Source organism: Benincasa hispida, chromosome 7 (assembly GCF_009727055.1).
Source record: "Benincasa hispida cultivar B227 chromosome 7, ASM972705v1, whole genome shotgun sequence".
Taxonomy (NCBI): Eukaryota; Viridiplantae; Streptophyta; class Magnoliopsida; order Cucurbitales; family Cucurbitaceae; genus Benincasa; species Benincasa hispida.
In genome coordinates, this window is record NC_052355.1 from 37,959,479 (window position 1) to 38,031,567 (window position 72,089).

Sequence of the window (72,089 nt, forward strand, 5' to 3'; positions counted from 1 at the left end):
TACAAATAGTCTATTTATTTAATAAAAGAAGAGGTATTTTATTTGACATTTAGTAACATTAACCTACAAAACCAATAAACAAACATCCAAGGTTATCTTTTGTAGCTTAAACATATATGTGAAGACATACAGGTAGATCGTGTTTAAGTGATAACCTGAACGATTTGTAGCAGATGGATAAGGTTGGGTACCTTATCCTAGTGACACCATGAATATGACCCGCTTGTAGATGTTACAATTGTTGTTAGGTTCTACAAATGATTTGATCCTTATCATTCATATATAGACATGTAACTCCTTAATTCTCTCAACAAAAATCATGACAATGGGAGTTGGAAGCAATTCAATCGTCTTCTTCCAAAAATTACAAAGGGTTTGTGTATTTTTTATTGAACTAAAATTCTCTCATATTTGCTTGCTCTACTAGAAGAAAAATCTTCTCCTAAAACTCATCTCTCTCTCTCTGACAAAAATTTATAAAAAAAAAGCCCACAACCCTCTCTGTAATTCTCAACTCCTAAGAAGAATACAGGAAATTCTTTTGGGGTGATGTCCACATTGATTTGTTGGTTTTTGGTGTTGTTCCAAGAAGAGTTCATGATCGTTCGTTGAGAGAAAATTTGTGAAGATCTTGTCTTCAAGAGTTTAGTAGTTTCCAAACCTTAATTCCTTATCTATTACGAAATCAAAGCATGCTGTATTTTACGTTTAGAATGCATAATTAGGTTTTGTAATTTTATTTTTATGTAAAATTAAGATTTGGGGCCGATTCGCGCTTCCGTATCAGACCTCACAGTTCTTCAGAAAGCTCCTTAACCAATTCTTCTAATGGCATACATGAATTGGCAGAAGGATAATGCATTGACGTCAAACTCGGACTAGGTATCTCCCAAGGGGAATAAGTATCGTACACAGGACCATGCAAAAGCTAAAGACATGCTTCAAATGGATTACCTTGAAGTAAACAAATTTGACATGTCTCAAGCTCCTGTAATTTCCTTGTAGCTAAAACTTGAACAAGAGAGGCTAGTTCAGATAATTGACTTTTAAGCTCATTAATTTCCCTTATCTCTTGTCCTTCTTTTTGTTGAGTCGTTTGCCTCGCAAGAGATGCATAATAGATATTTATATAATCTTCCATAATAAAAGCAAGTAGATTATAAGATAAAGGAAAATTTTCTTGGTGTTTTTAAAGTTTACAAGTAAAATTTAACTAAAAGAGATTAATTGGCTTGGCTCCCCGGCAACAACGCCAATTTGTTAGCTTGGGATTTACTGTCGCCTATAAACCTTTACAAAACAAATAACATTTATTATTCACCGAATCGACTACTTAAACTACAAGGTAGCACAAGTAGCAAGTATGGAGTTGAATCATAGGGAGTTCAAGAATTAAATCTCTCTTAAGCTAAATTTTTCTATATAAAGCAATAAAAACGGGAGGGAGTTTTTGTTTAGTTGATAGGAAAACTAAATTCGATAATTAAAATATGAAAAAAGTAAGATAAATTGAGAAAGAGAGAGATCAAACACAAGATTACCTTCGTCAGTTTAGAGATCATCGGGTTTTCTATGAATCTAATCATTGATTAATCATGAAAAAAAATCTTGAATTAACTATTTTGTAAGCCTAATCAAATATAGGGAAACCCTTAACAAACTCCCCAATGAAAATTAACATGTCGTCAATCCCTAAATTAACTAAGCTCATTACAAAGGAAACTTAATTAGTTAATTGCATTACGTTCTTGGATTGATTAGAACATTAAGCAAGATTGGAAAAATTTAACCGAATGCATTTACAATCTATAGGTTATGTTATCAATTAGACGATCTTAAAGACTAGAAATTATATCATAATTCAAATTAAAACGTATTACTACTGAATTAAGCATGCTTTCAATGCAATTATGGACATTAAAAATCATGCATAGCAAAGATAAACATACAAGAAATTGAATTGTAGATTCAATCTACCTATATGCTTGTTCTAGAAATTAAATCAAAGAAAGGAAATACAAAAGAAACAACAAGATTCAAGAAGAGTTCATAATAAATCTCATAAAATTCAAAGAGAAACCCTACAAACCTCAAGAGCCAACGTTGTAGCCTTCAGTCATTCATCAAATCCAACTCACGATGCCAAAATTTACAATTACAAACCAACATTGAAAAAAATCTCATTAGTTTTGGCCTAGAATGGCCAAAATCGAGCAATATGCTCCTAAGACGGCCTAACTCTTCTCTATCTTTATCAGAAAGAAACAAATTTATACTACAGTCGCAGCGTAGCGACACTAATAGTACCATTGCAACGCTTCACCACAAATTAGACCTCAAGTGTAAAACTAGCATTGTTACTAATGATGGGCAGAAATGCATGTCATATTAGGCCTTTTATTTAGAATTATGAGGGCTGTTAAGTAGAATATGCGGCAATTATGTTAGGAATTCATGAGAAAATGAGTTTGCGTCGTTCAACATTAAGAATCTCGGCTAACCCATTATTATGTGTTATTATGCGTTCAATTGTCTATCTTTGTAGTTAACGCAAAAAGCAGGCGTAGACGTGGAAGCCGAGCTATCGCATAGTTGACCGCATGCAGAAAAATTCTCCATCACAAACACGAATGGATACGTTCACGGGTGTTGCGGTAATTGACCGCATGCGTCCATCGTATAGAAGTTACGATCGTCAAGCGATTGCGGTCATCGTGTAGAAGTTGAGATAATCAAGCAAATGTGGTCATTACAAGTTTGCGGTTACACGATGATAACCATAATAGTGGGATGAACGCAAGGTTGGTGGAATGGAAACATTAACGCATATCTCGGGAAAACCAAAAGATGATGTTGACATTTCACCTACCATGCCGTTAGTAGCAGAGATTCAGAAAAGAACCAATACACCGCGAATATCAAAATTAGAGCAGGTCCATTATTGTCTTCGGCGATCAAGCTTTATAAATAAAAGCCGATGAGCATAATTTCATTTCATCCAAGTTTTGGTCTTCGCGTGGATCCTTGTGAACCAGATGAAAGTGTGAGAGGAAAGCTTGAGAGTTCTTCATCTCCTTCATTCATTCTGAGTGACGACCGGAGCCTTTGCTGGAGTTTGATCTCGAGAGAGCCAGCTCCATCGCCCTTCCATGGCACCATCGGCAGCCTTGACACACATCTGCTGGAAGCGAGACATCGCTTCCAGCTAGCCTTTTCCATTTCTCTTCTTTTCTTGTATTTTATTTTATTACATTTTTGCTTAAGGAATTAATACATTTTGTGATCAATGCATTTCTGTATTTCCTTCAATTCCATCTCCATCTTCATTACTTAGTATCCTTAGCTTTCATCGCATCACTTAGTGAGATTGTTAGAGTATCGCATATTTAATCATGCGGCATAGGAATATGAAGTATGTAGCAAACCACCAAGAGGTGTGCGTTGTGTGAGTATGTGAGAAAATCTCATTTGCTTAGTGTGAAGCTGTAGCAACGCTTGTCTATAAGCGGACACAATGCTTGTCTATGAGTAAAGTCAACAACAAATAATTGCCTGGGAGGGTAAGTGGTTGGTCGTATTAAGCAGTGTAAGCAAGTGCTCACTAGAGATAGGAATAATCTTACGTCAACCAGGCTTTTGCGGTTACCTTCTCTTATGTATGCGTCCATCACACCTTTAGAGCTACTCAAGAGAGAGTCTAAAGAAAGAACCTAAGACTTGAGAAAGCTAGGTTAGAATCGATGCTCGGGAGAGCTAGATTAAGATCGCATAAGCAAGAATGGAGACTTAGGAATAAGTTCTGTTTGATAATACAAATCAAGTGCATTTGCAGCGGGCGTGTATGGCATGATTACATTAGTCTGCATCGGCTGAGGCTGCTCTTGGGGTCAGGCTTAGGGTTGCGATGACGACATCTTCACATTTTATCTATTTTTTCATGCATTTACTACGCGTCAACAGTTGCCGTGTCTATACCTCTCATTTATACTTCCAATTCTTTGTCTGTTAGTTAGGAGTAGGAGTAGTTTATAGCTTAAAACCCCCCATCATTCTTTTATTTATCCGCCGCAAGCACATCACTGCATACATCTAGCTACAAGTCCTTGAGTTCGACCTCGGATCACCCGAGAAACTTGCGTTCGCGTTATACTTGGCGTGAGCGCAAGAAAACTTGTGACAGGAACACATGGTCATCGCATATAAGAGTAACACATACTTTCATTCCAATACATGACCATCGACGCATGAGAATTAATGCATAGCTTAAGAATGCATCGCCACAATTGCGTCCCACTAATTTTCGTCATCAAGTTTTTAGCGTTGTTGCCGGACTTGGCAGCTAATTGTTTGTTAGTTTTGTGTTCTCTATAGGCAACCTTTTTTATCTTGGGAGTATTGTAGCTTGTGCGACCAAGCTGCAACCAATATTGAAGTGTAGGGTATTCACCGAAAGCCAGTATTAACCCGAGATAGAAAGGCAATCAGTCGTATGAGCTGAAGGTAATTCTAAGCACATGGTGGCCAACATGCATCCAACAATTTCCGGAAGTTCCAATGGTTAGGGCGAGCTCCTTGACCTAAGTAGTTGAGAGAAATCTCCTACATGGGAGACTCTTTGTGGTGACAACACTTCAATTTCTTCAAGGACGTCTTCTACTCTATCTTTACCTTGATTTCTTAGTTTAGTTTATTTTTATTTTTATTGTTATTTTGGATATGCGGCTACTTCCTTGGTTGTGGTGCATTTGCTCCTTGTAGGTATGAAAATAATTCTCCTCGGTACGTAGTTACAACAGAAGAATTCCTTCCATCCTTCAACGCATGGCTTTGATCGCATGAATTCCAACGCATGATAGCATGCGTTATTCCGCCTAAGGTCCTTTTCTTGTTATCTTTTATGCATTATCCTTTTGAAATTCTCCTTGTCCGATTGCGATCCTTTGCGATGCATCTATGATGGTATGCATAATTCACCGCATCTGCTAACTAAGAAGGCTCACCCTACTTTTAATAGCTTCTTCAAATTTTGAAAGTCATAAGTTTTATTGCGTGCAAAACTTTATTCAAACATTTGTTACCACATTCCTGTTGATTTTGTTTCTAGCTTTGCGGTGAAAGCGCTGCCAACCTCTATGTTTGGGGGTGGCAGCGATCCCGGAGAATTACGTTCATTACATTGCGATCATTCCCAAAAAAAAAAAAAAACAACAAATTTTCTTTTTTTTTTAGAATAACAACTCCAATGTCAATGCAATGGGGAAACCCATGTTGATAAGAGTTAAGTTGTAAAAGGCACTTACCCATAGTTGGATGTCTGCATGACACACGTGGGGGCAAGCCAAAACGAAAGTAAGTCGCCAGGATCAACGCATAAACGCAACTCCTTTGTCAGGCACAAGCTAAATTAAGCAAGACAAGAGTTGAGTTGAATATGGAACGCAACCAAAGTTGGATGCCCGCATGACACACGTGGGGGTAAGCCAAAACAAAGAGCGTAACCAGGTTCAACGCCGCATTCAATGAGTAATCGCAAAGTGTTGAATTATTTTGAACGAATGCATTCTCAAAAGCTAAACGCAAAGTTGTAGTGAATGAAGAAAATTTTTTTGAGCAAAGGCTTGCTAAATTTAAACTTAGAAAATATCTTTTTGAAAAAGCAGTCGAAGTTGAGGAGAGGGTTGCGGCCATGGTCAGTGGTATGAATAATTATATTCTGAGAGGCTGGTCATTGCATAGGAAAGCCGGAGGGTGAGTTAAGAATTTCTTGAGTATAACACATGCTTGAGGAAAAGCATGATTCTAAGTTTGGGAGTGTGATGATGAGCAGAAATACACGTCATTTTAGGCCTTTTATTTAGAATTATGAGGGCTGTTAAGCAGAATATGCGACAATTATGTTAGGAATTCATGAGAAAATGAGTTTGCGTCGTTCAGCATTAAGAATCTCGGCTAACCCACTATACATGAATACTTGTAATATCCATGAATTAGAAATCAAATTTGAACACAATACTTGTGATAGACAATTTGTGGTTTGTCTTAACTGAGGACTTTCCTCCTATTTCTAGCTCTAACACAAATCGAAATGTTTGAGATGTATATGACATATGAGTCAAGGCTAATAATATAGTTTGTGCTTATATATGTGCTAGCTTATCTGATGTGTTGACAAAAGAAGCATCAGGATATAAGTACTGCCAAAGAGATTATGGAATCTCTACAAGGGATCCCATTAACTACGTTTACAACAGTCGCATCAAAATGGGGACCAATGTTTGTGAACATGTCCTACACATGATGGTCCACTTTCATGTGGCAGAAGTAAATGGTGCTCTCAAGGACGAAAGAAGTCAAGTTGGTTTTATTCTAGAATCTCTTCTGAAGAGTTTTTTGCAAATTTTGAATGCATTAATCAATAAAAATTTGACTACTCTACTGAATGAGCTACAGGCTTACCAGACAATGTTGGGAACAAAGGGTCTGATGCCAGAAGTAAATGTTACTACTACCAAGAAATGAGGAATGTCCTCCAAGCCTGAAGTTGCTTCCTCTTCAAAGAGTAAAAGTATTCTTATGAAGAAAGGCAAAGGGAAAGGGAAGAAGAAGCCTACTGGATTGAAAGACAAGGATAGTGCTGCAAAGGGAAATGTTTCCATTGCAACGATGAAGGGCACTGGAGGGGACACTGCCTTCAATATCTTGTCGAGAAGAGAGCAGAGAAAAGGTAACCAGGCTAGCTTGACCCTGGGACCATTTTCTCAGCTCATCTAGTGGGAGAAGTTGCTACTTGTTTTTAATTGTTAAAACTTGTATAGAACAAATTGTATATATTTTTGGGATAAATGAAATGTTCATTTTCAAAAATTATTTTGTTCTAGCAACCTCAGTTGAGAATCAAATTGTTAAATGCCATTTGTAGATATTCAGATATCCAAATGGCTAGATCAAAGTATAGAAAGTTTAAAGATTTATAGATCTAACTGTTAACAAAGAGTTGTTGAGACAGGTCAGATACATCTTGCTCAAGGAGTTGAGAGTACCTCAATGTAGTGAGAGGAAAGTGTGCTTCTTGACCATTATTCAAATTAAGATGCAATCCCCTTATAGTTTTATCTAAAGCCTATTGTATACCTAAAAATGTTTATAATAATTCTCTCGGCTAAAGTGTTTGAGAATTACTTAGTAGAACTAAGAATACCAGATAACCTAGGGCAAGTGGGAGAAATATTAGGTATAGAGATATCGAATGGTAAAAGATGGGTATGGGATGCCCTAGTTAATTGTATTTCTCTATAAAACTCAGAAGCTCAGTCTTATATATCAGATGTATAAGTTACCACTGGAGTTTTAGTCCATGTGGGAGTTTTTTGGGTTTTATGTCCTAAAACTCGTGGTATGTAAACAATGGAGCTTATTCTTATAATTCAATAAAGGTGTTATTGAATAGATCTATTACTTGAATAGAAGTCCAATAAACCTAAAATTTCCTTGACTATTGAATGAGTACTTGAACTTTATGTTGAGACATAAAGGTGGATCAGGTTCGAGTAAATAGTCAAAATGATCTATAGTACATGGATAAGGTTGGGTACCTTATTCTGGTAACACTATTGGATACGGCCTGCTCTGTAGCTGTTACAAGGAGTTGTAAAGTGCTACAAACGAAGTGATCCTAAATCGTTCATGTTGGACATGAGGAGTGGGGGTGTCCTTGTCTAAAAGAGTTCGTACAAGATTGAAGCACGAAATGAGTCACTCTTACTTTATAACGTTGTTTACCGTTCAAGACTGACTATTTCAAAGCGATGACCTAGGTAACTTGATCTTAATCCTAAGCTAACTATGAACTCCTATTTATCTAGGATTGCCCTTAGATTTGCATAGGTGAGGGTTAGCTCAACAGCACCGACTCAATATGACTACTGATAACTGGCAAAAATGCCAGTTATTATAAGCCTTTTATTTAGAATCACGAGGACTAATAAGTAGAAAATGCGGTGATAATACTTAGTATATGCGAAAAATTGAGTTTTACGTCGATTAGCACCTAAATCCTCATTGACCCCAATATTATGCGTTACTCCATGCCAAAGTATCTATTTTTGTAACTATTGCAGGAATCAAACGCATGCCTTTCAAATAAGCAATCGCAAACAAACGCATGCGTTGAAGCCAGGCGATCGCGAAGACAAACGCATGCGGTGAAAGTTGGATCGCATGCGTCCATCGCATGGAATTTGCAGTGATCGAATGTATCCATTGCACGAAAGTTGCGGTGATCGAGCAGATGCGTTGATCATTTGGAAATTGCGGTGACCGAATGTGCCCATCACACGAAAGTTGCGGTGATCAAGCGGATGCAGTGATCATTTGAAAATTGCGGTGACCGAATGCGCCCATCACATGAAAGTTGCGGTGATCAAGCAAATGCTGCGATCAATTGGGAATTGCAGCCATGGAGTGACAACCATAATAGAAGGACGATTGCAAGATGGGTAGAACGCGTTGATGCTTCAACTTATCGGACGCATTACCTTGGGAAGTATCAACAAAGCAATAAGACGATTGTTACATTGCCCATTACCGCCAACAAAGCAAACAAGTAGAGCCATAATAGAATCATGATAGCTGTCAGAGTTTAAACTCTATAAATAGCCTTTGGACCTTCATTTCAAAATATCCAAACTTCTGCCTCAAGGTAGAGGTTTTGTTTGATCACAGATGAGAGCTTGAACAAAGATTTTCAGTGAGAATTCTTCACCTCCACAACCAAACCGAGTGACGACCGGAGTTTTCGCTAGAGATAGAGCTCGAGAGAGAGACATCTCTACCATTCATCCATGGCACCACCGCAGCCTTAACGCAGAGTCCTTCATTTCTCTTTCTAATCTCTGTATTGTATTACATTTTAGCTTAGATATTAAGACATTTTGTGATCAATGCAAATATTGATTCCTTTATTGCATCTTCTTCATCATCTTTTTATCTCTATCATTGCTTATCTTCAGCGTTTATTTATCAAAGAAAATCACATACTTAATCGTGTAGCGTAGAGATAGGACGCATGTAACAACCACCGAGAGGTGTGCGTTGTGTGGAGTATAGTAGTTAATTCCCTCTTTGCTTGGTGAAAGGCTGTAGCAACACTTGTCTATGGGTTGTTGCATTGCTTGTCTATAAGTTAAATAGCCGCGTCTAATTGCATGAAAAGGTAAGAGATGGAACGCACTAAAGTAAAGTTTGCCATTGTTCTTAGAGATAGGCACAATCTTACGCTCGACGCAACTATGCCCTATAGAAATATAGTCATGCAGCTTGACCACCGAGAGGTGGTGCGACGCGTTAGTGCAATGAGCTGGGATTACTTGGGCAATTTAAGATAATAACATTACTATGCGTTAATGGTTGTTGTGTATCTATCTATTCTCATCGTAAGTCTTCTATTGCTCAATCTATTTAGTTAGGAGTAGGAGTAGTGTGTAAATCCGTTAAACTTATTTTTTTATTTTTTCTTTTCATCGCCTCAAACGTATTGCTTCACAAGCATATTGAGTGACAAGTCCCTGTGTTTCGACCTCAGATTTTACCGAGAAATTTACGTTCACGTTATACTTGGCGCGAGCATAAGAAAACTTGTGATAGAAACGAGAGGTCATTGTATACTAGATTAACGCATCTTCATTCCAACGCATGACCTCAGACGCATGGGTGCAAATGCATAAGCCATGTCTAACGCATGATTTCATGTACAACCCCATCCATCCCTAATAATAATAATTTTTCTTTCTTCCAACAACTGTCATTTCAGGGGTAAGACTGGATAGATAGCTAGGGACATAGGGTGCAAGAGGGAATTCACTCCTACCCACTTTAGGGATAGTAGAGAGGTTGTTCCCTTATGTGCTGATTCTAGGGCTTGAACAAGGGATCCCACCCTCTCATTTGGTAAGAGAGGGACTCGATTTTGTGATTGGATCACAAAAAAATTGTTCATTAGGGGATCGGTAGGGACTTAAGGAACAAGAGGTAATTTCGAGGGTAAAACAAAGATTTGACCCAGCCGTTATTATGAACAACCTATGAAGGGTTAACTTACTAATCATGGTTATATCGAGTGGACATAATATATCTACAGTGAGAGGAGTTCAACTATAGGCTTTAGTGGAGTGACCCATTGGTTAACGAGTGGGGGTTAGATCGGTCTAATGAGTTTAGCCGATTAATCTCGGATCGTTGGAGCCTATGATCTGTAGGTTCATGAGGTCCCCTTACTAGCTCGAAAATGGATTAGCTCTAAAGTAGTGTGATAAGTTAATTCAAAACGTTCAAATTAGAATCAAACGGAATTGGAGAAAATATATTTAAATATGATTTAAATATATGAAGATGAATTTGTGTAAAAATTAATTTAATATTGGATATTAAATTAATTATAACATTTAAATTGTTTAAATAATTATTTATTAATTTTATTAGAAAATTAATTTGTAAAATTAATAAATTTTGATTTTAGAAATAAAATATGATTTTAAAATCAAAATGGATTTTTGGAAATTGAAAAATTACACAAAATTGAAAATGGGTTTTTTTTTATCTTGAACTAGCTTACAAGGAACCCACCTCTTCCTTTGTTTTACTCCAAACATGAGTTGCATCCCATGCAGCACATCTCTTTGCATGATATTCTGCAATATATATTGAAGAGATTGGAGTGAAGAAAAGAGGGAGAAACCGACTGAATTTTTGCTGAAAAATTTGGATGAAGAAGGTGTTCTTCAATGGGTTTTGTTCAGTAAGCTTTCTCCATATTCCCTTTGATTCCAACTTATTTTGAGTCCCACAACTCAATCTAGAGCACCAAGAGGATAGTAGGGAAGATCTTGTGATGGTCTACACAAGGATTTAGAGGATTTTGTAGCTGGAAATAGAGATTTCGTTGGTTCGGCCAAGGTATGTTCATGAAACCCATTATAGTCGGCTCAAATTCCAATCAACAAATTGGAGGTATGGCTGAGTGGCTAAAGGCATTTGTTTTTAGAATGTTTCTTTTCAACCAAAATTAATGAATTAAAATGTTTATGGATCCTGATTTCTTCCGCTACGTGATGGTGTTGATCCAACAGGGACGAGGTTCAAAATGAAATCAATTATGCTCCAAATGCTGTAGACAATAGGGAAATTTGGAGGTACCCAAGGCAAGGATCCTCATGTCCATATGAAACACTTATTAGAAAACTACAACTCATTCGTGATTCTTGAAATCATGGCAAAAGCTATCAGACTATTTTTGTCTCCCTACTCAGTCCATGATGACACCAAACAATGAGTGGGCTCTTTAGAGCCAGGTGACATAACAACATGGGATAAGTTGGAGAAATTCATGCAGAAATATTTTCCTCCCATTGTCAACACAAGGAGGCGTCGGGAGATCGTGAATTTTGAACAAGGAAAGTTTGAAACCATAAGCACCGCGTGGGAGAGATTTAATGGGTTGGTCAAGAATTTTCCCAACCATGGACCATCATTAACTGTTCAAATGGAAACTTTCTATGGAGAGTTAAACATACTGTCCCACATGGCAGCAGATGCAGCCGCAATAATTGGCATCATGGATAAATCATATAATGAAACCAATAAATTTTAGATCGAATTGCCAAACATAACATGAATGGGTTGATGACACCTACGATTCCAAAATAGATAATAAGAGGCGTTCATAGAATATGATGGACACCAATGCATTGGCCACTCTTTTTACACTAGTGGTTGCAATGACAAACATGCTGAAAAATCTGTCAATGAGCAATTGATGCTTGAATTTTATGAAGTGAAAATTATGGATGGTATGTGTTGGTGGATTGCGTTGTGCACTCAAGTTTCCCCAGAGGAATCCAAGTGTAAATTCCTCTGAGTTTTCTGGTAAGTCCAGGGTCGAACACAGGGACTTGTGAAAATAGTTACGTTGGAGATTTTTATGAAAACTTGTGGTAACCAGTTGAATAAATAAGTGTTGGGTTGTTATTGTGTTAATGAAAATAATAACGAATGCAGCAGAGTTCGGAAAGAGTTGGTAAATGGGAAATACAATGAATATGCGGTGAACGGGTTGAGAAGGGTTTCGGCTAACACTCCCTAGGATGCGTTCATGCCTTGCGATCATGCAACATGCATACAATAGTAAACCACCTCTCGGTGTGAATGCCACGGCTTCTAAGGCTAAAACGCATACAATAAATATGCGATAAGTCTACAAGGTTTACACATAAACCTCTATCTCTATTTATCCGATGACAACATGACATTCACACAAATAAGCGACCACATAATATCATTCCTATTCCTAGGATGCATGCGATGCAAGTTGACAAACAGAGCTTATCTCTAAGTCCCTATCTCTTGTTTATGCAAGCCTAATCTTGCTCTTTCGAGTCAAAATTCTAACCTAGCTCTCTCTAGACATTAGGTTCTTTCTTTAGATTCTCTCTCGAGTAACTCTAAAGGGGTATTTTGCACAACATAAAACAAGACAATTGCAAGCAATGAACTTCTTAGATCATGTTAGCTTAGTTCCTCTCAACCCATTCAACTAGTTTAGCTACTCATGTGTATTAAGAGAGTGAGCAGTTGTAGAAATAGAACTTCCATTGAATAGATATAAGATGAAGTACAGAATAACAGTGCAAGTGCAGTAAAGAGTCTGGAGCAATTTCTTACTGCCAGGCGTTACACTGTTTCTACTCGTGCTCTAAAGATACTCTTGCTTTCGCGAAAGTCAGCCCGCTCTCTGCTCTTACACCCCAAGGTTCTCTCTCGAGCTGCCTTGGACAATCTCCAGCGTTACCACTCTTCTCTTACTCCACCGTAAAATGGAAAAGAAAACTATGAACAGAGGTATGAACTTGTAATGGTGACGAGGTAATCGACTGCTTAACCCTTCTCTGAAGAATGCACTTGGTATTTATAGGTCATCAAAGGTGAAAGGCGACTTCTCTCTCCTGGTTGTGCAGATGGGACAACTTTAATTCCTGACTGATGCGCTAGATAATTTTCACCGATAAAGCTGGTGTACTTTGTGACCGTTATTGGCTGTCAACTTAATTTGGATCCGACTGCCGTCAGCTTTCTATCCCATCGATCTTAATTGTCCTTTCGTCTGGATGCGTCCACCATGTTGCGGTGATTCTTCTTGGATGAATGTTTGCGAGCACGTTCAACGCAAAGTCTTGCGGTGAAGTTGCGCTCAACCAATGTATTCCTATGATCGCATTCTTTGCATTGCGTTAACGCATTATTCTGTACAAAAATATAAAGATCAACTGCTCTAATGCATTGGACGCATGCGACCACAATATTATAAAATTTATGCTTAATGGATGCAATTTAACATATTTCATCAATGCAATCCAACATTGTTTAATGATTTAGCACTATGATAACGTGCATTTCTGCCCGTTATCAGCAATGTAGCACAAACATAAAGTGTGCATCAAGTGGATGCATTCACACAACTCATGGTCAACTGTGTCGGTTGTGGATTGCCACACTATAATGACTGCCCACAGAACCCGCAGTTTGTCTGTTTCATAAAAAACAATCGATTTAAAAACACCTATAATCCTGGATGGAAAAACCATCCTAATTTTTCTTGGGGAGGTCACCAATAAGATCAACATCACCCTGGAATGCATCAGTAACATAGGTAGGGACCGTTGCCTGGATTCCAACCTACGCAGCAACAGCCGCAACATCAAAACTTTAACAGAGGGGCAACATGTCGAGCTCATCATCTCTGCTTGAAAACCTATTAAAGGAATATATAATTCACAATGATACGTTGTTGAAAAGCCAAGTGTTATCAATCAGGAACTTGTAGATGCAAGTTAGGTAGATTGTCAGCGAGTTGAAGAATTAGCCGCATGGAGTATTGCCTAGTAATACTGAAGCGTCAGGAAGTAATAACAACAAGAAGAAATGTCACGCGGAGACATTGCAAAGTGGTAGACCTTTGGCAGAAGAGAAGAGAAGCCCAAGAAAAGACCTTCATCCTTCAACATCTGAAAACACAATGCAAACAACTATGACATTTAAGAGAGAGCAACAAGAAAAAAGAACTGGCTCTGTCAGTCATTCTCAACCGAGCACTTCTAATACAGGGGAACCTAAGGTGCATCTTAATGCACCATTTCCTTGATTCCCATAGAGAAATAGTGAAGAGAAGTAGTTCAAAATTTCCTAGGAATTTTTAAACAATTACATATCAACATCCCTCTCATCAAGGCATTGGTGCAAATGCCTAGTTATGTGAAGTTCTTAAAGGATGTTTTGACAAAGAAGAGAAAAATTAGCGAGCTTGAAACAATGGCGTTAACACAAGAGTGCAACACATTGATCAATGGTAAAATTCATGAAAAATAGAAAGATTCAGGTAGTTTCACTGTCCCTTACTAAATAGGTGGAATAGACATGGGGCACACGTTATGTGATTTCAAAGCTAGTATTAATCTCATGTCGCTCTCTATTTTTAAGAAACTTGGCCAACCATAGTAACACTTCAGCTTGCTGATAGATTAATCATGTATCCATAAGGGGAGATTGAAGATGTTTTAGTGAAGGTTGACAAGTTCGTATTTCTAGCAGACTTTATCATTTTAGATTATGAAGCTGATAGGGAAGTTCCAATTATTCTTGGACGCTCGTTCTTAGCAACCGAAAAAGTTTTGATTGATGTGCATAAGGGGGTGTTGGGGTTGATGCCCTAAATCTCGTAGGGTCCTGTAGTTTGTAAATACCTGTATGAACAAACATTTTGTGATATAATAGTATCAGATGTTTTATTCACTACAGCCTATGAAATATAAATATTTTAGTTGCATTAACCACAAACCAATAAACTAAGATCCCTGGTTATCGTTGTAACTTAAGCATGTATGTGGAGACATATAAGTGGATCGTGCATTAAGTGATAACCTAAGTGGTCTATAGTATATAGATAAAGGAGGGAAATCTTAACCTGGTGATGCTATGAGTGTGGCCCGCTTTGTAGATGTTACAAGTGTTGTAAAGTGCTACAAATGGTCTGATCCTGACCATTTATGTATTGGACATGCGAACGGGGATGCTCTATACAAAGGAGTTTGTATAAGACCAGACCATGAAATATTTACTCTCGTTATATAACGCCGTTCATGATAGAGACTTTCATTTCACTAGGATAACCATAGGTAACATGACCTTAATCCTGAGTGAGTTGTAAACTCCTGACTATGAAGATAATTCTTTCATTTGCATGGGTGTGAGTGGCCAGATCACCGACTCAAACCTACCACTTTTGGGATTCGTTTGATTGAGGAGCTGGGAACTCAGCTACACAAGATGGAATTCATTGCTTATCTGAACTAGGGATAAGTAGATAAATTACTCCCTTAAAGCCTGATTCCGGAGCTTGCACAATGTGGCGCCACACCTTCTCATTGCCTGTGAAGGGTTTACTCATAGTGGGACTATGACGTATTGTTCATTAGAGGAATCAGTGGTACTTAAGAAGTTAGATGTAACTGCAGGGATAAAACGGTAAATTGGCCCAACTATACCTACGAACGATTTGGGCAAGGTCATCGTACTATTGATTGGTTATATCCAATGGACACAGAAATATATCTGTAGTACGAAAAGTGAAACTGTCGATCTTTAGTAGAGTGCCCGACAGTTAACGGATGGTGGATATCTTGATTAAAGAATTTAGTCAGTTATTCACGTACCGTTGGAGCTTCAAGTTACAGGTCCATAAGGTCCCCTTGGTAGCTCAATGGATTCATGTTGAGAATCATTTTTTGGGTTAGTTTAAAGTGTTCAAATTAACAAGAGAGAATTTGATTATATATGATATAATTAAATTAATTCAATTATATGTGATATAATTGATTTGGTATATTAGATACATTAATTGGAGAAATTAATATAAATATGATTTATATTAAATGCAATAAAGGAGAAAAAGAATTATAGTTTATATGTTGCATATGTTGTGATATTAAAACTATAAGTTATAAATATAATATGATAAATTAGTTATTATATTTATTTATAATTAAATAAATTATAAGATAATTGATTTTCGGTTTTATCTCCTAATAACCGAATTAATGAGAAGTTTTATTCAGTTTTGATAATTGATTGATAAAATGAAAATCGTTTTCATTTTTCAGAATCCAACGCATTCTAATTGTGTAAAGAGAAAAAGCTATACGATAGCTTTGAGAGAGTAAATGATCAAGCATCGAGTTTGCTAGATGATAGCTCCTCGCTACTCAACGATCAAGTAGCCAGTCTATATGATAGACTTTCTCATTCTCCCACTTACTTGATCGTGTAGTGTTGGTTACTTAATCACATAGACGCTGAGGTAATCAATCGTTGAGTTTCTCATTCTCCCACTTCCACATTTGGGGTTGCCCAACACATGTGCTTGAGGCTAATCCTAAGAAACTGGAACCATGTTCCAGGGTGCGCCTATTTGTAGGCTGCCTCAAAGGGACACGAGGGGGTTACTTTTATAATCCTAAAGAAAACAAGGTGTTTGAATCAACAAACACTACTTTCCTTGAGAAGGATCATATTAGGGAGCATAGTCTAAGAAGTAAAATCGTGTTGCGTGAGCATTCTAACGAAACTACTGAAACTTCAACAAGAGTTGTTGAAAAGCCTGCTACATCGACAAGAGTTGTTGATGGAAGTTCATCTAGTAGGTCAAATCTACCTCAAGAGTTGAGGAAACCTCGACGTAGTGGGATGGTTGAAAACCCACCTGTTCGCTATATAGGTTTAACTGAAATCCTGGCTATGGTAGCTGATGGCGAGGTTGTGGATCCGTTGTCTTATAAGAAGGAAATGGAGGATGAGATGAATGAGTCAAAGCCATGGATCTCAAGATGAAGTCTATGTAATTCAACTCAGTTTGGGATCTTGTAGATCAACCTGATGGGGTTAAACCTATAGGGTTTAAATGGATCTATAAGAGGAAATAGGGTGCTAATGGGAAGGTGCAAAGCTTCAAGGCTTGACTTGTGGTAAAAAGTTATACCCAGGTGGAGGGAGTTGACTATGAGGAGACTTTCTCGCCTGTTGCCATGCTTAAGTCTATCCGGATCCTCCTATCCATTACCTCATATTATGACTATGAGATATGGCAAATGAATGTCAAGATTGTCTTTCTGAATGGTAATCTTGAGGAGACCATTTATATGGAGCAATCTGAGGGATTCATAACCCAAGGTTAGAAGCAAAAGGTTTGCAAACTGAATCGATCCATTTATGGACTGAAACAGGCATCTCGATCTTGGAACATAAGGTTTGATACTGCGATCAAATCTTATGGCTTTGACCAAAACGTTGATGAGCCTTGTGTCTACAAGAAAATCATCAACAGTTCAGTAGTTCTCCTCGTGTTATATGGCGACGATATTCTACTCATTGAAAATGATGTAGGTTTACTGATTTCAGTTAAGAACTGGCTTGTGACCCAATTCCAAATGAAAGATTTGGGAGAGGCTCAGTCTGTTCTTGGGATTTAGATCATTTGAGATAGAAAGAACAAAGTGCTAACACTGTCTCAGGCATCGTACATTGACAAGATGTTGTTCAAGTACTCGATGCAAAACTCCAAAAGGGGGCTTTTGCCTTTCTGGCATGGAGTTACATTGTCTAAGGAACAGTGTCCTAAAACACCTCAAAAGGTTGAGGAAATGAGACGAGTCCCTTATGCATCTGTCGTTGGCAGTTTGATGTACGCGATGTTATGTACTAGACCTGACATCTACTACGTTGTAGGGATAGTCAGTAGATATCAGTTTAATCCAGGACAAGGTCGCTGGATAGCCGTTAAGAACATCCTCAAGTATCTTCGAAGAACGAGGGACTACATGCTTGTGTATGGTTTTAAGGATTTGATCCTTACAGGATACACAAACTCTGATTTTCAGACTGATAAAGATTCTCGAAAATCCACTTCAGGATCAGTGTTCACTCTTAACGTAGAAGTTATAGCTGTCTCTTATACACATCTAGATGTGTATAAGAGACAGGGGTTCACTCTTAAAGGAGGGGCTATAGTATGGTGAAGCACTAAGCAGTGGTACATCGCTAACTCCACCATGGAGGTCGAATGTAGCGACTTGTGAAGTTGCTAAGGAGGCCGTTTGGCTCAGGCAGTTCCTGATTGATCTGGAAGTTGTTCCAGGCATGTCTAAGCCCGTCACCCTTTATTTTGATAATAGTGGTGTCGTGGCAAATTCCAGAGAGCCTCGGAGTCAGAAGCACGATAAGCATATAGAGCAGAAATAGCATCTCATCAGAGAGATTGTGCATCGAGGGGACGTGATTGTTACAAAGATAGCTTCACAGCTACAGTGTTTAAAGGTCACCTATAGAGCATGGGTCTATAGAATTGACCACGGCTAGACTAGGGCACGTGGGAGTATTGTTGTACTGAGCCTTTGTGTCCTAGTTTATTGTTTTTTACTTGTCATTATCTTGTACACCTCACTAGCTTTAGGACAAGTGGGAGATTGTTGGGGTTGATGCCCTAAATCTCGTAGGATACTATAGTTTGTAAGCATCTGTATGAACAAACTCTTTGTGATGTAATAATATGAGATATTTTATTCACTACAATCTATGAAATATGAGTTATTTTAGTTGCATTAACCACAAACCAAGAAACTAAGATCCCTGGTTATCGTTGTAACTTAAGCATGTATGTAGAGACATACAAGTGGATCATGCTTTAAGTGATAACCTAAATATTTGTAGTATATGGATAAAAGAGGGAATCCTTATCATGGTGACTCTACGAGTGTAGCCTGCTTTGTAGATGTTACAAGTGTTGTAAAGTGCTACAAATGGTGTGATCCTGACCATTCATGTATTGGACATGCAATCGGGGATGCTCTATATAATGGAGTTTATATAAAATCGGACCACAAAATGTTTAGTCTCGTTATATAACGCCGTTCATGACAGAGACTTTCATTTCACTAGGATAACCATAGGTAACATGACCTTAATATTGAGTGAGTTGTGAACTCCTGCCTATGAAGGCGATCCTTTGATTTGCATAGGTACAAGCGGCCAGATCGCTGACTCAAACCTACCACTTTGGGGATTTGTCTGATTGGGGAGTTGGGAACTCAGCTACACAAGACAGAATTCACTCCTTCCCCGAAGTAGGGGTAAGTAGATAAATTACTCCTTTAAGGGCTTATTCCGGAGCTTGAACAATGTGGTGCCACACCTTCTCATGGCCTGAAAAGGGTTTACTCATAGTGGGACTATTACGTATTGTTCATTAGAGGAATCAGTGGTACTTAAAGAGTTAGATATAACTACAGGGGCAAAACGGTAAATTAGCCTAACTATACTTACGAGCGATTTGTGAAGGGTCATTGTACTATTGATTGGTCATATCCAATGGACACAGAAATATATATGTAGTGCGAAGAGTGCAATTGTCAATCTTTAGTGGAGTGCTCGACAGTTAACGGATGGTGGATATCGTGATTAAAGAGTTTAGTCAGTTATTCACATACCATTGGAGCTTTAAGCTACAGGTCCATAAGGTCCTCTTGGTAACTCAATAGATTCATGTTGAGAATCGATTTTTGGGTTATTTGGAAGTGTACAAATTAACAAGATGGAATTTGATTATATATGATATAATTAAATTAATTCAATTATATGTGATACAATTGATTTGGTGTATTAGATACATTAATTGGAGGAATTAATATAAATATGGCTTATATTAAATGCAATAAAAGAAAAAAAGAACTATAGTTTATATGTTGCATATGATGTGATATTAAAACTATAAGTTATAAATATAATATGATAAATTAGTTATTATATTTATTTATAATTAAATAAATTATAAGATAATTGATTTTTTGTTTTATCTCCTCATAACCGAATTAGTAGGAAGTTTTATTTAGTTTTAATAACTGACAGATAAAATGAAACCGTTTTCATTTTTCAGAATCCAACGCATTCCAATCGTGTAAAGAGAAAAAGCTATATGATAGGTTTGAGAGAGCAAACGATCAAGCATCGAGTTTGCTAGACGATAGCTTCTCACTACTCAACGATCGAGTAGTCAGTCTATACGATAGACTTTCACATTCTCCCACTTACTCAATTGTTTACTCGATCGTATAGTTCCTCTTTCCTTCTACCAAATCCATACAGAGCCCACACCTCCTGGATTATCACACCAAGAATACCAAGGTAACCGAGTGGTGGTGTCGAGTTTCTTGTTCGAGGGTCAAGGATCAAGTTGTACTCGTTGTGTTCAAGGATACTCCAGAGCGTTGCGTTCATGCTATTGGATCGAGTAAGTACGAGAAGAACAGGTTCTTCAAGGGTATGTCACTTGATCTCTTTGTTTTTAGTCTTTAAAGCATGCTGAAATTACTTGATGCATAAATGTCTTGTGTTAGATTGTAAATGTCGTTGTTCTTTCATAATGAGGTTTGGAACGATCTGTTTCCGCTCATTGGTTTTCTTGTTTAAGAGTTCCTTCAAGGGAAACTTACAATGCGTGTGGAAAATCAAGAAGTAAAATTCAACATGAATACATAAATACATAAATACAATTATCTCCAGGTACAACTAATAATAAAATAATAAGTATCGAGAGGTAAATAAATAGTCAAAAGTTACTTATCCCCTCTAACTATCTTCAATCTCATAGAAAACTTTTAGAACCTACCAAGGGTAAATAAATATTTGGAAAAACTTGTCATATGGATGAATTTCGTGAAATATATATGCATAAATACAACGTGTGATAACTCTCAAAAAGAGCTATTATTTCTAGCTTAATCTGGGCTCGTTGTGAGATTTTCTGTATTTATTGTCTTATTTTGTAGGTACCGAGTAATCAAGAGGTAGAACCGAGCATTCAAAGCTGAACGGGATTAATTTGAAGCAAATTGAAGTCGATTTGAGCTTCCGGGCTTCAAAGGAGTAAAAATGACCAAAATACCCTTGTTTCAGCGTCATAACGCGCGTTACATGCTGTCTCTTATACACATCTAGATGTGTATAAGAGACAGGTCATAACGCGCAACATATACAAAGCCCCAACACTCGCTTGACACCAGAAGACAGAATGCTAGTGCACAGGGCAGCGTTGCAACGCTCCGAAGATTGATGCAATGCCACAGTTGCAACGTTTTCTTGACGCTCGTAGCATGATGTCAAACTATTTACAGAAATAGCAAAAGAAAAAAATTGGTTATAAATTTTTTAAAACTTATTTGAGTGAAAATTACAGATAAAAAAATGTCCAACTATTTACAGAAATAGCAAAAAAAAAATTAGTAGACATTGATAGACTTCTATCAGGGTCTATTAGTACTAGACTTCTATCAGTTTTTATCATTGATAAAACATTGATAGACTTCTATCAACCTTTATCAGAGAAGGTTAAAATTTTTTTTATTTTGTATAAATAGTTTTCTTTATTTTTCTATTTTTGAAAATCTCCCAAATTATTTTCTATTTAAAACTAAACAAAATCAAATTTAAACTATTATATATAAATAACAGCATTAAAATTTAATTTAAAAGAATATCAATCGATCATGTTATAAAATAAAAATTTCAACTATGAATTTTCTATCTTTAATTTTTGGTTTTAAATAATGAGCATTCTACCTATATATTAAATAATTCAAAATCAACATACAAATTTCACTTTATATTGTCCTGTTGGATGAGGTTTCAATAATTAAGGTGGCTTCATGTGGTTTTATAGAGTGTTATATGATGTAAATAAGCTCAAACATTCAACATATTAAACAGTTGTTCACATTTCTTTATCTTTTACAGTTGGTTATTGTAACTATTTGTATCAGTAAAATTGTATAAATACTCATCATATACAAATTTGTAGATACATCATATAAAAGCTTTAAGAAAGCTTGAAATCTGTAAAGGAAAAAGTTGTGACTAGCTCTTGAATAAAATCTCCTCTCCTTCCCGTGGATGTAGGCATCATTTGCCGAACCACGTATATCATCGTGTAGATCTCTTCCTTCTCTTTTCTTCTACAAGTTTGTATGTTCTTCATCACCATTGTTTATTCAAGCAGTCGCACAAAACAACCAGAAAGAAAGATTAGGGTTAGAGAAGTTCTGCAAAATCGATAGAGAGAACGAGAGAGAGAAATTAATTCTTCTGAAATCCCATCAGAATAAAGATAGTCATTCACTTCCATCAGGCAAAAGTCAGTAGAGTTTTCCACGTGGAGCACATCAACTGGAAGATCGTGGACAAAGTAGATCCAAGTTTTCTACCAAACCAATTTAATTGGGGTAAAATACTTGAGCTCACGATTTTGGATCAGCAAAACAGGACCATTAATTCATCATTTGGGCTTAACAATTCACAATCACAAGAAAGCAAGTCCAACATTATATGTCTCCGATTTGCACTGAAGTTGGGGCGGTTATTGAGGGTTTGACTATAGCTACTAGAGTTGAGGTAGCATATTTTGAGATTTGCTCAGATTGTGAAGCATCATTAATCGATATAATTGAGTGATCTATTGAACCTTATTTGGAGATATGCATTCTCTCATTTAAGATATCTAGCAGTTCGTTGCTTCTTTTCTTGGTTTTCTGACTTTCTTCATTGATTAGTTTCTAACTGTTTGTTTGATGTATGCAACTTTTTCATTATGCCGAAATTTGGCAACCATTTAATTTAATTTGTTTCGATTTGATCTTAAAAGAATTATGAACTAAACATATCAAAACCATCAAATATCTCAAGCTCATTTTTTAAATTCATGAATAAGAGAGTTTGAAAAAAAAAATTAGGAGCTACATGTGAAGGTTAAAAAAAATTCATGATAATTTTTTAGATGATTTGATTACACTCTTAATTTTAAACTTCAAATTAAACCATGATATTTTTCTATATTTTATTTGTTTTGAATTTGATTATTTGATTGTTCTCTTAATTTTAAACTTTAATTTAAATGAAGATTTCATTCAAAACAATGATTTGATTATGCTCTTGGTTTAAACTTTTTAAAATTTAAATTTAAATTAAAATAATATTATTATAATTTATGCATACACAAACCTTTTTTTTTTTTTTTTTTTTAGATTTGCAATGTTACTCCTCTGGATTTTAAACTTTATTTTGATTTTACGAATTGTTTCAAAATTATACAAAGATGAATTGGTGTGTACTTACAAAAAAATTGAAGAGAAAAAAAAAAACAAAAACATGTAAAAAATAGTAAAAATTATTATAAACCCTTAAACTCACTGGTATGCATTTACAAAAATTTAAAATGTGAAAAAAAAAACTACAGAACCATAAAAACAACCACTATCTTTTCTGTCACTTTGATGGCCTCTCAATTGCTTAATTTTGAGAATTTTTTTGAACCTCAAAAGCAAAGTTTTTCTCCATCTTCTACAATATTTAAGGATATGCACGTGCATAGAAAAAAACTAAAAAAACATATAAAAGCAATTGCATTAAAGGAAAATTTTCACAAAACAAAAATAAATGACAAACTATTTACATAAATAAAAAAAAACTGACAGACACGGATAGACTTTTAAGCTTCTATCAATGATAGAAACGGATAGAAGTCTATTATTGATAGAAACTAATAGAAGTCTATCAATGATAGAAACTTATAGAAGTCTAAAATTATTAATTTTTTTTATTTTGTGTAAATAGTTTCCCCTGTTTTTCTATTTTTAAAAAATTGTCCTACATTAATTTCTATTTTTGAAAATTCTCCTACATTAATTAACTCTATATATTTATATAAAATTAAAAAGTGAAAATTTTGAAAAGTGAAAAAAATGGAAAAATGGAAAAAGAGGACATATGTTAAACAAAAAAAAAAAAAAAAAGAAGAGCGATATCTTCTTATAGAAGATTGAAGACATACTTGAAACAAAAAAAAAAAAGTAAACTTCTTAAAGAATAAGAAAAAGAAACATTGGGAAAATGTTGCTACTAACGAAATTAAAGACAATAAAATTTCTATAAAAAAATGAAAAGGGAGAGGAAAGGAGATACCCGGTGGAAAATGAGAAGTTGAAATTGTTGGGTTTTATATCCTAAAACTAGTGGTTTGTAAACAATAAACTTATTCTGTTAATCAATAAAGTTGTTATTGAAGATAGATTCAATAAAGTAGTTATTGAATATATGAATGACTTATTTCGTTTTATAAATAAATCCAATAAACTTAAGATTCATGGCTATTATATGAATAATAAAACTTTATGTGGAGACATAAGAGTGGATCAGGTTCCAGTATATAGGTAGGTACCTTATTCTGGGGACATTATTGGATGCGGCTGTTAGGATTGGTGTCCTAATTCTCTCGGAGTCTCCTAGTTTTTAAATAGTTTGTACACATTGTTCATTTACTCATATCCAATAAACTAAGATCCATGGTTATTTCATGTAAACTTAAGCATGTATGTGAGACATAAAGGTGGATTATGACTTAAGTAATAACCTAAATGGTCTGTAGTATAAGGATACATGAGGGATACCTTATTCTGGTGACACTACGAATATGGTCCACTTTGTAGATGTTTACAAGTGTTGTAAACTGTTACATATAGTATGATCCTGACCATTCATGTGAAGACATGCGACTTTGTATAAGACCGGACCACGAGATGATTCGTCTCTTTATATAACGTCGTTGATAATTGAGAATTGCATCTCACCAAAATGACCATAGGTGACATGACCTTAATCCTGAGTGTTTTGAAAACTTCTACCTACGAGATTGGTTCTTTGATTAGTATGGGTAGAACTGGCCAGATTGCCAACTTAACAAACCTATCTTTTTGGGGATTTGTCTGATTGGAGAGCTGGAACTCAATTACACAAGATGAAATTCACTTCTTCTCGGAAGAAGAGTAATAAATAGATTGCTCCCTTAAAGGCTAATTCTGAGTCTTGAACATAATGGTCACACCCTCTCTTTGGAAGAGAGGACTCAGTCATAGTAAGACTATGACTTATTGTTCATTAGAGGAATCAGTGGTACTTAAGAAGTTAGATGTAACTACAAGGGCAAAACGATAAATTGGCTAACTGTACTTTGAGCAATTTGTGAAAGGTTATCGCAATGTTGATTAATTATATGAACACAGAAATATATCTATAGTGAGAAGAGTGCAGCTGTCAGTCTTTAGTGGAGTACCCAGCGTTAATGGATGGTGGATCTCGTGACTAAAAAGTTTAGTCAGTTATTCACATACCGTTGGAGCTTCAAGCTACAGGTCCATAAGGTCCCCTTGGTAGCTCAATGGGTTCAAGTTGAGAATCAACATTTGGGGTTAGATTGAAATGTTCAAATTAACAAGAGAAAATTCAATTATATATGATATAATTGGTGTGCTATATGAGATACATTAATTTGGAGGAATTAATGTAAATATGATTTACATTAAGTATCATAAAATAGAAAAAGAACTATGGTTTGTTTGTTTCATGAGATGAAATATTAAAACTATAGGTTATAAATATAATATGATAAGTTGGTTATCATATTTATTTATAATATATTAATTATATGATAATTAATTCTTTTTTCCTAATAATCGATTGAATGGGAGGTTATTGGAAGTTTTATGATAATCGTGAGATAAAAGAAAAATTGTTTTTCAAAAAATTAGAAGTTGCTTCATTCAGTAAAGTTACTCACGGAAAAGCTATTAAGTAAAAGAGTTTTACTAAGTGATAGCCGTTGAAAGACTACACGATCAGCTAAGCGATCACTTAGAGTTGACTAGACGATAGTCATTCAGCAGATCGTTGCTATACGATCAATTAACAAAGTCTATACAATAGGCTTACGTTTATTAAACGATCGAGTACATCATCTATGCGATAGACAGTGTCATATATCCCACTTACTCGATCGTCTACTCGATTGTAGACCTCCTCTCTTCCTCAAGCCAAGATCATACAGAGCTCACAACTCTTGGATTCTCATACTGAGAATACCAAGGTAACACTTATGGTAGTGTCTTTACTCTATTCATGAATCGAGTTGGACTTGATTGGGTTTGAGGAGCATTCAGACGATCGTTGTTTTCATGGTCGTGTTGTTCCGGTCGTTGCGTTCGAGTGTTACTATGGACGCATTAGAGACTGGTCGAGGGATTGTTGAAGAATGGTTCTTCAAAGGCATGCATACTCTATCCCTTGATTCCCTTCTAGCATGCTGTAATTTCTATTTGTGCATGACCTGTTAGTTTCCGGTTAGACTGTAATTGTTTGTGTTCATTCGAATAGAATTTGAAATGATCCCTTCTGCTGCTCATGGAAATCCTCTGGTTTGATTTCATTTAGCAGCCCACTCTGTAGTTGTTACAATTTGTTGTAAAAGGCTACAAAAGAAGTGATCATAATTCGTTCATGTGGTGACATGAGAATGGGGGCGTCCTATGTAAAGAGTCACTCTTACTTTATAACGTTTGCTGTTTAAGATTGACTATTTCAAAGTGAGAACCTAGGTGACTTAACCTTAATCCTGAGTTAACTATGAACTCTTGTTTATTCGGGATTATCTTTAGATTTACATGGGTAAGGATTGGCTCAACAACGCCAGCTCAATAAGCCTCCCATTTCAGGGGTAAGATCGGGTAGATAACTGGGGACATAAAATGTAATATGGAATTCTCTCCTACCAACTTTTAGGAATAGTAGAGAGGTTGTTTCCTTAAATGCTGAACAAAGGCCCCACCCTCTTATTGGCTCGAGAGGAACTCGGTTTGTTGATTGGATCTCAAAGCAATTGTTCATTAAAGTATCAGTGAAACTTAAGGAACAAGAGGTAATCTCGAAGGTAAAACAGCTATTAACCCAACTGTTATTACTAACGATCTATGAAGGGTTAACTTACTAATCATGGTTATAACAAGTGGACACAATATATATCTATAGTGAGAGGAGTGCAACTACTAGGCTTTAGTGGATAGTTAATGAATGGTGGTTAATTAGTATAATTACATGTTTAATTATCGAATTAAACGAAATTTGAGAATCGAATAATATTTAAATATTAATTTCATATTAATTTCATGAATTCCTATTCATGGTAGTGGAATTGGTGTTTAATTAATTAAATCAATTAAATTAAAATTAAAATTTTGAATTTTTGTGAAAATTCAAAAATTAGAAAAACAGTTTTGTTTAATTTAATTAAAATTGAATTCTAAATAAAATTCAAATAATTTATTTTAAATCAATTTTAAAAGAATTGATTTATTAAATTCATTTTTAATTTGATTAAAAATAGAATTTAATTGAAAATTGAAAAAAGTGGGATTTTTCCACTTTAGCACCTTACTCACTAATCCATTTAAATCCACTCAAATTTTTAAAGTAGGAGCTATTGTGTGGTTATGCAAATCTGATTGCATGGATTTTCTACTTAAAACGCACAAAAAATTGAGCTAAATGGGTCATGCAAAACTGAATTTTGCTGGATTTCTTGGTTGAAAAAGGAGTTCTTCAACTTCTATCAAAATAGTGTGTCTTCTCCAAAAGAATAGTAGAGAAGATCCCTTGTTAGTCCACAAGGGTATGTTGTTGAAACCCTTATTATATTTTATGAGTATGCTTGTTTTGTTGCTAAAATTAATGAATTAGAGGACTTAATGATCCTAAATTCTTCTGCTGTTAGCTTGCTAAAACCAACAAAAATTAGCTATTTATAGAAAAAATTTAGATTTCAAATCAGGATTTGATTTCATTATTTTTAAAACTTCCTTTATGTAATGTTAAGTGGAGATTATTAGAGATAATATGTTTTTTTTTTCAAAGAAGTTCTGACTAAGAAATTAGAGGATCAAATGTGATTTGTTTTTTATTTGTTTTCTCTAACTTATTTAAGGTGAAGTAGATATTAGAGATAAAATGTGATTTTTTTGAGAAAAGAAATCGTGAATAAGATATTTGGTGATAAACCATAAAATATTATTAGGGATAAAATTATGTGCTTTTTAATGATTTAAATGTGAAATTACATGAGATATTCATATAATCATCAACTAAAAGAGACAAAAGGAAAAATCAAATATTTATCTCCTATAGTCCCTTTTAGATAGTATAGATAAATAATAAATTAAAGCAATTTAAATTACACATCAATAAAAAGTAATAATGAGTAATTCCTCTATGCTCACTCCATAGTTTGGATCTTTGAACTTTCAGTTTTGTTTTATGTTTAATTTTAGTCCCTAATGTATGTTGTCGTCATTGAACTTAAAAAATTTAAAAAAAAAAAATTATTTCTTACCTTTATTTGGGTTTAAAAGATCATAAGTAACATAATTTTAAGTTTGTGTACTGGCATATTAACATGAGCATGATTTCAAGCCATCTAGGTAATAGGCAAGAAATTGACGAGTGAATATTAGATGAAATATAATTTATATAATAAGAATTAAAAATGATTACTTTTAAAAAGTCTAAGGATTAAAATAGATCTTTTGAAACTTTAAAAGCCAAAATGGAACAAACTTGATAGTGTAGTGTAGGACCTGTTTATAAAGTTTTCATTTTTCATTTTTTGTTTAGTTTCCTCTTTTCTAATTTGAGAAAAAAAAGAACATGATTGGTAATTGTTCCTAATATTTTCTTTTTGACTTTTTATCGAAAACACAATAATATGTTTGATAATCGTCACTTATTTCTCGTAAAAAATTTACTTGAAAACAAGTTTTTGAAATTAAAAATTGAAAAAATATGGTATACTTGTTGTTAGGTATTAATTCTGCATTTTAAAAGTAAAAATCAATATTGTAATACTTTATACATGTTGGGGCTGAAAATAGATGAAGAATCTAGAAACTTAGGTCTTGTTTGGTAACAATATTATTTTTAGTTTTCTAGTTTTTAAATTTGTGCTTATTTTCTAAAAAAATTCATATCACAGTTCTCAACTTTTTTGAAGAAACATTTGAATTCTTAGTCAAATTCTAAAAACAAAACAAGTTTTTGAAAACTACTCTCTTAGTTTTCAAAATTAGGTTGTTTTTTGAAAACAGTGGAAACTGAATAAGAAAAAAAAATTATAGCTAAAACTGATGTTTATAATCTTAATTTTCAAAAACAAAAATCAAATAGGACATTAATTTTATTGTTTTCAAAATTTCTATTAAATTTTGAAAACATTTTTGAAAAATGAGAAACAAAAAACAAGTACAATTTACCAGACTTATATATTAGCATTTGTAGGATTGTATCAGCAACAGCAGAAGCAACAAGGATCATTAAGCACTCTAATTCGTTAATTTTGGCAAAATATAAAGTATGCTCTTGCATAAACAAGTTGGTTTCAAGACATACCTTTGTAGAACTTCTTCAAAGCTCGATTTCCAGCTATTAACATCTCCGAATCTTATTGTAGACCACCTTAAGATCTTCCCCACTATTCTCTTGGTGCTCTAGATTAGGTTGTGGGACTCAAAACAAGCTTGAATAAAGGAATTTTGAGAAGAGCTCGTAACAACAGTCCAGTTGAAGAACTTCTTCTTCAATCCGAATTTTTCACAAAAATTCTATTGATTGCATGCCTCAAATTCACTCCAATCTCATCCATATATTGCAGACCATCATGCAAGGAAGATAGCTGCATGAGAAGCAGCTCATACTTGGAGTAATTGAAGACAAAAGAGATGGATCTTGTGTGAGCAACTTCATAAGTCATAATGGAATAACCAAAAATTTCATTTATGTGTTTTTCATCTTTTCCAACTTTTTCAAGTTGATTTCAAAAATCAATTTAATTTATGAAATTGAAAAAATTATTAATTTTATAAAATTAATTTCATAAATTATTTTTTCTAATAAAATTAATAAATAAATAATTATTTAAACAAATTATAAATCATTCTAATTAATTTAATAATAAATATTAAATTAATTTTTACACAAATCCACATTCATGTATTTAAATCATATTTAAATATAAATTCTCCTATTCCGTTTAATTCTTAAAAATTAAACACGTAATTATATCTCATATAATTACTAATTCCCTTAATTCTAATTTGAACGTTTCAAATTAACTTACTCTAGAGCTAATCCATTTACGAGCTAGTAGGGGGACCTCGCGGATTTACAGATCATGAGCTCCAATGATCCGAGATTAATTGGCTAAACTCATTAGACCAAATTAACCCCCATTCGTTAACTAATGAGTCACTCCACTAAAGCCTGTAGTTGCATTTCCCTCACTATAGATATATTATGTCCACATGATTAACCATAATTAATAAATCGACCCTTCGATGGTTATTCGTAATATCGGCTGGGTCAAATATCTGTTTTACCCCCGAGATTATGTCTTGTTCCTCAAGTTCTTACTAATCCTCTAATGAACAGCTGGTTTGTGATCCAATCACTAAACCAAAACTCTCTCAGCCTAGTGAGAGGGTGAGGCTGTTTGTTCAAGACCTAGATTCAGTACTTAAGGGAACAACCTTTCTTCTATCCCTAAATTGGGTAGGCGTGAGTTCCATCTTGCACCCTATGTCCTCAGCTATCTATTAGGTCTTACCCCTTAAAATGGGAGACTTATTTAGCTGGCATTGTTGAGCCAACCCTCACCTATGCAAATTTAAGGATAATCTCAAATAAATAGGAGTTCATAGTTAGCTCAGGATTAAGATCGAGTTACCTAGATCATCTAAGTGAAATAGTCAGTCTTATACAGTAAACAACGTTATAAAATAAGAGTGACATATTTCTTGGCCCGATCTTATGCAAACTCATTGCAAAGGACACCCCCACTTCTCATGTCATAACATGTACGAATTAGGATCACTTCGTATGTAGCACTTTACAACTCTTTGTAACAACTTCAGAGTAGGCCGCATCCAATAGTGTTACCAGAATAAGGCATCAAACCTTATTCAGATACTATAGATCATTTTGACTATTTACTCGAACCTGATCCTCCTTTATGTCTCCACATAAAGTTCAAGTACTCATGTAATAGTCATGGGTCTTAGTTTATTGGATTTAGACTCTCATGTATACAATTTATAAAATCATACTAAGTTTATTAACTATAGAAAATGTTTATATTTTACAAACTAAGAGTTTTAGGACATAAAACCCAATAACATAATTACTTTAAATCTATATTGAATAGATTTAACTTTAGGATAATTCATGCTAAATTGTCAAGAATAACATACCAGATTTCATTGCAAAATTGACAGCAATTATAAGTTGGCTATTGTCCTCATCAACAAAAATTTCGAACACCCTAAGTGAGATCTCTCTCTAGATGGGATTAAAGAGAGATTGATTGCTTATTGTTTTGGTATATTGGGTACCATAGCCCTATGGTATACTAGTTCAATTATGGTTCCCAATAAACCCTAATTAACTAGGAATGAGTTTCTTCCCATTAAGTCCATACTCAATTAGGAATCTAGGGTCTTAATTAATTAAATAGATCACATAACATGGTTCAATCTAATAAAATAACTTAATGTGATAAAGTATTAATCCACATACATAATCCATACTTTAATTGTATGTCTAAATCTCCCAGTTGGGCTATATTTGTATACTTGATGTATTTAAAGTATATCAACCTTAAGCGCGCATAAATAGGTTATTTCAATAATAGAATTCCCCTTTAGTTGAATTTAGTCAATCTTCTGTATTAGTAAGGAATCAAGGGGGCTTTCATCACTTCCCTTGTAACTAAACCTTCCTTGGTCATCAATTCCAATACATTCAATGACACAGATCAAGTATGGATGGATAGTATGGAAACTACATGTAAAGTGGTCTAGATCATGCTTGTTTTCAACTTGTTCAAATTCCTTAGTGAGATCATTCTTAAAAACTTTATGCTAAACTGCATACATGATAAACAAGTTCACATAATAAAACATAAACCATAAACTTTATTCTATATAGAAAATAAATTAAGATCAAAAGAACATCATTCAAAACAAACTCCCAGTAGACCATGGAATCAGAAAAGTGACTAACACCCATGTGAACAATATGCTCATGAAAAACTTTAGGTGGTAAACCTTTCCTAAATGGATCTGCCACCATAAAGTTTGTTCCTATGTGTTCTATAAAAAATTGACCATTCTAAACTCTTTCTTTAATAACCAGAAACTTCACGTCTACATGTTTTAACTTTGTATTGCTTCTGTTATTGTTGGAATACATCACTGCTAACTTATTGTCACAAAATAATTTTACTGGTGTTTCTATGCCAACACTAACTGTAACCTAGTAACAAAACTCCACAACCATATTCCATGATGGACACCTCATAACATGCTATAAACTCCACAGTCATGGTAGAAGAAGACATCAGTGTTTATTTGACACTTTTGCAGGATACAGCTTCTCCAGCCAACATGAAGATATAGCTTGAAATGGATCCCAAAGTGTCTTGGCATCTAGCATAACCGAAATTAGAATACCCAATGATCTCCAAAACATCTAATCTCCGATAAGTGAGCATATAATCTTTTATTCTCTATAAATACCTTATAACCCATTTGGTTGCTTTCTAGTGATCCATCCTCGGGTTGCTCAAATATCTACCTAACATTCCAACTATAAACACAATATCTAGACGCGTACATACTTGAGGGTACATTAGACTTCCAACAGCCGATGCATAGGGAACCTTCTGCATCTCCTTAGTCTCGAGTACAATTTTTAGGACATTGACCTAAATGAAATTTATCACCTTTAGTGGCAGGGGTATCTTCTGGTGCACAATCTTTCATGTCAAATCTACTCAAAATCTTTTTAATATAGTTCTTTTATGATAATCTCAAAATATCTTGAGAACGATCTTGTAGTATTTCAATTCCTAATACAAAAGAAGCATCATCAAAATCTTTCATCTCAAAACTCTTTTTGAGAAACCTTTTAGTGTCATGCAATAAACCTACATCATTACTTACTATAAGTATGTCATCAACATATGTTGATTGGAAGGAAAATTAGGGACGAATGGGGTTGTACATACAGTCATGCGTTAGACATGGTTTAAGCTATGCGTTTACGCCCATGCGTCTGAGGTCATGCGTCGGAATAAAAATGCATTAATCTAGTATGCAATGACCACGCGTTCCTATCACAAGTTTTCATATGCTCGCGCCAAGTATAACGCAAACGTAAGTTTCTCAGGTAATCCGAGGTCGAACACAGGGACTTGTCACTCAATAATGTTTGTGAAGCAATGTGTTTGAGGCGATGAAAAGAAAAATAAAAAGAAGTTTAATGGATTTACACACTACTCCTACTTCTAACTAAACAGATTAAGCAATAGAAGACTTGCGATGAGAATAGGTAGATACACAACAACCATTAACGCATAGTAATGTTTATTATCTTAAATCGCCCGAGTAATCCCAGCTCATTGTGCTAACACATCGCATACCTCTCGGTGGTCAGCCGCATGACTATATCTCTATAGTGCATGGTTGCATCAAGCATAAGATTGTGGCAATCTCTAGGAATAATGCAAACTTTGCTTTAGTGTATTCCATCTCTTACCTTCTCACGCGGTTAGACGCGGCTATTTAACTTATAGACAAGCAATGCAACAACCAATAAACAAGCATTGCTACAGCCTTTCACCAAGAAAAGAGGATTAACTCACTATACTCATATAACGCACACCTCTCGGTGGGTTGCTACATGCATTCTATCTCTAGGCTACACGATTAAGAATACTATCGCCTTTGATCAATAAACGTTGAAGATAAGCAATAATAGAGATAAAGATTACATTGAAGGAATCAAGAGATGCATTGATTTCAAATTGTCTTAATATCTTAAGCTAAAATGTAATACAATACAAAGGTTAGAAGAGAAATGAAGGACTCTGCGTCAAGGCTGCTGGTGGTGCCATGGATGAATGATGGAGATGTCTCTCTCAAGCTCTATCTCCGACGAAAGCTCCAGTCGTCACTCGGTCTGGGTTGTGGAGGTGAAGAATTCTCACTGAAAATCTTGTTCAAGCTCTCATCTGTGATCGCAAACCTCTGCCTTGAGGCAGAAGTTCAAATGTCTTGAAATGAAGGTCCAAAAGGCTATTTATAGAGTTTAAACACCGACAGCTATCATGATTGCGTTATGGCTCACTGATGCTTTTGTCGCGATATGGGCAATGTCACATCGTCTTATCTTGTTGATACTCCCAAGGTATGCGTCCGAGCTTGATTCAGCTGAAGCATCAACGCATTCTACCCATCTTGCGATCGTTCTTCTATTATGGTTGTCACTCCATGGCCGCAATTCCCAACTGATCACCACATTCACTTGATCACTGCAACTTTCATGTGATGGGCGCATTCGATCACCCAACTTCCATGCGATGGGCGCATTCGATCATCAAAACTTCCATGTGATGGACACATTCGTTCATCGCAACTTCCATGCAATGGACACATGCGATCCAACTTTCAACTCATGTCTTTGTCTTTGCGATCGCCTAGCTTCAGCGCATGCATTTGTCTGCGATTGCTTATTTACAACGAATGAGTTTGATTCCTGCGACAGCTACAAAAATAGACACTTTGGCTCCACACATAATATTGGGGTCAGTGAGGATTTAGGTGTTAATCAACGCAAAACTCAATTTTTTGCAATTCTAAGTATTATCACCGCATTTTCTACTTGTTAGCTCTCATAATTCTAAATAAAAGGCTTATAATAACTGGCATTTCTGCCAGTTATCATACCCCCAAACTTAGAATCATGCTTGTCCTCAAGTATACGTCATACTTAAGAAATTCTTACATCACCTTCCATCGTTCCTTTGTGATGACCAACCTCTCAGAATATAATTAACTCGTACCTCTAACCATTGCTACAATACTCTCCTTTACTTTGGCTACTTCTTCAAAGAGATCTTTTCTAAGTTGAAATTTGGCAAGCCTTTGCTCAAAAACTTTTTATTCATTCTCCACAACTTTGCGTTTAGCTCTTGAGAATACGTTCGTTCAAAACAATTCCAGATTATGCAATTACTTATTCGAATGCGACGTTAAACCTGATTACGCTATTCGTTTTGGCTTACCCCCACGTGTGTCATGCGAGCATCCAAATTCGGTTGCGTTCCATATTCAACTCAACTCATGTCTTGCTTAATCTGGCTTGTGGCAGACAGAGGAGTTACGCTTATACGTTGATCTTGGCGACTTACCTTCGTTTTGGCTTGCCCCCACAGGTGTCATGCGGACATCCAACTATGAGTAAGTGCCTTTCACAACTCAACTCTTATCAACATGGGTTTCCCCATTGCGTTGACAGTGAAGCTGTTATTTACATTTTTTTTTCTTTTTTTTCTTTTTTTTTTTTTTGAAGGGAATGACCGCAATGTAATGAACACAATTCTCCGAGACCGCTGCCACCCCCAAACTTAGAGGGTGGCAGCGTTCTCACTGCAAGCTAAAAAAAACTCAACAGGAATGTGATACAAATGTTTGAGCAAGGGTTTGCACACAATAAAACTATAGACTTTCATAATTTGAAGAAGCTATTAAAAGTATGGAGACCCTTGCGATACTAGTTAGAGGATGCGGTGAATTATTTGTACCATTATAGATGCATCGCAAAGAACCACAATCAGACAAAGAGAATTTCAAAAGGATAAGGCATAAAAGATAACAAGATCAAAACCTTAAGTAGAATGATGCATGTGACAATGCGTTGGAATTCATGCAATTGAAGCCATGCATTGAAGGATGTGGAGGATTCTTTCGTTGTAATTGCGCACCGAGGAGAGTTATTGTTGCACCTACAAGAAGCAAACGCACCACAACCAAGGAAACAGCCGCATATACAAACTAAAAATAAATAAAAATAATAAACTAAACTAAGAAAGCAACGTAAAGATAGAGTAAAAGCGTCCCTGGAGAAATTGGAGTGTTGTCACCGCAAGGAGTCTCCCATGCAGAAGATGGTTCTCAACTGCTCGGGTCAAGAAGTCGCCCTGACCATTACAGCTTCCAGCAATTGTTGGATGCATGATGGTTGACATGTGCCTAAAACTGCTTCCAGCTCATGCGACAAATAGCCTTTCTATCTCAGGGTCAATATTTGACTTTTGGCGCATCGCCTATACTTCAAATATTGTTTGCAGCTTGGTCGCACAATCCACAATACGCTTAAGATTGAAAAGGTGCCTACGAAAACACAAAACTTCACAAAGCATTAGCTACCAAGTCCCCGGTAACGGCGCCAAAAACTTTTTGATTGGAAAGAAAATTAGGGACGGATGAGGTTGTACATATAGTCATGCGTTAGACATGGTTTAAGCTATGCCTTTTCATGCGTCGGAATGAAAATGTGTTAATCTAATATGTAATGACCACCACAAACGCAAGTTTCTCGAGTAATCCGAGGTCGAACATAGAGACTTGTCACTCAATAATGCTTGTGAAGCAATGCGTTTGAGGCGATGAAAAGAAAAATAAAAAGAAGAAGTTTAATTGATTTACACACTCTTACTCTCAACTAAACAGATTGAGCAATAGAAGACTTGCGATGAGAATAGGTAGATAAACAACAACCATTAGCGCATAGTAATGTTTATTATCTTAAATCGCCCGAGTAATCCCAACTCATTGCACTAACGCATCGCACACCTCTCGATGGTCAGCTGCATGACTATATCTCTATAGTGCATGGTTGCGTCGAGCATAAGATTGTGGCTATCTTAGGAACAATGCAAACTTTGCTTTAGTGCGTTCCATCTCTTACCTTCTCAAGCGGTTAGACGCGGTATTTAACTTTATAGACAAGCAATGCAACAATCCATAGACAAGCGTTGCTACAGCCTTTCACAAGCAAAGAGGATTAATTCACTCTACTCGCACAACGCACACCTCTCGGTGTGTTGCTACATGCGTCCTATCTCTAGGCTACACGATTAAGAATGCGATCACCTTTGATAAATAAATGTTGAAGATAAGCAATGATAAAGATAAAGATGATGAAGAAGATGGCATTGAAGGAATCAAGAGATGCATTGATTTCAAATTGTTTAATATCTTAAGCTAAAATGTAATACAATACAAAGGTTAGAAGAGAAATGAAGGACTCTGCGTCAAGGCTGCCGGTGGTGCCATGGATGAATGGTGGACATGTCTCTCTCGAGCTCTTCTCCGGCGAAAGCTCCAGTCGTCACTCAGTCTAGGTTGTGGAGGTGAAGAATTCTCACTGGAAATCTTGTTCAAGCTCTCATCTGTGATCGCAAACCTCTGCCTCTGTCTTGAAATGAAGGTCCAAAAGGCTATTTCTAGAGTTTAAATGCCGACAGCTATCATGATTGCGTTATGGCTCACTGCTGCTTTTGTCGCGGCATGAGCAATGTCACATCGTCTTATCTTGTTGATACTCCCAAGGTATGCATCCGAGCTTGATTCAGCTGAAGCATCAACGTGTTCTACCCATTTTGTGATCGTCTTTCTATTATGGTTGTCACTCAGTGGCTGCAATTCCCAATTGATCACCGCATTTGCTTGATCACTGCAATTCATGTGATAGGTGTATTCAATGACCACAACTTCTATGCGATGGACGCATTCGATCACCGCAACTTCCATGCGATGGATGCATTCGATCATCGCAACTTTCATGCGATGGATGCATGTGATCCAACTTTCAGCTCATGCATTTGTCATTACGATCGCCTGGCTTCAGCGCATGCATTTGTCTGTGATTGCTTATTTCCAACGCATGCGTTTGATTCGTATGATAGCTACAAAAATAGATACTTTGGCATGGAGTAACGCATAATATTGGGGTCAGTGAGGATTTAGGTGCTAATCGACGCAAAACTCAATTTTTCGCAAATTCTAAGTATTATCACCGTATTTTCTAGTTGTTAGCTCTCATAATTGTAAATAAAAGGCTTATAATAACTTGCATTTCTGCCGGTTATCAACATATAACACCAGAAAGATTGATTTACTCCCACTGAACTTGTGATATACACAATCTTCCACTGTATTCATCTCAAACCAAAGGAGGTTATTACTTCATGAACTTTGTGATACCATTGACGAGAGGCTTGTTTGAGGCTATAGATGGATTTCTTCAATTTGCACACCATAAACTTTGAACTACCAGACATAAAGTTTTCTGGTTGCATCATACAAATTGTCTCATCAATGTTCCCATTGAGAAACATAGTTTTTACATCCATCTTGTGTAACTTTAAATCAAAGTAAGTTATCAGTGCCATGATTACCCTAAAAGAGCCTTTCGATGAAACCGGAGAGAAAATCTCTTTGTAATCAATGTCTTCCTTTTGAGTAAAACTCTTTGCAACAAGATGAGCCATATATCTTTCGATATTGCCATGTGAATTCTTTTTGGTTTGGAATATCCATTTATAACCTATGGGTTTCACTCCTGATGGCAATTCGACAAGTTCCCAAACATCATTGTCTTTCATGGATTTTATTTCCTCTTCTATAGCATTTATCCACTTTTGAGAATTAGAACTTTGTAGAGCTTGTTGGAAGTTGATTGGATAATCTTCCATTATGCCCACATCATCCTGATGTTTTTGAAGAAATACAATATACTCATCTAAAATTGCACTTCTTCTTTCTATAATGGATCTCCTTAGTGACACTTCTTGAAGTTGTTAAGTTTGAACTTCAAGTTCAACAACAGGGACTTCAATGTTGTTTTGTTCCATAATTGGTTCAATAGTAAAGTCAGGAATTGGAGCATGAACATCATTTATAATCACATTAGGAAATGAAACTAATTCCTATTCAAAGATAACTTTCCTTAAGTTATCTTCCCCCCTCTAATCCCCATCCCCCCCAAACTCAATATCCTCAAGGAATCTAGCATTTTTCATCTCAAACAATGATCTAAATATGGGATCATAAAACTTGAGACCCCTAGAGTGCTCAAAATACCAAACAAAATAGTATCTCATAGTTTTTTAGTCCAATTTTCTTTCGTTAGGCTTATAAGGCCTAGCCTCAGCTGGACAACCCCAGATGTGGAGATGCCTAATACTAGGCTTTTTTCCTATCCACAGCTTATAAGGGGTTTTAGCTACTGGTTTACTAGGTACCCTATTAAGGATATATGTTGTAGTCTTTAATGCCACACCCTAGAGGTATTCAGGTACAGAAGAATGACTAATCATACTTCTGACCATATCCTTAAGTGTTTTATTTCGCTTCTTTGCAACACCATTCATGCTGGGTTTGCCTGGCATAGTGCATTGCGAGACGATTCCACATTCCTTTAGGTATTTGGCAAAGGGCCCTGGATGTTTTTCACCTGGTTCATCATATCTACCATAGTATAACTACAAGAAATTTGGCCTTTAATGTAGGTTGGAAAAAATAAACACGTATGAACAATGTCTATATTAAAAGAAAAAATGGATCTTTAATGTCGTTTTAAATCAACACTAAAGATATATTTAAAAAACTAAGATTGTAGTTAAACATATTTATTTTTCCCTCTAAGTAAAAACCATATCTTTCATTTCTCAAACTTTCATTCTCCCTCATTTCTCAAAAATTTCTTCTCCCTCAAAGCCTTCTCCACCATGCTTTCACCATCTACTTCAGTTTGTCACTCTCACCACCAGCTCTATCATCGTCTTCGTGCTTCGTTTGTCTGATGTGCATCATCGTGCATTCCTCCATTCGATTTGCTAGGTCAGATTTGTGCATCATGCACCGTTCGATTCGCTGGTCCACTATTCGTTCATCATGTACCATTTGTTTGTCAGATCGCTAACCCTCGTGCATTTGTTAGCTAAGCCATCCTTGTTGGATCCACACTCTATTTCTCTAGATCTGAGAAGCAGCTGTAGCAACCCCACACACAAATTAGGTTCGACTTCTACTTCTTTCCACACAACGCACTTGACGGCGTGTTTTCTTCCACTATCTCAATCGAGGTTCTCTTTTTCCCCAATAGATCTGCAAACCTGCATTGACGAGTAGCTTTCTGGCACTAGCGCGATCCTGCCTTGACAATCTATCTATAAATAGCAGTGTCCCTCTTTGTTCCGATGAGTTTCGAAATTAACCCACAGTTCTTTGTCCTAATTGTTTGGTTACCCATTCATTTTTGTTCAAAACTATGAGTTTGATGGATTTTAAACCATGTTTCAGTCCTATGACTCAATGGTCAACGCCTTACTCAAATTTGTCTATCATGACTGCATCGCCACCATTAATCAAAGTTGGGTTAACCATGTATAGGTCTATATCGGGGTGGGTTGAGTTGTTTGGGTAAGTTTCAAAGTCTATTTTCTTTTCTCTACTACTTTTTCTTCCTCTTCCAAGTCTTGGAGATCACATATCCAATTCTTGGGATCCTATAAAGTAACAAGGTTTCACTTACGGTGGTGTCCCTTCATTGAAGAAACATTCTGGAGAAGACGCAGGAGGAATCATGAAGAATTTGAGAATCTACAAAGGTAAGTTTTAGCTCTTTCCTCTTTTTTTCTCTTAAATGCATGCTAACCTTGATTGTTTATCCATTATGTTATTATTTTGATACTGTATTTTGTTTATTTAAAATTGAAAACAAAATTGAAAAATGATAATACACTTTCGCTTGGGATTCGATCCCTTTAGAAATTAGGGCTAATCATTCTTTATGAAATTGTTCACAAGGTTGTAAGTATTGACAACGTAACATCGTCATAGTGTTTTTCAAGGCAAAGTGGAGACCAAGAACAAGTAAGAAATTCGTTTAATCTTTTGGAAGGATTCTATAAATCTGTGTTCTCTTTAGTCATTTTGTAATTCATTTATTTTGAATTTTATTCTTGTGTGCAACTAAGCATGTACACTGTACTTGTTCAACGTAGAATATATATCTGACACAAATCTCTGAATTCTCTATTTAGAGATGTGACTTAAACGCTTGTGCCATAATATAGCGAAATTCTCATTCAATTTACGCTTACAAAAGAATCAAGCATATATAGATTATCAATTAAAAAACTAGTACCAATAAGCTTGAAATCTTAAAAAAGATTAATTTTATTATTTCCAAAAGAATAAGAAAAACAAAATTTGTCCAAACTAGAAATAGAAACTAAACTTCTTCTAAATGACGGTACAACAAAAGTCTAATTCAAATCCAAATAACAACAAATTTTTAAATGTAATCTAAAATTCCAAATACCTTCAACTGAATTGCTTTACCATCGCAACATAGATGAATCTTTCAGCATCGCTTGGTGGCCGGCTTCATAGGTTACCCTATATTGATATACTTATGTGAGTAGTAGCACCAGCATTTAACCCATCAAGTATTTGTAGGTACAAAAGCTAAATTAACTTCAAAACAAATCAAAGTAAGAAGTGTACCCTTATTTACATGCCACCTGACGTACTTGGGAAAATCTTTCTTGAAGTAACCTTTCTTTTTGCTCAGAAGATATCTGGGTTACTACAACATCTCTACGATGTAAAATCTCCCAGATTAGATGGTATTTGCGATCAATATGCTTGCCGCACTTGTGGCTTCTTAGTTCTCTTAAATTTGCAACTGCCTCACTATTATCAAAATATAGGCTGATAGGCAGATGCATATTTGGAACGACTTTCAAATTTGTCAAGAATTTCCTCAACCATACTGTTTCCTTTGCTACTTCACAAGCAGCTACGTATTCAGCTTCCATTGTGGAGTCCGCAATACAGTTTTGCTTCAACTTCTTTACACTACTGCTCCTCCATTCAGAATGAACACTGATCCCAATGTAGATTTTCTTGCATCTTTATCGGTTTGAAAATCAGAGTCAGTGTATCCAGTAAGGATCAAATCCTTAGTACCATGCATGAGCATGTAGTTCCTCGTTCTCATAAGATACTTGAGGATATTCTTAACGGCAGTCCATGATCATATCCAGGATTGGACTGATACCTATTGACTATCCCTACTGCGTACCATATGTCAAGTCTAGTATATAACATTGCATACATCAGGCTCTCTACTGCGGAAGCATAGGGAATGCATCTCATATCTTCAACCTCTTGAGGTGTCTTAGGACATTGATCCTTTGACAAATGAATTCCATATCTGTAAGGTAACAGACCTCTTTTGGAATTTTGCGTCTTATACCTAGACAATATTTTGTCTATATAAGTTGCTTGAGCCATGGCTAGTGTTCTGTTCTTGCGGTTCCGAATAATCTTGAATCCCAAGAACGTATTGCGCATTTCCTAAATATTTCATTTGGAACTGCATTGCTAGCCATTTCTTGATGTCATTTAGGTAACCTACTTCATTCCCAATGAGTAAAATATTGTCAACATATAAAATTAAGAACGTTATAGTAGAATTGACAATCTTCTTGTAAACATAAGGCTCGTCAACATTCTGTTCAAAGCCATAAGAATTGATCGCCGTATCAAATCTTATATTCCAAGATCTAGAAGCTTGTTTCAACCCATATATGGATTTTTTAAGCTTACAAACCTTTTGTTCTTGACTTTGTTCAATAAACCCCTCTGGTTGAGCCATATAGATACTCTACTCAAGATCGCCATTTAGAAAGGCTGTCTTGACATCCATCTGCCAAATTTAAAGGTGGAAATGGATAAGAGTATTCTAATCGACTTAAGCATGGCAAAGGGAGAGAAAGTTTCTTCACAATCCACTCCCTCTCTCTGGGTATAACCCTTTGCCACAAGTCGAGCCTTAAAAGTCTATACTTTACCGGCTTGGTCTCGTTTTCTCTTGTAGATCCATTTACAACCAATTGGTTTTACATCATTTGGTTGATCTACAAGTTTCCAAACATAATTGAAGTACATAGACTCCATTTCGAGGTCCATGGCTTTGACCCACTAATCATGGTCCACATCTTTTATCACCTGTTTATAGGTCGATGGATCCTCTATGTCGTCATCAGGTATGACAACTTGTGTTTCTGTTAAACCCAAGTAACGGTCAGGCTGATGAACAACCCTCCCACTAGGTCGAGGCATTCTTAATTCTTGAGAAGGATGTGACTGACCAGATGTACTAGTTTTATCTACTACTTTAGTAGATGAACTAGCTCTATCCCCAAATCCTAAAGTGACGTAAACTGCCTTTATGCCCTTTCCATAGCTCATAAGGTGTTTCTGAAATACTTTTAGAGGGAACGTTATTCAAAATATAGACAACAATCTCTAATGCATGTCCCCAAAAAGGAATTAGATAACTCAGCAAAGCTCATCATTGAGCAAACCATGTCCAACAAGGTTTTGTTTCTTCTTTCAGATACACTGTTTTGCTAAGGCATATTAGGTGCAGAGAGTTGTGACTTGATTCCGTATTCTATCATATAGTCCTGGAATCTTAAGTCCATGTACTCCCCACCTCGATCTGATCGTAGTGTCTTAATTGTTTTACCTAACTAGTTCTCAACCTCAGCCTTATATTCTTTGAACTTTTCAAAAGAATTAGACATGTGATGCATTAGGTAAATATGACCATACCTTGAATAATCATCAATAAAACTGATGAAATATTCATAACCACCTCGAGCTTTGACATTCATCGGTCCACAGAGGTCTGAATGTACGAGCTCTAAGGGTATTGTGGCTCTAAGACCTTTTCCAGTAAAAGATCTCTTAGTCATTTTTCCCTCAAGACAAGACTCACATGGATGTAAAGAATTGTCTTCTAACTGATATAGAAGTCCATTCTTAACCAATCTCTCAATCCTTTTGAGATTTATGTGGCCAAGTCTTAGGTGCCATAGATAGGCATTAGAAGAAACTTTTTGTCTTTTATTCTGAGTTTCGCTGTTCTAAACATCTCAGTATTTAAGACAAATTTTGCTTTAGTTGGTCTTAACTTATATAAGTTGTTTTCAAGTATAACAGAACAAATTTGAATACCTTTTCTGAAAATGAACGCTTCATTAACTTCAAAAGATATTCTATACATTTGTTTCATAATACAAGCGATAGATATTAAATTCCTCTTCATAAGAGGTGCATACAAAACATCTTTAAGTATGATATATCTATTGTTGAAAAACAACTTCAAGTCTCCCATAACTTCGGCCGAGACAACCTCTCCTGTTTCAATCTTGAGGGTGATCTCACCCTCTTCAAACTTTTTCTAGGAACTAGTTTCCTGAAAAGAGAAGCAAATATGTTTAGTGGCTCCTGAATCCAATATCCAGGTTGAGGTATTCTCCACTAAAATTGTTTCAGCAACTAGTAAATCATTTTTACCTTGTGCTTCTTTCGAGGCAGGGGCCTGAGGATATTCCTCAGTCAAGACAAATCTCAAGTCATCTATTCCAAGTGTTGAATTCTGATTTTTTTTTCCATGTTGAGTAATTATCGCCGTTTAGTTTCTCGGAAGCTAAGAGTTGATCTAAAGAGCTAGTCATGCTGAAAACAAAAACATATCCTTTTTAGTAAAAAACATTAATCTTTTAAATCCAATCAAGTTTAGCACAAAAATACTAATAATGTACCCTTCACTATTATATTTTGCAACAATATTTCAACGGTTTAGAATAACCTTCACCGAGGGGTGATCGACTATTCCTCCGTTGAACCAAGACTATCTTAACTAGATACTATCACCAGAATAACTCTTATCCCTATAGTAACTCAATTATCGCTACTTTGGTCAAGAATTTACTAACATTTAGTAATTCTCGTAAGTTTGACCCTTCATTTTCAGATCTCAAAGATCGGAATCATTATGCTCTTGAAGTTGGGAAGACAAGAATGAAAACGGACTTGAGAGACCCTATTTATTTCTAGAGTTCGAGGAGTTTCGAATCCTATAATACAGCCCTCCGATTGGTAAGGTCGCTCCAGGGCAGACATGCAGGCGCATTATAGGAATCTCACGGTGCGACATAATGGAAGAGACCATAGGATGTGTTGACACACTTCCTTCTCCCACTTACTATGAACAACTTCCCCTATTCACCTTGGTATTAACTCATGCAAATACTCTCCAAATAGAGTCCACTCCCAGGGCGGCCCAAAGCCAAGCATGAATCTCACGGTGTGAACTTTTAAGGACGCTAGAGCTAAAAGTGCATTACTTCTCTCCAGCTAAAGTGTTCTAGACGGATAGGGTATAACATACTTAGTGATACATTTCGGATAACTAAACATATCCTAAGTCTAGGTGATTCATCCGAGTATAACTTTTATACTGGATTTTTAACCTGCGATGTCTAGGTGATAAATAAATTCCTCATACCACTCACGCATGCTCATAAAACCGGTTTAACCTAACTCAGATGTCGGCTCGATCTTCAGGTAGTAGGTGTTCCGTGAACCGTCCACATAAAGACCTTCAACTTTAGTCATCTTATCTGGCTTTTTGCCAAGATCTTGCCGGGTGAGTTTCCTAGTAACTTCAGCTTTATAAGATATCGACTTATTTTCTATGAAAATTGGGATTGCTCGATGGTTAACCCTAAATGAGCATGCATCTTATCTTTGTTATAGATTTTAGAAGTCTATGTTATTTTATAACAATTATAAAATAAATTATAACAATTATAACCCTAAAGCATTCATCTATAACATGCTTCCTTCAATCAAACATGCTTTAATATAACACTTATATTAAAACAGCATGTATAGTATATATTTTATAACACTTATAAGATATAACAAATGCATGTCATATGCTTTTCCTATGGTGGGGTTTTAAAACTATATGGCATACTATATGCACATATAATCATACAACATTATACATCACATGCATAATAAGTAAACAACACTAAAGTGGACCAATTTTGGAATTAAAAACAATCAAATAACTAAGTTATTACATAAATAAGCAACCAGCTTCCCGGAAATGGCTTCAAACACTTTGAACCATCTGAAACCGCCAAGAAGCCACTCGAACCGGCCCAAAAACACCAAAACCCTAGTTGAGCCGGTCAAACAGACCGATCCAGACCGTCTGGACCAGCTAGTCAACACTCGCTGGCATAGTCAATGGAGGCGCGGGGCGGGGCGGGTCGACGGAATGCATGGGTAGCGAGTCGCAGGCGAACGGCGAACGCGAGGCAGCTTCGGACAGATCGGACCGGAGCGGGCGGCGAAACTGGGTCGGGTCGTGAAACGGGTTGGAGCACTTCATCTACAGCAGACGCGTGCGGGGCTTCTCCGAACCAGGTCAGATCTCGGGCTGCGGTCGGGTCTGGAATCTTGACTCGAGTCTAGGAGTAGAATTCGGGTCTGTGATGCATTTTTCTTCAATTTTGCTGCTGTCCTCTCTCCCGAAATCAAGAAATTACAGCCTAATTTCAACTCTAATGACTCCAACAAATTTACTGACCCTTTTTCACACATTAATGCTCATAAACATGTGAGCAATTACAAATTTCCATAAGAATTTCAGAGGAAAAAAAATGCCAAAATCATAATAAGTCCATTTTAGTCCATATTTCATTCAACACTTGAATAGAAAGGAAAAAAACACCCACCAAAAGCAATTGAGCACAATTAAAGCATGCTCTGATATCACATGATGGAACACGAGACATACGCAGTGGAATTAGGATCTAATTACACTCTAATTTCCTTTAATTCAAAGGAAACTAGCATACAATTGAAGGAAAAACAACAAATAAAAGTGGATAGGAAACAACATTTGTAGCTCCCGAACAACACTTTTTCTCACTGAATCTCGACCTGAACTCTTCTGGACCACCACTAGATTGACCTATAATCCTCTAGACTCAGAACCAGGTTGAGGGACCTGGTGGATGAAGAAATCGAGAAAGAGAAAGAGATGGAAAAAATAAGATGTAATTTTGGTTTTGGGTTTTCCCTTTTTTTAGCCCAAATTTGAAAAACTATTGGAAAAATTGGCAAAAACCTTTTTCATTCAAAATGAAAGCCCATTTTATAAAAAAAATCATACAACAATTGCATGAACCAAATCCATAAAAACCCAACACCTATAATCCACTATCTTAGTCGGCTTAATGTCTCTACTATAAGCCAACACCTAGCTCACTATTTTGTTAGTGGAATTATCCAACAAAAGTTTGGATTTTCCCACTAACTTTAGTCAAAGGGCAAAATGGTCATTTGGTCAAAGTCAGACTTTGACTAAAAATTCAACATTTTGACTTTTTATAATTTTTTTTTCTTGTTGACTAATTTTGACCTCCCGAGCATGAATCCGCATTCATTTTCATGAAATTCAAATCACATTTGAATATAAGGTCGGTTAAAGTTTGACTTTTCAAAGTCAAAAGTTAACTCTTTGACTTTTTACATCTTTAACCATTTCCATTATTTCCGAGCTTCCGAATATGAACGTATTCATATTCTTGATATTTAAATCACATTTAAATATTAAAGATGTATCTCTAATCTGAAAACTCAACCACTATATCACATATACTTGTCAATTTCTCTCTCTTCACCTAATTCGAACAATTCAAATTATTCTATCATACTGTTCTAAGTTTATTCCATATGAGCTAGTAGGGGAACCTAATGAACCTATAGATAATGGGCTCCAACGATCCGAGATTAGCTGGCTAAACTCTTTAGACAGAGCTAATCAACATTTGTTAACTAACGGGTCATTCCACTAGAGTCCCATAGTTGCACTCCCCTCACTATAGATATATTTGTGTCCATTTGATATAACCATGATTAGTAAGCTAATCCTTCACAAGTTGTTCGTAATCTCGGTTGGGTCATAAAAATCGTTTTACCCCGAGACTATATTTTATTCCTTAAGTTTCATTGATGCTCTAATGAACAATTGATTTAAGGTCCAACCTATAAACTGAATCCCTCTTGAGCCAAGGAGAGGGTGGGGCCCCTTATTCAAGACCTGGATTCAGTACTAAAGGGAACAACCTATCTACTATCCCTATAACGGGTAGGAGTGAATTCCGTCTTGCACCTTATGTTCCCAGCTATCCCCCGATCTTACCACTAAAATGGGAGGCTTATTGGGCCAATGATGATGAGCTGCCCTCACCTATGCAGATCTAAGGATAATTCCGAGTAAACAGGAGTTCATAGTTAGCTCAGGATTAAGATTAAGTTACCTAGGTCATCCATTAACCAAATAGTCAGTTTTATACATAAAACGACATTTAGAACGTTAAAAGTGACTATTTCATGGTTCAGTCTTATGCAAACTCATTGCATAGGATGCCCCCACTCACATATATCTATATGAACGATTCAGTGATCACATCGTTTGTACTAACTACAAAGTGGGCCGCATCCATAATGTCCTCAAAATAAGGCGTCCAACCTTATTCATATACTATAGACCATTTTAGCTATATATTTGAACTTGATCCACATTTATGTCACTACATAAAGCTCAAACTATATTAAATAGCCTCAGGACCTTAGTTTATTGCATTCAAGATTACAATTTCAATAACAACTTTATTGAAAAACAAAACAGAATATGTTTATTAATTTACAAACTACGAGTTTTAGGACATAAAATCCAATAGTACCAATACTAAAGATAATTGATGTTCAAGACCTTTTATAACACGATGTTCAATGTCAATTTTCAACCAACATTGTACCCCTATAATGTCAGTTTTAAACCGATATTAAAGCCCAGTTTTGTAGTAGTGTATTCACCACCACGATCAGATTTGGCCGCCTTAATTTTCTTTCCAAGTTGAAGTTCAACTTTAGCTTTGAAAGACTTGTAAATGTCTAAAGATTAAGGCTTCTTATGAATTAAATATAGTTGCCTATATTTTGAATAGTCGTCTATGAATATAATAAAATATTATTGTCCATTACAAAATGCCATAGGGAATGGACCATAAATGTATTAGTTCTAGGACGTCTGAGCATCTGCCAACACCTAGTTTTCTTATGTTTGTTCTTTTTTCCTTAATACATTCCACATAAACGTCAAAGTTACTTAAATCAAGGGAATCAAGAATTCCATCTGACACAAATCTCTGAATTCTCTATTTAGAAATGTGATTTAAACGCTTGTGCCATAATATAGCAAAATTCTCATTCAATTTACGCTTACAAAAGAATCAAACATATATAGATTATCAATTAAAGAACTGGTACCAATAAGCTTGGAATCTTAAAAAAGATTAATTTTATTATTTCCAAAAGAATAAGAAAAACAGAATTTGTCCAAACTGGAAATAGAAACTAAACTTTTTCTAAATGACGATACAACAAAAATCTAATTCAAATCCAAATAACAACAAATTTTTAAATGTAATCTAAAATTCCTAATAGCTTCAATTGAATTGCTTTGCCATTGCAACATAGATGAATCTTTCAGCATCGCTTGGCGGCCGGCTTCATAGGTAACCCTATATTGATATACTTATGTGAGTAGTAGCACCAGTATTTAACCCATCAAGTATTTATAGGTACAAAAGCTAAATTAACTTCAAAACAAATCAAAGTAAGAAGTGTACCCTTATTTACACGCCACCTGACATACTTGGGACAATCTTTCTTGAATTGACCTTTCTTTTTAGTGAAAAACAAGAATTTTCAGTAACCTGTTTCTTTCTCTTATTTTACTGAGATGTTCCTTTTGCAGCACACGTTGATTTCCTTTTTTTCTTCTTATGAGAGTCAGTTGCCAAATGAGCACTTTCTGTCTTTTCTATTTTAATCCTATCTTCTTCTTGCACACATTGTGAAATGAGCTCATTAATATTCCATTTATCCTTATAAGTATTATAGCTTATCTTAAACTGAGTGAATTGTGCAGGAAGAGAGATAAGTACTAGATGTATGAGTAAATTTTCATTTATCTCGATATCAAGTGCCTTTATTTTATCTGTGGGATTGGACATTTCCATGATATACTCATAGAAGTTAAAGAAGTCAAAAGACTACTTGCTTCCCCTTTTTTCATTTTTAGCAAAATATTTCTCAATTTGAGCAAGGAACTTATTGACATTTTCATTTTCCGTGATAGAGCCCCAAAAAGACTCCGAAATGGAGTGCTTGACGATCATCAGACATATGTGATTTAACCGTTCCCATTTCTCTATATTAGTCGTATTCAGTTGTTCCTTAGTAGAAGTAGGTTTATCAGTCCTTAATGCAAGGTCCAAATCCATACACCGGAGAAGTATCTCTAGTATTTCCTTCTAAATCTTGAAGTTCGATTCATTCAACTTAAGGATTGAACTCAGATTTTCAAATATTTGAGTGAGACCAACTGAAACAATAAACAACAAAACATATACTCACAATTAAAGTATAAAAAAATAATTTCCCATATGTGGTGGGCTCCTTTAATAAGATACCTAGTAAAACATTGACGTCCAGTCTTTGGGCAAAAACATCAATTGTAAATGATACTTTCAACGTAGTAATCAAAGTACTGATAATAAACTTTGTAAAAATATAGTCTTTTTTTATACCGACTATTTCTCACATGAGCAATCCTTATAATTTTCACATACTCATTACCACTTGTATACTCACAATTCGGAAAAATAATTATCTTCCTTTGGGTTGATAATTATCCGCATAAATCCATAAATATGCACTGTTCACATGAGATTTCAAGAAAAATTTATTTCGTGGAACTTGAACTTTGTATTTGTATTAATTTTGTGGAAAGTGAGTACAATCTCTAATACATGGTATTTTGATGCTTTCAAAATAAATTATAATCTTTAAGCTGGTTGATCTTCTTGAACGATCGACCTTTGGGCTTGTTGATCTTCTTGAATGATCGGCCTTCGGGCTTGTTGATCTTCTTGGATGATCGGAATGATGATTTTCTTAGATGATCGGCCTTTGGGCTAGATGATCTTCTTGAAGGATTAGTGTTCGCACGAGGTTTCAGGAGAAACTTGTTTCGTAGAGTTGAACTTGAGTTGGTGTTGATGTTGAAGTTGATTTGATGCGATGTGGTTCGATCTCTAGTACTTGATCCTCTAGTTCTCTCTCGGTTGGGTGGATGTGTTTGATTTGAAGAAGAAAAACCACTGTACGTTCTTGAAGTAGAAGTATTGGAAGAGTGTTTGTGTCTTCAAGGTCTTCTATCTTCTAGGAGTGTAGCTTCAAGAGTCTTAGAAGTCTTCTGCTTGTTGATGAATTCTCTCTGGGCTCTCTGAATGTAGAATTGCTTGTATCTTCAAAGGACTTCAGTCTTCAAGCGTGGTCAGAATGCTTGTATCTTCAAATGACTTCAGTCTTCAGGATGCTTACATCTGCAAAGGACTTCAGTCTTCAGAATACTTGTATCTTCGAATGACTTCAGTCTTCAGGCGTGGTCAGCTTCAGGAGTCAAGGAGTCTTCTGATTGTAGAGGATTCCCTATAAGCTCTCTAGAGTATAGAATTGTTGACCCTCACAAATGAGGAGAACTTCTCTATTTATAGAGTTCTCTGCTGGACTTCATAGGCTTGGGCTTGGTTAGTCCATGGGCCTGACTAATTCGATTTGGGCCTTATTTGACATTTTGGTTAAATTAAGCCTATTTATGGGCTAAATTGGACTTTTAACCCAAACAAGAATATCAAATTGGGTCAAATCAATCTTATCTGATTCAACGGTCATGATAAAACCATGTGGCGTCATCGAAATTTGTCTTCAACTTTAATTTGGGACACATGACACCTCCTTGTTGGTTCCAAATTTGATGATTTGGAATTTCGTCATTAATTTAGTGAATGATGTGGCAGTTTTTTATTGGTCCAAAATTTCTCGTTTAACAAATGTCCCCTTTCGAGATTTATGCACATGGATGAATCTCGAAAAATGTAATTTGAAATCAAAATATGATATTCACTTTTTTAATTTGATGCATCATCGTGATCAAAATATGAGAATTTAGATCAAATTTTTTATTTGAAATTTTGTTTGCTTGACATATTTTTCGCCAAATAAACAAAAAATGAATTTCAGTCTTTGACTTTCTTGTTCCCAAGTAAACTCTAATTTGAACTAAAGTAGAATTTATTCTCCACTTTAATTGCAAATTGAATTTTGAGTAGTATCCCAAATTTTAACAACTTTTCTTTTTAGTTCGGAATAATCTCAATTCTTCATGCAAATTTTAAGTATAATTTTGACTTCGCCTTTCTCTTAGCTTCAATTTTGATTTGGAGTAGAATTTCGAGTTTGTCTTTCTCTTTACTTCAATCTTGATTTGGTGAAGCTCGGAATGCGCCTATATTTTCATTTAAGGCACCACTTAAGTTATATAAAAGTTTCAACATTGGATAAAATTTTATTGGTACCCGAATAGTATTTTCGTCTCATTCCAATTTGGATTTGACATAAACTTTGGAATATGCCAAATTTTGTCTTCAGAAAATTTGATTTTGACTATAATTTGAATTCAAATTCAATAATTTGGTTCGCATCCAACTCTCACCAATATAAAATTTGAAATATACTAAAATTTTGAGCTAGAATTTTGATTTAATTTGAATCTTGATAAAACTTGAAAATTTCAAGTAAAATGTAGGTATTCAGATTATTGTTTGTTGTATCCTTTAACTTAGTCAAATATGGTTTTCAACCAATTTTGTTAACTACCCCAAATAATTGAAAGAATCTTAATTAAATTTGAGATAAATCTTCCAACAGTTGTGATTTCTTTTATATATATTACTTTAAACATAACCACTTCCTCATCTATAAATAGAGGTAAGTCTTCAAAAAGATCATATCCAATGGAAAAGCTTCTGTTTCGATGAATTTGTATGGTTAGAGTTTCTGTTAGATCCGTTCGATGGCGAATTGATGGAACCACCTGAACTTTTTATGAGAGCTTTTCCTCATTTGGATTTCTATTTTCATTGAGACTTTTCTTCTACTGTCCTCTTTAATTGATTTGTTTTCCCTACTTCTTGTTGCTTTCCATGACAAAAGATCTTCACTTTGATGAGGCAAGTTGAGTCAATGGATGAAACTACGATAGTAAAATAAAAAATTTCACTTTTTTTTCTTCTTCTCTTGTACTTTTTTTTTTCTTTTTTTTCATTCTTTTTTTCTTTTATTTTCTTCTTTTCCTCTTTTCTTTTCTTTTTTTCACATGTTTTTTTTTACTTTCCCTTTTCTTTTTCTTTTTCTTTTTTTTTTGTTTCTTTTTTTTGTTTCTTTTATTTTTCTTTTTAACTTTTTTTTTTTGTAGGAGGTGATGTTTTATTTATTATTTTTTTTTTGTAGCAATTCCTCGATACACGACCGTCCCCTTTGTATACAAAAGGATGACCCTGAAACTATTGTATCGCCTCTCGTTCTTGTACATCCTGATCATCATAGGAGGGGCCCCGCAAAGGCTTATAACTCTCCCATTTGATCACCATCTGATCACCATCCTGGAAAGGTTTACCTTGTAGCATCATTTATGCATCCTGATCTTCATGGGAGGGGTCTCGCAAAAGCTTACAACTCTCCCATTCGATCACTCTAGGGAGGATTAAAAGGTCTGCTTTATAGCATTGTTCGTGTATCCTGATCGTCATGGGAAGGACCCTGCAAGGATTACAAATCTCTCATGCTTTCACCCTAGGGAGGATCCCAATAAGGTCTACCTTGTAGCACCGTTTGCATATCCTGATCGTCATGGGAGGGGTCCTACAAGGCTTTCAACTCTCCCATACTTTCACCCTAGGGAGGATCCCGATAAGGTCTCCCTCGTTATGTTATGCCATCGAGTATTAAAAATGAGACGGATATGCCATCAAACCTTGAAGATGAGAAGAATGTGCCATCAAGCTTTTGAGTGGAGTCGGTTGGCTAGAGTCGATCTTGCGTACAAGGCGGAGCCGGACGGACCAGAGTTGTCCTCGCATATGAGGTGGAGCCGGATGGACCAAAGTCGTCCTCGCATATGAGGTAGAGCTTAGGCAAACCAAACTTGATCTTGCATATGAGGTGAAACCACACCCACATTTTTGGAGAGGAAGCGAAGCTACACCAATTTTGGAGAAGGGGTGAAATTGTACCAATATTTTGAAGAGGGAACGAAACCGCACCACAACTTTGAAGATGGAGTGAAGTCGTGTCATCAGTTTGGAGATGAAGTGAAACCACGCCATCATTTCGGAGATGAAACGAAACCACACCACGACTTTGGAGATGAAGCGAAGCCGCACTAACATTTTGGAGAGGAAACGAAACCACACCATGATTTTGGAGAAGAAGCGAAGTCGCGCCATTAGTTTGGAGATGAAGCAAAGCCACGCCACAACTTTGAAGATAAAGTGAACCACGTAAGACTTTGGAGATAAAGCAAAATTGCGCCAACATTTTGGAGAAGAAGCGAAGCCACGCTATCAGTTTGGAGAAGAAATGAAGCCACATCACAAGTTTGAAGATGAAGTGAAGCCGTGTCATCAATTTGGAGATGAAGCGAACCACGCCAGACTTTAGAGATGAAGCGAATTTGCTTCATGATTTTGTATACCGAGTTATTAAAGATGGAGCCGAGCCATGCACACCGACCTTGAACTTGAAGATGGAAGTGGGGCCATACACGCCAATCTTGAACTTGAAGATGGAACAGCTTCAATGGAGTCTCTGAACTTGAAGATGAAGAAGCATCGACAGGACCTTCGCGTTTGAGTTTGAAAAAGCATTGGCAAATCCTCCACATTTGAGTTTGACGAAGCATCGATGAATCTTCACATTGAGCTCGACTTCGCGACTTTGAGCGTGAAGAAGGCATCGCAAAACCTCTAGACTTGAGCATGAAGATGAAGCATTGATGAAACCTCCAAACTTGAAGATGGAGAAGCATCGATGAAGCCTCTGAACTTGAAGATTGAAGAGCATCAAAGAAGCCTCTGAACTTGAAGATGAAGGAGCATCTAAGTTTGATTTTAAAGAGGAAGTGAAGCGCATTTCAAGTGTGTGCCTTTTATTTACTATGTTGGCTCCTTACAAGTGATGAACATCTTCAATCCATTGTGTTGCCCCCAATAGGGATGAACATCTTCAATCTGAAGTGTCATTCTTTAACGGGGATAATCAACATCAATCTTGTAGTGTCATACTTAGGTGGTTGTGGTACATTTTCTGATGGACTAAACTTAAATTTCTTTAAGTTTCCTTCCTACCTTTAAAGAAAGGGATCAAATCGTGACGTAGTTCAAGTTTTTTTTTTAACCGGACTGAACTTGAAGTTTCTTTCAAGCTACCTACGTACCCTTTATAATGACAGGGATCAAGTCATAACGTAGTTCAATGAAGAGATTTTTTTTTTGGGTCGTTCACCTTTGGGGGCTAGGAGCACCATGTAGTTTAGACTCTTGCGATAAGAAGTTTCTTCATTTACACTTCAGAAGCTCTTATTTCACTATGGTTTGATCATCCTCTTCATTTGTAGGATTCGTCAATATGATGAGTTTTGGCTTCACTATCAAGGAACCTTCTGTACTTATGTCAACAGAAAATTTCCTCTTCATGCTTGAAGGGACACGACTGTGAATCTTTTCGTCATTGTTTTCTTCATGGAATGACGTTGGCTTTAAGATTTTCATCCTTTCTTTATATTGATCGCTTGTTGTCTTGAGACGATCAAAAGCAGATGCTGAAGGTTGATCTTTCTTTAATGTGAATATACTTAGCCTTTTGAAGGCTGAAGTTCGATCAGAAGTAGTCGTTGGATGTTGGTCTTCTTCTTCTACCGTGGCCATACTCAATCTTTGAAAGACTAAAAATCGAGCACTTGAAGGCTTAATACGATCGAAGACAGAAGTTTTTTGCTTCATTTCTTCTGGGTCGTTGATTTCTTTAGCAGCCATATGACTGTTGTCGACTTCCACTATGCTAACAGTGTGACATGTAATAACTTCTAATACTTTCTCTGGATGATTATTGAGAAAGCTTCTTGGGAGAAATTATGCTGAAGTTGCCGAACATCGGAATTGAGGGAAGTCCTTGTCTTCTTTCTTAGTAGGCTTAGGCTTCCGCGTCATCTTTTTGTCTTTCTTTTTATGAGTTTTGTTCCTTCTTCTATAGCTTCGATAGGAACACGACTCTTTTTGGGTGGAGTTGGTTGTCTTCTTTTCGACGAGTCGCAATTATCCACCCTTCGTTGTCATCTTCAACGAGCTCATCTTTCTTTTTGGAATTTGTTGTTTGAATCTCTTGCTGGAACCAAACAACTATAGGCTCGAAGACTCTAAACTGGATTAGGCTTTGTCTTTGGGCATGGGACACAGACAGTGTTGGAACACTTGAAGTCGCCGCTACTGTAGCATGATTTGTCTGAGCTACTTCATCCAAATCTAGCTCAATCTTCTTTTCATAAGCCAAATTCAGAATGCGTTCCTTCAGCACGAAGCACTTTTCAATTGGGTGACTAATGACCCGATGATACTTGCAATAGTTAGGATCATCTACTTTTCCTACTTGTTCCGGCCGCTTGCATTCCGGCAATTGAATAAGTTATTTCTCTAGCAGTTGCTCCAACATATCTACCACATCAGACTCAGGGAATGGATAAACCTTCTCTTATCTTTCTTTAAGAGTTAGACAATGCTTCTCGCCCTCATTGTGCCTTCTTTCAAATTTTGTTTGTTTTCCTTTGGAGGAAAATTTTTGTGGGGTCACATGAACGACCATAGATTCTTTTGCGGCACTATCCATGATCTTTTCAGTGCCCTTGGATTCATTCTTGTATTTTCTCCTTTCCGGGACTAGGAAATATTTAGTTCCCCTATTGGCGATGCTCAGCTCCATATCATGAGTGCGTGTTGCCAACTCCTCAATGCATGCCTTGAGTGCACATCTCCACTGCAGATAATTCAGTGAGTCTATCTTTGTAATACAAACTCAATGCTCTCCATCGGTTGATGTAATCGATGACTGTCTCTCCCTTCCACTGTTTGGTGTTCGTCAGCTCCATCATGCTAACAATACGTCTTGTACTGTAGAAGCAGTTCAGGAACTCTCTTTCTAGCTATTCCCAACTGTCAATCACTTCTGGCTCCAAATCAGTATAACAATCGAAAGCATTTCCTTTCAAGGTACGGATGAACGGCTTGACTAGCTGGTCTCCTTTGGTTCCTACATTTTTGCAGGTTTCAATGAAGTGTGCAACATGTTGCTTTGGATTGCCCTTTCCATCGAACTGCTGGAACTTTGGAGGTTGATACCCAACCGACATTCTTAGGTTGTCGATTCTCTTGGTGTACGGTTTGGAGTAGATAAAGGAGGATTGTAATGGTATTTCGTACTGAACCCGTATATAGTTTGTAATCATATCCTGCAGCTGTTGAATTGACATGGTGGCAACAGAGGTAGATTGTTGCGGCTAGTCTTCTTGCAAGATAGTCCTTCCTTTTTCATTGGCTTTTGTAGTTGGAGATTGACTCGACTTAGCAATTTCTCGAGTCTGTATTTGATCTCTTAAAGCAGTGATTTCATGATCTCACTCTACAACAGCTTTCGTTAGGAAATTTATCTTCCTTTCCATCTCTGCCATGGCTAACTTAGCCGTTACGTCAATCACCATGACAAATACTACATCAAAATACGATTATTTATCTGATGGATCAGTAGTAGAAACATAGCCGTCGAATAAGGGATTTTCTCTAATAACGATCCCGCCTTTAGTAGATCCCATTAGTTTTTTTCCATGGTGACAGGGCTTAAGTAAGTATCGCTTGCGACGGTAGCTTTGGATACAACTTTCTTTGATGCCATTTGTAGGTTTATGGACTTGGATGACGAGAGAGAGCTAAGAGGTAAAAAGGTCCCACTGGGCTTACCAATTTGTTCGCATGAGATTTCAAGAGAAAATTATTTCGTGGAACTTGAACTTTATATTTGTATTAATTTTGTGGAAAGTGAGTACAATCTCTAATACATGGTATTTTGATGCTTTCAAAATAAATTATAATCTTTAAGCTAGTTGATCTTCTTGAACGATCGACCTTTGGGCTTGTTGATCTTTTTGGACAATCAGCCTTTGGGCTTATTGATCTTCTTGGACGATTAGCATTTGAGCTTGTTGATCTTCTTGGACGATCAGCCTTTGGGCTTGTTGATCTTCTTAGACGATCAACCTTTGAGCTTGTTGATCTAATGATCGGTCTTCGGGCTTATTGATCTTCTTAGGTGATCGACTTTTGGGCTTGTTGATCTTCTTGAATGATCGGCCTTCGGGCTTGTTGATCTTCTTGGATGATCGGATTGATGATTTTCTTGGATGATCGGCCTTTGGGTTTCATGATCTTCTTGGAGGATTAGTGTTCGCATGAGGCTTCCGAAGAAACTTGTTTCATGGAGTTGAACTTGAGTTGGTGTTGATGTTGAAGTTGATTTGATGCGATATGGTTCGATCTCTAGTACTTGATCCTCTAATTCTCTCTCGGTTGGGTGGATGTGCTTGACTTGAAGAAGAAAAAACACCGTACGTTCTTGAAGTAGAAGTCTTGGAAGAGTGTTTGTATCTTCAAGGGTCTTCTAACTTCTAGGAGTGCAGCTTCAGGAGTCTCGGGAGTCTTCTGCTTGTTGATGAATTCTCTCTGGGCTCTCTGAATGTAGAATTACTTGTATCTTCAAATGACTTCAGTCTTCAAGCGTGGTCAAAATGCTTGTATCTTCAAAGGACTTAAGTTTTCAGGATGCTTGCATCTTCAAAGGACTTCAGTCTTCAGAATGCTTGTATCTTCGAATGACTTCAGCCTTCAGGCGTGGTCAGCTTCAGGAGTCAATGAGTCTTCTGATTGTAGATGATTCTCTATAAGCTTTCTGGAGTATAGAATTGCTGACCCTCGCAAATGAGAAAAACTCCCCTCTTTATAGAGTTCTCTGCTGGACTTCATGGGCTTGGGCTTGATCGGTCCATGGGCCTGACTAATTCGATTTGGGCCTTATTTGACATTTTGGTTAAGCCTATTTATGGGCTAAATTTGACTTTTAACCCAAATAATAATATCAAATTGGGTCAAATCAATCTTATCTTATTCAACGGTCATGATAAAACTATGTGGCGTCATTGAAATTTGTCTTCAACTTCAATTTGGCATATATGACACCTCCTTGTTGGTCCCAAATTTGATGATTTGAAATTTCGTCATTAATTTAGTGAATGATGTGGCAGTTTTTTATTAGTCCAAAATTTCTCGTTCAACATGCACATTTATATTGTAGATTTAAACTAAACTAGATACCGGAGGCTACTTTGGTAATATATTATTTTAACAAATCCAATTTAAAATATAAGACACCAAAATGACAATATTATTGTACAAAAATAATAGAAAAAGAACACCAAATAGTCTTTACCAAAATTCATCCAATAATTGCATAAACGTAATATAATTAAAGTAACATAAACATGTGAATATCACCAAATATCATTAATCAAATTTAAATTTAAATTTACAACATAGTTAATCAAATTTAAACTTAAATTCACAATATATTAATCTAATTTAAACTTGAATAATCAATAAAACTTTAGATTCAAATTCACAAAACTTATTAATTTAAAAGCTAGATTTAAATTCATTCAATTATCAATAATCAAGATCAAGAACTACCAACAAGATCAAACAAGAATCGTTGGCAAAACATAACGGATTGATTAATAAACTAAGAACATCAATGAAAATCCAACAAAAAATTGAAATCAATGAAAATTCTTCAAAGAATAGCCCAAAATGGGAATGGGCTAGGGTTATGAACAAAATCATGGAATCGACTCGATCATCAGATTATAGATTATAAGGTCATAACCCTAGCCCATTCCCATTTTGGGCGGAACTGATCTACTAATTCTTTGATTCCAGTTAGTAAGAGGGATCTTGAACTAAGAAATAGATTCTAGAAGCTAAACTAAAAAAGAATATCCTGAGCAATTTCAATAATCGGATTCATTGATATTCCTGGTATAGTAGATGCTATCACACATACAATCATCAATTCCTTTTTCAAATCATGCGTCAGCCCTTCCTGCATGATTGTTCTCATGTCCACAACTTCATTCAAATTTAAAAACTAGATTTTAAATTCACAAACTTGACCAATTAAATAGGTTCTCAACTAACTCTTTGATTATTTAGGAATTACCGACCGGATTGATTAATTTCGATTGTTTAATACTTGAAAAATAGAAGATCTTCGATCAATTTTAGCCTTAAAACTACCAAATTCAATCAATATTATCAAAATTAAAATAAATAAATAAAAACCACATAATTCAGATATTTGATTTTTTTTAATGGACAGAAGCCCACTAAACTGAGAAGAGATGGCCGCTGTTTTTCTTCCCAAGCCGCATGCTACCGCCAGTGATACCCACGGCCGGCGGTGGGTTTCTTTTGCTATGTCGTTCGCGCCGCAAGGGAGATTTCTTTCTCCCTCTTTTTTTAAAAAATAATCTTTAAATACTTTAACCAAAATCAAAGTTGAATCACAATATCAATGTAAACAAACATCAACTAGCAATCTAATATGAAATTCATACTCTAGTATCACTTGTTAGCATAATTACTTTAAATCTATATTGAATAGATATATAACTTTAGGAACATTCATGCTAAATTATCAAGAATAATATATCGGATTCCATTGTTTTTCTCAACCAAAACTCCGAATGTCTTGAGTGGAATCTCTCTCTAGATGGGATTAAAGAGAGACTAAGTGCTTGATATACTGGAGACCAAAGTCTTAAGGTCTTTTTATATATTAGTTCAATTAACGTCCTATTAAACCCTAATTAATTAGGAATGAGTTTCTAAACATAAAGTTCAAATTCAATTAGAAATCTAGGGTCTTAATTAACATGGTCCAATCTAGTAAAATAAGTATTAATCCACATACATAGTCTATACTTTAATTATACGTATTATTATTTAAAATACGTCTAACAATTTATGTTTATTACAAACTGGAAATAAGAAACTTGAGACCCAAACTGATAATCTTATTGAATGGGTCACCATAAATAATCAAAATAGTATTTGAACCTATAATTCAGTTGCCAAGAGTGAAAAGTCCAAATATAAATGTATTTGGATGTAGATAAATGTATTCCATTGTTGATTGTGATGCTTATTTTAGATTGTGCATGCCTATCCCAAACTTGGATCCGAGATGTGATTGATCCATTCTAGCTGCCTAATTGATTGATTATGTCTCAAAGGAGTGTCTCTATTGATAGGTTTCGGTTTGAACATTTTTCTCTTATCTTCTTGATAACTCTATGATATAGAGAGATGATTTTAGGGATTGGATAAGAAATGTCCCTTCTAAGATTGACCATTTTTCTTTTAATGAACTCTGTTGATTCTGATTGATGGTGAAATTTGTGGTTCAAATCACTTCCTCATCAAAATTAAACTAATTGTTGATTAATACTTTGGATAAATCTAGTTATAGTTCAATTTTGAGTTCTGACTATTTTTTTCTTTTAATAAAAAAAAAAAAAAACTATACAATTTTTTATTCTATCGAGTATGATACTTTATTTACATGGCATTCAAAATAATAGTTTTGAAATTTAGAAGGAAAAAAAAACATATTGTAGAAGTGAGCTTGAATATGTCTCAATTGATTATTGATAGTGTTATAAATAAAAATGTAGGTTTGTATTTTCACATATTATTTAAACAAAAAAAAATTAAGGTAGAAATGTGCGTGGAAAAATACAAATTTGGAAATATGTAATCAAGCAAAATTTCCATCATTGTTAACTTTTTCCCAATTTGTGATCAACTACATATAATTAATTAAAGCAAAGATAATTAAGAGCTAAATTTAATTTATGAAGATCTATCAAGATAAAAAAAAAATAAAAACACTTGCAAAATGGACAACAACAAGTTATTAATATTAGGCCCATAGTCTAGACTTCTTAATTTTACAAAAATAGCAAAAAAAACAAGTTTAACCCATGATTTTAAATGAGAAATGTCAAAAATGTCCAAATACACCTAATACACTTTATAAACATTTGATACAGCTAATACACTTAATACACTTTATACACCTGATACACCTGATACATTTGATGCACACTTGATATACTTGATGATATTGCGATACACTTGATATACACTATTAAAGTATACTTGATACCCCTTGATATACTTGATACACTACTGATGTAAATCTGATACACTTGATACCAGATGTTAAGATCGAATCTTGGACGATACCGATGGCTTGATCCTGATAATTCAGAGTCGCGTCGTTGTACAGAGAGATCGGAACTCCGTTGTTTCTTATGTTTGATGACTTCAATTTCATGGAAAGCATTTGTTATTGTAATTATATATGGCAATTCGAATTTTTTTGGCATTTTATATATATATATATTGAAAAAATAGGACAGAGAGATATGAACAAGATAATTAGGGAAAGATAGAAATATGGAGAGAGGAGTTAGAAAATATATAGGGAGAAGTTATTAAATTAATTTAATATTATGATTCTTTTTCAGAGTCTTATTCTATATTTATTACTATATTCATATAAATTTCCTTCTATTTGTTAGTGATAGAATAAATCTATAGGTGTACGCTCAACTTATATAAGGATATGTTAATGGATTATTTTTTCCTCTCTCTTAAATTAATAAAATATAATAAATTTGTATTTTCATTCCCTTTTAGTGTTCCTTTGAAATTTTTTTTTAAGATGTTCCCTTAACAATGTAATAAAGAAACTCAATTTTTTTGAAAATAAGAATGGCAATCCAATTTAAAAAATAATGTATTTTAATTATTCTCTTCGAAATCAAAGATATTCGAGATGCAAAATAAAAAAGAAAAAAAAAGAAAGATGGAGATATGGATAAGATAATTAGAAGAAAATTGAGATATGGAGGGAGGAGTTAGAACATATTTAGGGAGAGATTAATGATATTAATTTAATCTTCTTTCTTTTTTCGAATCTAGGTTTGTAATATAAATTTTCTCCTATTTGTCGTTGACAGAATAAAATGGCGTCAACTAATACAAGGTATGTTACTAGGCTCTTTTTCCCTTTTCTTTTTGAATTACTAAATAAAATAATTTTACGGTTATTCCCTAATATAAGGTATATTTTCTCCTATTTTAATTATTCCTTTTTTATTTACAATTTTGTGAATAAGATATTAGAGGATAAAATGTAATTTTTATAAAAATAATAAATAAATAACCAACCATTGTTTCCTTTAAACAAGAAGGTTGATTTAAAAAATTATATAAAAATTTTGCTTTAATTTGTTTTTTTTCCTCCTAAAGTCACTGCATTTGAAAAATTATAAAAGAATTGCTCCATTAAATAATAATTAAGGTATGTTATTATTGTTGGGGTTGATGCCCTAAATCTCAGTGGTTCGGTAGTTTGTAATTGTAATGTACAAAAAGTTTATTTATTTAACAAAATCTAAGGTATTTTATTTGACATTTAGTAGCATTAACCCACAAAACCAATAAACTAAGATTAACTTGAGCATATATGTGGATACATATAGATGGATCATGTTCAAGCGATAACCTAAACATGTAGTAGATGGATAAGGGTACCTAATCCTTGTGAAACTACGAATAGGACTCGAGACATGTAAATGAAGATGTTCTATACAAAGAGTTTTTAAAAGACTGGACCACGAAATAAATAGTCTCACTATATAACACCATTGATAGAAGAAACTTACATTTCACTAGAATGACCATAGGTGATTTAACCTGAATCTTGAGTGAGTTATGAACTCCTGCTTATGAATCCAATCCTTTGATTTGCAGGGGTGAAAATGGCCAGTTCGCTGACTCAATATGTCTAACATTTTGGGATTCGTCTGATTGGGGAGCTGAGAATGCAGCTATGCAAGAAAAAATTCACGTCTGTATAGTTAGAGAAAGTAGAGGAGAAAGTAGAGAAATTGCTCCTTAATTCACGTCTGTGTGCACATGCGTGTGTGGTAAATTAGGTTAATATGAGGACAGCTCTTCTTGAAATTGAAGGTTTAAATTCTCATGTCCTGCCTTTATGAAAAGAAAAAAAATTTAAGCATAGCTTAACTAATCAAATATACTACAATATTTACAAAGAAAAGATGAAAGGTTCAAATCTTTACTATACATGTGGTTGAATTAAAAATAATAATAATAAAGAAAAAATAAGATGTCAAAAAAAAGTTAAAACCAAATGATGAAGGCTTATCTATAACCATTTAATTTTTTAATCTTTGGTATTTGAAAATTAAGCTTATATAAATACTACTTCTACATGTAAGTTATTGTATTGTGATATCAACACTAATTTATATATTATTATTTTGATTAAAAAAGTTGTACTAAAATTTCTTTTTTGTTATTAAAATTTGATTAAAAATTTCAAATGTTTCTTTAAAAAAATGTGAAAACCATCATTGAAAATTCGAGGAAAATAAACATAACTTCCAAAAATAAAAAAATTAAAATTAAAATCAGAATCGTTATCAAACCAGTTTCGTTTCTATGTGAACCAATAATATTAATGACACATTATTCTCCATTGAGATTCTTGGTCATAACATGTGATTGCACGACCAGATGATTTTTTTCTTAACTTGAAAGCGAACTTATTAATTTCTTGTTTCCTTCCTTTTGACCCAAAATTGTGGCTTTCAAGCTTTCGTGTCTATATTGTTTTCCCCCTTATTAGGTGATATTGTTATTTTATTTGATATTTCGAGAAGAAATTTGGCAAATATTTTGGGGATAAGATGACATGGGAAGAATTTAAGTCGGTAATATTTGCAAATAATTTGCTACTGCCGTTGGTTGCAAAATTTGCATTCACAAAATACACCTATTTTTCTATATTTCACTCTTATAATATACATAAAAATAATAATTAAATATTTGAAGGAAAAAAAAAATAAGAAAAATTTACCATGTACTTAGCAAACAATGATTGGAAAATTAAATGGGTGCACCAAGTATTTTCTTAAAACTAATTAATTTACTTTAAATAGAATAAGAAAAATCAGTATCTTAATCAACTAAATACTTGTTTTTACATTAAAATCACATAATTTTTTAATGTCATCACTATGGATTAAACTACATAACTCTCTTAATCATGTTTTAAAGTTAATTATGTCCTCTATTTATTATTAAGTCAACAAAGGATAGTTTACACTCTTTCAAGTTTTCAAAATTTGATATGGATAAGTAGCTTTGAAAAGCTTAAGTCCCGTTTGATAATTATTTGATTTTTTTTGTTTTTATTTTTAAAAATTAAGTCCATTTTGTCCCTATTTCTTGCAATGATTTGTGTCCTTCTTAAATACAAGGGTTGAATTCTTAACCAAATTTCAAAAATAAGAACAACTTTTTGAAAACTACTTCTTTTTAGTTCTCAAAATTGACTTGATTTTTAAAACTATTGGTAAAAAACAGATAACAAATAAAGAAATTTGGATTAAGTAAATAGTATTCATAGGCTTAATTTTCAAAAACAAAAATCGAAATGATTATTAAACATGATCTAATTTTTAAAACAAAAAATCAAAAACTTATCCAGGGAGCATGGATTATTTACATGTTTTTTTTAGAATAGGTGATATTATTATACAACAACAAGAGGATCCCACAGCCCGGATCCGGGATCAAGACATCAAAGCAACAAAGCAAAAAAAAAGATAGGACAACAATTTCACAAACAAAGTAACAAGATAAAACCAGATCATAACCAAAACATAAATGCATAAACCCTCAAACCACCGAGGAGAAAGCCAGAGAAAAAAATCAAAATCTCACAACTAGAGACAACAGTAAAACAAAAAGCAATGACAAGTTGAAAAAGAAGAAAAACATCCGTAAACACACTAGATAAGACCAAGAAGATCAACCCGCTAAGATAGCGGCTCGAGCACGAACCGTAGAGACCATAAAGTGAAACAAAGCAGACATCGACCTCGATCGACCTCCATGCATCTGTCGATTATGTTCCTGCCAGATATGTTGAAATATTATGTATGTACCCATTTAAATTATTTATTTTGTTTTATTCTGTTTTTATAACACAATAAATGGAAGGTGGAGATATTCAAACACCTAATTTTTTGGTCAAAAATACATATTAACCCATTGGATTAATAAAGCTATTTAAATTCTTTGTGGCACAGTCAAAATATCATGCTTAAAATACTAAGTTTGATCATTTTTTTTCTTTTGGTTGGTTGATGAAAGAGCAATTGATGTTAATGTGTGAAAGAAAATAGAATCCACTAATCATGCCAACATTTGCATTTTCCCCTAAACTCGATATTGTAGGCATTTAAATCAACCATTTTGACTAGTAAGATCATCCCAACATTGACAAAAATTAAAGAGCATTGGAGCTTAGGAGTTTCAAATTTGCACGTTGTGTATAAATAAATTAAACATTAAAGGTATGTTTTAAATATACTTTCGAGTATTTAATTTGAAAAATAAGTTATTTTAAAGAAAATTATAATATTTGGAAACCACTCAAAATAGTTTTTCAAGTGTATTCTAATCAACTTTTATCAAAAACATTTAAATAAAAATGATTTTTTTAAAAAAAAAATTCTTAAATCCTAAATTTAGAAATATATATATGATTTTTTAGACTAATAATAACAGCGATGTGTTTATCTTGGTTATAAATAAATATTGTTGTATTATGAAATCAAAGTCCATAAATTGATTTCACATTGACAATTTCAATTATTTTATTATTATTATCATTTTCTAAGAGAGTAAAGATTCCGAGTTTTGAAAAAAAAATTACAAAATATGTTTTTATAAGTGATTGAAATCATTAAAATTGTTTTTATCGGTTCAAAAATCACTTTTGAAACATATTTTTAAATAATTTAAAAGTAATTAATTAAATTATAAATTTAATTATGAAACTTTAATACTTTTATAAATTCATTAATGTATTAAATACGAAATTGAAAATTTCTTTTTTTAAATATATTATAGATTTATTAGACATAAAATTAAAAGTTGGGGATATATTAAATATTTTTGAAAAAAATCATCTACTCAATATCTTAAATCCATGATTCAAGACATTTTACCACAATACCCCTCACTTAACATAAAGTCTAACCCACCCACCAACATTAATATCAATTCATACATCTACTCTCCCCTTTGCTCTCTCTAACCAAATAAGTATATGAATTAATCTATTTGTCAAATAATAGTTCAATCTCATATCCATATGCAATGTTATGTTTAGTTCATAACTCTGATATTAAATTATGCATACGCGTCTAAATTTAAAGTTCTGTGTTTTATAAGTTGAAGAATTTAAATTTCTAATTTGTAATCGAAAAATTATAGATAAATATCAATTTATACCCTTAAACTCTGAGATTATATCAATATAAACTCTAAACTAATAATGGTATCAATTTAAACTCTAAATTTTGGGGATGATATCAATTTATACCTCAAACTAATAATTGTAACAATTTACACCTTCCTTGTTTTATTTATATAAATTTCATGTAAGACTTGTAATTTTATCAATTAAATATCTAAACTTACATAAGTGAATCAATTTAGACTTTGAATTAAGATTTATTTGAAAAGTGTCTATTCAAATTATAATAGTCAATTTTGTTGAATTGACATTTATAAAAATCTACACAAGTTTAAGAATTTATTTATTGATGATTTTCAAATATAATTCTAATAAACGTTATAAATTGATTCACTTATAATAATTTATAAGTTTAATTGTAAAAATTAAAAGTTTTGCAATGATATTTTTCCATACTAAATATGAAAGAAGGTGTAAATTGATACACTTATGAAAATTCAAGGTTTAAATTAATATAGTTATGAAAATTCGGTTTAAATTGATATAATTATTAGTTTGAGCAACCCAAAATTCAAAGTTTAAATTGACATAATTGTTAGTTTAGGGTTTAAGTTGATATAACTCTAAAGTTCAGGGGCATAAATTGATATTTGTCAAAAATTAGATTCTATCAATATATATCAAAAGTCGGTTAGAAACTTTTTGATTTGGACGGTCATAGATTATATATAAATGGAATATATAAAGGACAAAGAACAATTGGATGATGCCCTTTGAAGTGGCTTGGAAAGCTAAAATGTAATTAATATTACTGGAAATCTGATTAAGATGGGTTTGCAAGGTTGAATTCATTTTGTTTCTGATTACTGTGTTTGGATTGTAGAGTTGGGTTTGAATGGATTTGACTGTTTTTATTATTATTATTACTTTGACAGTTTTTTATATCTGATTTTTACATCATATCACATAAGTTAGTGATATTATTTAAATCCTGACTTCATGAACTTTAACCACTTTGTACACAAAAAAAATTTCAAAATGAAATTCAAATTTCATACACCATGGATTTAGTAAATAAGTAGTTATATTTTAAAACCATTCATACAACCATAAGTTACTCAACGTAGTTGTTCGTACACAAGAAAACAAAACAAGAAGGATAGGTTATGTTGTGGGTGGATTCTAGAACCAGGGGTAGAATGGTAAATAAACAACAAAATAAGAAGAAGAGAACGAGACCGAAAGGGAATGGGTCTGGTCAGCCTCGATTGAGCCCATCAAAAGCGACCCAAAGTTGTTCAGGCTAGTATAACGGGAATGGACGAAACCCCAAAAGTACTCTAGGTAAGGATGTTGGGTTGGTCGGCCTCAGCTCAAAAGGGAATTCTTGAACCGGTAGCTCAGTCAGAACCCCCAAGAATAAGGAACAGAAGCAGGCTCAAAACCTATAAATAAGACAGAGAGGGACATGAAAGACAAGTAAGTTCTCCATCCAACATCAAATACTCTTAGTACCTCTAACCCTCTGACTTAAGTATTGGAGTGGTTGTAGTTTACACCACACTAATGTCTAGGTTTCTCTTTGTTTGGAGGCGAACTCTCTTCCCCTAAAATACAAATTTACGGTTGTTGTTCCGTCGAAATTAGGTACACTTGTTTGGTCAAAATTTAGAATCAACAGGTTATAACAAGTTCATGAAAATAGAAGGATCATTTAGAGTTAACGATAAAGGGTCAAGATGCCTGATTTGGAGTTCGACCAAAGACTTACCTGCAATAATCAAACAATAATCCGACAATTACTAGACCATTTTGCAATAATAGTCCACGGATTGATTGCAACTCAGCGTACAGTTCTCTACATTTACGCCTTGCTATCTCAAGCTTTACAGTGGGTCACTGTACGAATCCATCAATAAAACTTGCTGTGAGCTTAAGCCCCTCTACCATCACCCCCGTGTAATCTTATAATTGTCTCCTTTTTGGTATTCCAAATTCCATTATGCCTTCTAATTTCCTTACCAACGTGGAATCTCAACCTCCAATGGTGTCCATATTTTATTTTGTTTATGTTTTTAAATTAATCTCGTCACAAAAACATGTAAAACCGAGAATAAAGTAGAATTCTGGATATTTTTTTAATACTAATTTCGTTTTAAAATTTTAGACTAGTTTAAGTCTTCTTTTGAATTTTATATAATGTGGATAGTCATGCTTTTAGAAAAATTCAACTGACATATGACAGTAAATTAGTATTGATAAAATTTCAAATTTAATATAAAAATAGATAAAATCGTTTAATAAGTTTAAATTAGACTTATTGTGGCTTAGCTATAATAACTAAATTATACATATTATTTTAATTATTTATATATTGATAATTAATATATTAATTTTATTAGTTAATTATTTATAATGTTTATAGTTTAAATTGTAAATTATATTTTTGTTATTTCTTTAAATTATATGATAAATTGATATGGTAAAAATAATTGTTATATAAAGTTAAAACAAATAAATGTTATTCCAATTTAAGTACGAACAAGAAGTAAGAAAAGAAAAAGTAAAATTAATGTTATTATCCTATAGTCTCTCATCTTTTTGAACGTGAAAATAATTAATTCCATGATTCACATAAAATATATTGATAGTTGTTCTTCATTTATTAATTTAAATCATCATTATGAACATTCTAATCTTTTTTAAAATCACGTGTGCACATCTAATGTTTTGTAAAATAATACAAAAGTCGTGATTTAGCGATAATGTTCAAAGCAGATCTATTATTTTAACCATTTTTATATTAGCGTTCAACATTTTTTTTAATAAGTTAATTGTTTAAAAACTTCTAAATTGCAAGATATTTTATTTAGTCTAAATTATTTGATAAAAGTTTAGGAAAACTGCTTTTAAAACTAGGTAGATATGCGATTAAGAAGAAAATTGAAAAGTGATTTTAAAAAAAAAAAAAAAAGAAAAAAAAAGAGAGAATTGCATTATATAGCTAATTTAAATTAGTATCCAATCACTTTTTTAAATATAGCAGATATGATTAAAAAAAATATATTCAGGTTGTTAAAATCACGTACCCTACTTACAAAAGAAAAAGTGTCGAGTTACACTGAGAGAAAAAAAAGAATAAATATAATAAACTAGGGCATCAGATACCCATAAAATATCTCACTTGTCCTACTTACAAATATCTCGTAGACCTAGTCCTACTAGGTGATCCTCGAACACTTTAGCCTAGAGGGCATTCGTAAATGGATAAGCTAAGTTGTCTTGTGAGGCTATTTGCGTGACGATCACTTCTCCTCTGTGTACAATCTCCCTGATGAGATAGTACTTCCGCTCGATGTGCTTTCCTCGTTTATGGCTTCGAGGTTCCTTTGAATTTGCAACTGCTCCACTGTTATCACAATAGAGGGTGACGGATAGGTGCATATTTTCAATGACTTCCAAATCCGTTAGAAACTTTCTGAGTCATACTGCTTCATTTTCTCGAATCTATATCGGTCTGGAAGTCAGAATCAGTGTATCCAGTAAGGATCAGATCCTTAGCACCATACACGAGTATATAATTTCTCGTTCTCTGGAGATACTTGAAAATATTTTTAACGACAGTCCAATGATCATATCCAAGATTGGACTGAAATCTGCTAACTATTCCAACTGCATAGCATATATCGGGATGAGTACACAACATTGCATACATTAAACTCCCTACTACTAATGCATATGGAATTCGTTTCATATCCTCAACCTCTAAAGGTATCTTAGGACTTTGTTCCTTAGACAGATGAATTTCATGTCTGAAAGACAATGTTCCTTTATTGGAATTTTGTATTTTATATCTAGACAACATCTTGTCTATATAAGATGCTTGAGATAATGCTAAAGTTCTGTTCTTGGATCCCAAAAACATACTGTGTTGCTCCCAAATCTTTCATTTGGAATTGTGTAGCTAGCCATCTCTTAACATCAGCTATAAATTCTACTTCATTTCCTATGAGTAGAATATCATCAACATACAATACTAGAAAGGCGACAATTTTGTTAACGATTTTCTTGTAAACACAAGGTTTGTCAATATTTTGTTCAAAACCGTAAGATTTGATCGCAGTATTAAATCTCATATTCCAGAATTTAGATGCTTGTTTCAACCCATAAATGGATCGATTAAGCTTATAAACCTTTTGTTCTTGACCTTGTTCAATGAACCCTTTTGGTTGAGACATGTACATACTCTCTTCAAGATAGCCATTCAGAAAGGTTGTCTTAACATCCATTTGCGAAATTTCATAATCATAAAATGTAGTAATGGACAAGAGTATTCTTATTGACTTTATCATGGCAACCGGAGTGAAGGTTTCTTAATAGTCTAACCCCTCTCTTTGGGTAAACTCTTTTGCCACAAGTCTTGCTTTGTAGGTCTGTATCCTACCAGCTCGGTCTCATTTTCCCTTGTAGATCGATTTTCAACCGATGGATCTTACCCCTTCAGGTTAATCTACAAGATTCCTGACAGAATTGAAGTACATAGACTCCATTTCAAGGTCCATGGCTTTAATCCATTGGTCTTTATCCACGTCATTCATTGCTTGTTTGAAAGTCAATGGATCCTCTAAGCCACCATCTGGTATGATGACTTGAGTTTCAGTTAAACCCATGTACCGGTCAGGCTGTTGCACAACCCTCCCACTACGACGAGGCATTCTCAACTCTTATGAAGGATGTCAAGTACCAATTTCATCAACTACTCTTGTTGATGGACCTGCTCTGTCAACAACTCTT